The sequence below is a fragment of the Onychostruthus taczanowskii genome, unplaced genomic scaffold (genome assembly GCF_017590055.1).
Source record: "Onychostruthus taczanowskii isolate IOZ18803 unplaced genomic scaffold, ASM1759005v1 scaffold7, whole genome shotgun sequence".
Lineage (NCBI taxonomy): Eukaryota > Metazoa > Chordata > Aves > Passeriformes > Passeridae > Onychostruthus > Onychostruthus taczanowskii.
The window spans coordinates 3051477-3122180 of NW_024504786.1; the positions used below are offsets into that span (position 1 = coordinate 3051477).

The following is a 70704-nucleotide window of genomic DNA, read 5'->3' on the forward strand; positions in this document are numbered from 1 at the left end:
CCAGGTCATTGAGACAGTTTGCGACCAGAAATAAATCCAAGCCGAAAAAATGTCGGCGGACCTGTTTACTTTGCAAACCACAAATGTTTGTATCCTGCAACAAATACCTGGGAAGTGCCTGGACCAGACATTACAAACGTGTTAACTACCCCGAGTTAACCAGTAATCAACTCGGGGAGAAAAACCCGAGCTGGACCTCTCCTCTGAGACTGCTCTTTATAACGGGGCTTTCATTTAGGCCCCGGCCTAGCAGCGTAATTAAACCACGGCACATTCTTGACTTTCAAACAAACTCCTGGGAGCTGGCCAGCCCCGAGCACAGACCTGGATTTCACCAGGCTGGAAACCAGGGTGATGTTCCACGTCTTTCACGAGCTGTTGTTGACGGTGGAAAGGCCTGCCCGCGGTAGAAATTGGGAATTCCACAGCCAGCCCTTCGAGGCTACGCTAATAAACACGTGAAAGGATTTGGGGGAAATAGATGAAAATATGTGAAATACTGGTCTGTTGAAATGCTTTCTTCAACGCCATCAGTTTTGGGGGCAAGGTGTATTATTGAGGCCTGAATTTTTTAATAATTAGTGTGCATCAATAGTAATTTAAACTGCTGATTTTTGATTTTTGCAGTCGTTTGCTCGTTTCTCTGTCAATACCGGGCCATGACCTGCAGAGGTGCTTTGATGGAGCTGGAGTTTGGCATTCCCAAGCGAATGCTGAGGAATGGCAGTAGATGGTGCTGTTATTCTCTTTTTTGAGGACAGGGATGGCAGACAAAACTGTGACTGTACACAAGGTGTTACCAGTCCCCAGCGTCCCCAAATTATAAATCAGCCTCCCTGATTATAAATTATTTAGTCTTTAGAAAATCTTAAATCAAATAGCGTCCTTTATTACAGCTTCTGTGTTTTGATCTTTCAGATGAGATTTTGAGCTCACATTTTCAAGCTGTTTCTTGTGATCGTGTGATTTGAAATTGATTTCCTTTTTTTTTCTTCCTTCATTTTTTTAATAACATGAATTGAAATCCTCCAATCATGTCAAGAGCCAGCAAGATTTAGGGGAACTAAATTAAATTAGGGAGAAACTTCAGGGTTGTGAAACTTGGCAGGAATACAGATGCTGATTTCAAAACAGACTGGACTTTAAGTTGTTGGCAAATTGAATGTTGCTGACCCTGAGTGATTTGTGATGCCAGGAACGGGTCCCTGACCACAGAATGTCCCACTCCTCGGGTCACTGAGGCACGTGCCTGAGGGCTGACCCTCCTGGCCTGCATCAGCCTGGATCCCCAACTTCCTGGACAGCACCAAATGCTGCATCAGGATGACATTTATCAGCTAATTCTTTTTAATGACCTGAAGGTTTATGAGGCTTGATCCTTCCCAGCTGCACTGGGGAGGGCAGAACCGGGCCCCCTTTGGATTTCACTTTTATTTGCCTTTCTCTGCAATGACAGGTCTAACTCCAGCCTTTGTAAAAATTTAACAGGGCAATGTTGACTGTGCAGGTTGGACAACCTGGCGCCGGGGATGGTGTCCAGCGTGGGGACACGGGCAGGGGACACAGCAGGTGTCCTGCCCTCAACCTCCTCCTGCCATGGGTTGGGCAGGGCAGTGCCCCCACTCGCAGCCCCTCTGAGGGTGTTTTCTCCAACAGCAGCAGCTGGTGATGCTAAAAATACCCCTGAACAGGGTAGTGGTGGTTGAGCTTTGGACTTTTCAGAAGTTTACTGGTATTTTGGCCTCGTGACTCCAGTCCAGGCCACCTGATGTGCAGCACGTAACTGTGCTCCGATTTCCCCCTTCGGTGGGGAACAATCTCAGATAACGGATAACAATCAGCTCGCTTTCTTATTTTAGGATTGCTGTAGCCATGGTCATTAGCAGCTCCAAGAAATACAATAGGCAGGGCCTGGTCCTCCCACACTGCATGTCCCCTCTCCCGAAAAGCTGCTGCCAAAATCCTCCCTGTGACAGAAAAGCAAAGTGGGTTCCCAAGGAAGAGCTGGCTGTCGGTCTGAGGGGAAGGGGTGGCATGGCACTGGGCAAAATGAGCACCCCAAAGGGCACACTGCAGGCACCAAACTGCTCTGCAACAGTGCCTGTGTTTGCAGTACATCAGGAAGAGCAGAAGAGTGACAACCTGGAGAAGAGAAGGCTCCAGGGAGACCTTAGAACCCTTTCCAGTACCTAAAGGGGATCCAAGGGAAGTGGAGAGGGACTTTGGACAAGGACATGGAGTGATAGAAGGGGGAATGGCTTTGAAATGACAGAGGGCACGGCTACATTAGGTATGAGGAAGAAATTCTTCCCTGTGAGGGTGGGGAGGCCCTGGCATAGGCTGCCCAGAGAAGCTGTGGCTGCCGCATCCTGGAAATGCTCAAGGCCAGGTTGGACAGGGCTTGGAGCAACCTGGGATGATGAACGGTGTCCCTGTCCAGGGGGAATGAGATGATCTTTACTGTTCCCTCCAACCCAAACCATTCCAGGACTCTGGGACACTCTACACTTGTATAAGTGGAGCAGCCAGGAGCACCAGGGCCACGTCCTGCCCAGCCAAGGAGCAGCCCCAGGAGCATAAGGACAGTGCTGGCCAAGGGCAGTGCTGCTGCCCAGCTGCCTCTGCACCCTAGAGCTAGTGCTGCACTGATGGAACATGTTGTAAGGACACCTTAAAGCTATGCTGGGCCAAGGGGTAAGCAGGAGTATAAGGACAGGCTGCAGGTTCACTCCCTACTCCAACAAATAGTTATTTTACATGAAATAATGTGTGGGATAAACTACTTTCATGAGCCTCACAGCAGAATCTGGAGTCTTCTCCCTTCCCTTCTCTCTCCCCACACCAACCCTGTGCACCTGGTGGCAACACAAGCTCTCATAACCTCTCAAGCAAGAGGTTTGGGCTCCTCTTGCCCCAAACCAGACCTTACTGTGCCACTTGAGCACCCTCTTCTATGGAGAAGAAAGAAAAAAAGGAAATACAAGAACATTTTTACTGTTGTTTTTTTCGTTTGGGATGGTTTTTTTTGGCAGATATCCTTTTACCAGGACCATGTTGACTGGCCATGATGAGTGAGTAAGGTACAAACCTCTCAGTTTTTAAGTTCTTGACATGTAATGAACAGATTTCCACATAGTCCTGTCCCACTGATACAAAGATAAAAAGGGCAGCAACAAGTTCATGCCCCTTCACCCATTCCAGGAATAGCCTTAAAGAGATGATTCTCTTAAAATGACAAGACTGAATGAATAAAACTCAATTCCTCTTTTCAAATTGTTGGGTTATGAAATAAATCTGGCAAAGAACAAGTGGTACAGCAATTTTTGATCTTCCCGGAAATTATATCAGTGTATTCTTTGTTTACCAGAAGTTTGGTGCAGATGGGGTGGGAAAGTGGTGAAAATCAGCCCTTCTTCAAAAATGCAGAGAAAAATTCACTAATAATACTAATTCAGTTAGTTAAAATAATTTATATAAAGCAAAACCTCCGTCCACAGTGAGAATTTCAAGTCTGACTGAAAGGAAAAGCTGAGGTCTTGAAGGATACTGTTGCATGGCGTATTTGATAATTCCATTTATGAATAAACAATTATTACCAATGAATCTCTTGCATATTATTGACAGAGGCACAGAAGCTGCTTTTTGGCACTGCTGACTTACCCATTGTCCAACGTGAACTGGGCAATTGTGGTGGCTACTGCCCCCTTAAGAAATTGTCCAAGATTCAGATTTGTGTGTCCTGGCTTGCATCAATTAACAGCACAATCTTTTTGTTATGAAAATGCAAACATAAGTAGCCTGAGGGGTCTTGTAAATGCAAATACAAAACCATAACTTCAATTTCCCCTGAAAGTACAAGAAAGCCTCTTTTTTATTATTATTTTTTTTATTTGCTGTTACAATGATAAGTCTCAATTTTTGTTTGTTTGGTTTTTTTTCTCCTTGCTTTGAACGCAAAATGGAATTTAACAAGGGAATCAGCAGATTTGGGGATGTGGGGAGCTGGAGTCTGTGGGCTCCTCTAGGCAGGGCCAGGCTCTGAAGGCTGAGGGGAAGGTGGAAGCTTGGCCCCACAGTGGACATGAGCTGAGCTGGGCAGCGTGCCCACAGCTGGGGGAGAATTCCCACGTGAAGATTCTTTCCGCTTGCTCCAGGCATCCAAGGAGCCTAAATTAAGCACCCACACCTCTGCCACGCTCAGGGGAAAGACAGAGAGACCTTGAGATGTGTCCTTCGAAGCCAGCTTGGTCCCCTCGTGGGTGATTGGCACCATTTTGGGCCAAAAGTGATGTTTTTGTATTCAGTGCCATGGGGTGATAATGGGCAAAAGACAAAAGAGTCCACTCAACAGCAAGGTGGGAGGTGGCACCTGATTTCATATCAATGAGGCATCACTGAGGCTTAATGAAAGAATTGGGGGAACGTCCAAGGTCTGTTTTCCCCTTTCTTTTTACACCACACATATAAAAGTAAAATTTGAAAACAGCCGCTTCACTTTCTTCCTCCCTCCCAGGCTGGCCTCAGTATGCCCGTGTATGTGTCTAAACAGATTCCTGGAAAACCTGCCTTGCCCAGGCTTGGGCTGTAGTCTGCAGCTCCAGGAGGAGCAGCAGGGAAGGGTGGCCTTGCTGGGGGCTCTCCCTGCTCGGGAAACACCAGGGATGCAGCAGGATATGTGCCAGCACACAGGTGAGAGGCTGAGGTCAAATGCACGACCCAAAACGAAGAGGAGAAGTGGTTAAACACCAACCCGAGCAGTTCCCTGGGGTAGCAGCTCTCCCCCCACCTTCTGCACCCCTGCTCAGAGCACAGCATTGCCCTCCTGCCAGCTCGGGTTCCTGGGAAACCTTTCCTTCACTTCCTTGATGATTTTTAATTAGACCAAACGAGCGATTAACCAACACAACAATCCCTCACCCAACTCTCTCGTTACGCTCGTTTGATCAAGGTGGTGTTGCTGCTGCGGGAGGGCAAAGCTGCCACGGTTCGGCGGTGGCACCTGGCAGGGTGGCACAGCCAAAATTCTGCCAGGGTCGCCCCGCTGGGGTCTGCCAGGGTCTGTGGGTACCCCACACATCATGTCCCCTCCCCTGCCTCAGCACACGGAACAGAGCTGGAGGGCAGGGAGAAAAAAACATGAGAAAAATGTTTATGAAGTTATTTTTTGTTGTTAGTTTTCTGCCCCTTGCACGGTTCCCAGCTTTCGGGAGTCCTGCAGCCTTGGATCGCCTGGTTGTTTTCCTTTTTTCCTTTCCCCCCTGCACTCCTGTACGAACGAACGCTAGAGGCTCCCTCCTTCTGGTCTGCGAGAGAAAACTTAGCTCCTAACTTTTTTTTTTTTTTTTAAACTTCCCTCAGGAAAAAAATGTGGACTTAATTATCTATGTAAAATGTCAGATGCAGGAAAGGGGCTGTGCTTACTTGGATATCCCATCCGAGGCGAAGTGACTGATTTTTTTTTTTTTTTTTTCCTGAGGGGTGGAAAGCGCCTCGCGAAATAAAAGTGCAGAACCGAGCCGGTGGCTCCCAGAGCGGCCGGGGCGGGCGCGGCGGGAGCCCCCAGCGCAGCGCAGCGCAGCGGAGCCCACCTGCCCCCGGGGCAGCATCGCCCCGCACCTTCTCCCGGACTGAGACCTTCATACACACATAGAAACACACACATATATATATATATATATATATATATATATAAAATATATATATATATACACGCTTTTTATTTTTTTAGTCCTTCCCCCCGGCGTTCCTCCAGGACTTTTCCACCGCCTTTGGGACAACCCGCAAACTTCTCACTCGCTGCCCCTTCGCTGCTTTCCTGGTGATTGGGGTTTTGTTTTTTGTTTTTTTTTTTTTTTTTTTTTTTGGGGTTTTTTTTGTTTTTTTTTTTCTTTTTTTGTTTTTTTTTTTTTTTTTTTTTTTGGGGTTTTTTTTGTTTTTTTTTTTCTTTTTTTGTTTTTTTTTTTTTTTTTTTTTTCGCCCTCCTCTCTCCTTGGGAAGACCCGCCTGCCTCTCTCGCCTCCCGTGCCCCACCGGAGAGGCCGGGAGCGGCTCCGGCGGCGCGGGCAGCACCTCCCCGGCGCACGGCGTGCGAGCCCGGCGGCGGCGCGGCTCGGCTCGGCTCGGCTCGGCTCGGCACGGCTCGTCCCGGGCGCTCGCCCCCGATAATGCAGAGCTACAAGTACGACAAGGCGATCCCGCCGGAGAGCAAGAATGGGGGCAGCCCGGCGCTCAACAACAACCCGGCCAAGAGCAGCAGCAAGAAAGCCCTGCTCATCTGCCTCGACTGCCTCTGCCTCGTCATGGGTGAGCACCGCGGGCTCCGCGCCCCCTCTCCCCGCTCCCGCACCCCCTCCGCTCCCCGGGAAAAACTTTTGGGAAAGTTCGGCGGCGGGCAGGCAGAACTCGGCCGTGCCCCGGCCGCGCCGCTTCCCAAACAAAAGCGGAGCGGGGCCGCCGGGAGAGCCGGGCCGGGCGGCGAGCGGGGAAGCCGGGGAGCGGCCGCGCCGGGCTGGGGAGCGCGGGGGGCGGCCGGGGGTCTCCGCGGGGAGAGCCGGGCACTGCAGCCCCGCACCCCGATGCCCTCATTATGGGTGATTGGCTGCTGTTCGGGCCCCGCGGCCCCGCTGCCGGCCGTGGGGGAGCGGCCCCGGCGGTGCGCAGGGGGCACTGTGGGCTCGGGGATGCGCCCCGGGGCTGCCCCCGGCACGGGCCCCGCTCCCGGCGCTGCCTCGGCGGCACCTCGGCGGCGCCGGGGCCAGCTCCAGGTGGAGGCAGCGCTCTACGCTCAGCCCGGCTCGTGTTTTGGTTAATAATGGAAAACAGCAACTCTTGCCGCTCTGGTTGCCGTGTCGCTCTGCTGGCGGCTTTACCAGCGCTCCTCTCTTTCTCGCATCTCGCTAAACTCATCCCGGAGAGCTCTCGCAGCCCCTGGCAGAGGTTTGGGTTTGCCTGCCTGCTCGGTTTTTGGGAGTTGTGATGGGTTTTGGAGATGCTGTGGCATGGAAGGGAACTGTCAACAGCGAGTCTCAAAAAAACTTTTTGCATTCCAAAACATCAACCCTTCCATTGTGGCTGCGATGCTGAATATTTAATTGACAGACACAGGCAGGGGAAATCAACCGGCTTCCAACAAAGAGATTAATAACACAACAGCACGTGAGTTTAATACTCCAGACACCACAGTCTTTAAAACAATTGTTTCTGCTTAGAGCCCATTTTTTAAAGACTGTCAGTTTGATTTAATTTTTATGCAGTTTATTGATCATCTGGTGTATATTAGGGGGCACTAATACATTAGGAGGGTTTTCTCTTTATATTCCCACAAGAATAGGGGCCAGCACAGAAAGCTTCATCTTCTCAGATCTGGAAAAAATAAAAATACTTGGTATCCCATATATGAAACTAATATAAGTAGGAGCATAACTAGCTGGACTTACCTCACTTATTTAAGCAGAAAGTCGAATTCCTAGTAAAACAGCTCCTAAGAGTCAGAACTTTTAAACTTTTATTTACCCAAGTTTTCTTGACTTGAGGCGTTCCTGGCATGAGTAGGTGCTATTTGAATGGGGAAAGGGTTTTGCTTCCCCTTCTCTGGGCTAAGGGTCCTAAATGGAAAAGCAGTTGGTTGACATGTGTTATTCTACTTGTGCTAGTTTGGATAAACAGGACTTATCAAGCTTCACTGGAAAGTATTGTTAGCAGGGAGTAATGTGATACAGCAAAACTGTGATTGTTGCTTTGTTTCAGGTTGCTACAGGTGGAAATCAGGAAATAAACACCAGAGTTGGGTTGTTTTGGGGTTTTTGTTGGGGTTCTTCGTTGTTGTTTTGTTGTTGAGTTTTTTTTAGGGTGAGGAGCATTGCAAGAGCATGAATGCAGCAGAAAGTTTAGATCTGACTGATCACTGGCAGGTGCTTGCTGTGTTTTTTTAGGGTGAGGACCATTTAAATGCAAGAGCATGAATGCAGCAGAAAGTTTAGATCTGACTGATCACTGGCAGGTGAAGGGCATGGGTGGGACACGGTGAGGGAGATGATTATGGGATGGAGAGCCCATGATGTGTGTTTGGGGATGGATAACTTATGATGTGTGTTTGGGGATGGGCTTTGCAAATACACCCGGACCAGGACCAGGAGTATCGGACCTGTCAGTGGATGACTGGGCATGAGTTGCTGTCAAAGCTGCCCCACTCATGGGAGGCTTGGCTTGCTCTTCCTTCTGCCTTTTGCTAGGGGAGACTATGAGCTTATAGTTTGCAAGTACTTGATTCCCATTTTCTTGTTAAAAAAATCCCCAAAAAAACATTTGTGAAGTTGAAAAAAAGTGCCCTAGCTGAATCCTTCCTGTAAGAGAAAGGTGGACTGGTACATGTTGATGGATATTTACATTTACAGTGGGGAAAAAAAGTCCCATGTGAGATAACAAGGAGCAGAATTGGGTGAAATGAGTTCTTCTGAGGTGGAGGGACCAGCAGAGATCTAATGCTGGTGCATGTGGGCACATGGCCAGTGGCCTCCAGTGCAGTCAGACTGAGTTACGCCTCTTGAGCAGTTGCCCAAAGACATTCAGAGAAGCAGGGAAACAGAAGGCTTTTTCTCATTTGAGGATCACTTTAGGAAATATTAAAAGTGGCCATTTGATTTGCAGAAGCCTGTGACGCTGCACTGGTTCCTGCTGCAGGTAATGCCATAATTCAGCCTTGGATTGGTTTTCTCTGAGGGGAAAATGAAAAGAGGGAACTACGGCTGGAATGTTTTTCAGAAATGACACACTCTGTGTGAGGTTGTAGATGTGTACAAACCCTTTGTTTACACACAAATTTAAACAAATTACCCAGAAGACAATTACCATAAACATCTAAGAAAGTCTGAATTAGTAAAGCTGAACTATCAGGAGCTTCCTTCAGCTTTAATTTGGTGAGAGTAGTTAGAAAGATCCACTTTTGTCTTTCATCCTTAAGCAGTACAATGGTTATCTCGATAGCAAATGCATGAGAGGAAGATTTGTATCTTTTTTTTCTTGGGGAACAGGGTCACGGAGCCAATGGCTGGTGGAGCGGGTTGGATGAAGATCCACTGCACCAAACCTTCCATTTTTCCTGCACTTCCAACTTGAGTTGAGTTGGCAGGGAGCTGGATGTTCCTGAATGACCAGCCCACTCCTCTAATGAGTGCACTTGGCACTCATAAATCCCTGGGCTCTTGCATGAACAAGAGGTTTGATCACCGACACTGTGAACTTCCCAGAAATTCCGTGCCCGTGCTTAACTCCATAAAAAAAGGCAGAAAAGAACTGAGTGTGCATTTATTAAAGCAGGTCATGCAAGGGGGGAAAATAACTTTCTCCATCTGCTTCCTCCTCTTGGGAGGGCTCTGTTTAGAGGAGTGGAAGATGCTTCCTGAAATTGTTAGGGCCACAGGCGAGCTTGGTGGTGTGGAAGAGTCCCCGCTGCCCTGTCCCTGTCTCCTGATCACTGTAAAACATCTGAAAATGCGATGGAGGGGGTCTGAGCAGGTCTGACATTCCTCCTGCTGAGCTGGTTGGTGTCTTTACTTCGTAGAGCAGTGGGGAACTCTCTGAGCAGCAAAACAAGAGGCGTGATGGGTGCACCTCACTCCACCTTCATCTGATCATCCGCCGCCCATCCCTCTGCCAGGAGTTTCCTGCACCTCCTGCCTGGAGCTTGGAGTTGTTATTTGGGGGAGCTGGGGTGAGCCTGGCTGGGGCAGATCTCAGGGGACAACTTTCCCTGGTGCCATGGGGTTTTCTATCCTGCAACAGCCACCAAACCTCCTCCTGATGCAGGAGACATGGCCAGGTGGGGAAAAGCCTCCTGCCCTGACCCTTGAGGAGGAATGTTTCGGAGCATGGCCCCACAGATGTAGCATCTAGGGTTAAATTTACTCCTCTCAGACCTGCTGTTTTCCCTTGGCAGGGACTCCTGGTGTTCAGCAAGATCTGAGCAGCCACCTGTGCTCTGCTGATGGGTGCTAAGTCAAGCGTTTAATCTCGGAAGAGGGGAAGGCTGTGTCAGCAAGGGTGATAGGGCAGATGAGGGTCTTCAGTAGCTTGTATTTGTGCAGCTTGTGCAGGTAAAACAGCTTCCAAAAAGTCCTGCTTGTGCCATAAAATAGAAGGATTTCCTCTGGCATACCTGCTTCTGAGGCTTGTGGAAATTGGCTTTATGGGAGCATATGTTTCAGGCTGGTGGGATGTAAACTGCACATAATTTACTGCCCTTCTTCTTTTCTGCCTCTAATTTAATTTTCTCTCTTCTGTCAATCCCAGTTAATCTGTGCAACACAAGTTTTACTGCCTTGGGAAGGTTTTTTTGAAGCAACAGATGGATAGACCTCTTACAACCTTAATATCTCTTCAGCTTTCTCACAAATTTGGCATCTCCTGTAGCGAGCTTGATGCTAAAATGAACTTTGAAAGTAAATATTTATGTTAGCTGGACCTTGACATGTTTATGTAAGTGGGTATATAATCTTATAATTTGGGCTAACAGTTTAGATTACTCTTGACTTCCCTCTTCTGTGTAGAAAATTGTGTAGTCCTCCAGCTCTCAGAAGCAAAAAGGATTTGAGCTCTGCCAGGGGTCCTGTCGCTTCATCACAAAAATTGGTGCAAACAGGCCTGGGATTGTCATCTAAGTGTAAGGAGTGGGAGGAATTGGAGATGAGGGGTGAGGTTAGAGTTATTTGGATGGTGTAAAGCTGCATGTGATGAGCTAAGCAACTTCACTTTGTTTGGGTTGGGGCTGTTGTTTTTATTTTTAGGACTGCCCCGCTGCGCAGCACACACTTGTCACATGGGTCGCATCTTTCTGTGCACCTGAAGAAGACACTGAGCCAACCATTTCTTGTTTCCAGCAAGGGACAGCAAGACCTGACTGTACCAAACCAGCTGGACAGTCCCAGCCCCTCGGTGATGCCTTCTCCACACTGTGTCTCCTCCGTGTCGGGGAGGACCGAGCCCACACCACACGGGAGAAGCTGTGTGGGTGGAGAGTCGTCATCGTGTTTTGAGCATCCCTAGGTGGGGTTTGGTCGTTAATGTTTATGTATGTCTCCACAACCTGTAGGATCTCCTGGTGGCAGCGAGCTCCTGGCCAGGGATGGCTGCTCTGGAGGTGATCTGGCACAGGCAGGTTGGCAGAAGTGGTACCTTGGCATGAGGTTGTTTTGCAGTTGGACTCTGCCAGAAGTTGGGAGTAAAGGAGCTTTTTTTTTTTGGAAAAGCTTCTTATTGAACCAGCAGTCAGCACCTAAAGTGTGATACCCATCTGTTGTGCCTCCCTTGAAAGACCAAAGGAGCCAAAGATGACTGGAAGTAAAGGCAAGAGAAATATTTTGGAGGTGTCTGAAATCCACTTTTTCTGCATTTGCTTTGTGAAAACAAACAAACAAAAAAAAAAAGACAACCGACCTATCAAAAAGAGATTATTAGTGACAATTATACTTGAGGTGTTAATTGCAGAACAAGGAAATGCTGTACCTATGGCAGACTGAGTCCTCAGGGGTATAAATCTGTTGGCTTTCCTGAGTTGGTGGAACTTGGCCAGCCTGAAGATGTGTCTCCAGGAAAAGCAGAATTATATGCAACTTCTTCATGGCCAGGAGTGCTTTGAATCCTGTGTACCTGCTGCTGAGACAGGCAGGAGATGGGAATCACAATTACAGCAGATGACATTTTTTTAATTGTCTGTTTGTAGTGAGCACAGAAAATAATATAAACATCACTCCCAGATCAAACGGATTATTTTTATACCCTTTAAATCTCAATTTAATATGCATGCCTTTCCTGGGCTGCTTTGGTCTGACTCTGTTTGTCTGGATACAGGCTGGTGGATGCATGTGCTCTGTGTACCACCCAAAAATGGTTTGCATACCACAGCTGGGGAACCTCTGGCAAACCAGGCCCCCTCTTCAGCATCTGAGATAGGCAGGGTGTTTGTGTGGCCCCATCTCTGCCTGAAATCCTTCAAAGAGGGGGAGGCAAAAGCCCAGCTCTGCTCTGGCGGAGCAGGCTCCATCCTCCCCATTCCCTTCATACAATGCTCCCACTTCATCCATAGTAATCCAGAAGGGACCGTTGTGGTCTCCCGGCCTGCCTGTGCCTGGAACAAGGGCCTGCCTGTTGAAGGCAGCGTGGGGAAAGGCAGCAGCCTTCAAACCCTCCTATCCCAGCATTCACACAGCCAGAGCTGGGAACAGCAGCTTCCCTGGCATCCCAAGGGGCTGTGTCCCAGCGGGGGAAGGAAGCAGGGAAACCCCCTCCCAGGATGTGGCTTTCCCCCCTGCCAGCTGGGGTTTTGTATGAATGCTACCATACATATATACGTACATATATTTTTTTTTTAGGGTTTTTTTTTTACATTTTCTTCCTTTTTGTTGTGTCTTAGGGCCTTGTTCGGCTCTTCCGATAGGTCAGGTTTCATATTTCAAACAAACAAAAAGGCTCAGAAATGAGAATGATAAAACCTCAATGAAAGAGGTGAATTAAAGTAATCCAGCGCTTATCCTGTAATTATAAAAGTCTGAAGTCAGTTTTTGAATGCACTTCTGTGCTTCCTCTCTTGCCAGTGTGTCTGGAGGCCCAGCCTGTGGCCAGCCTTCCATCTGCCTTTCCAGATACCTCAGCTGGGTGGGTTTTTTTCCAGATACCAAAAGCTGGGAGAAGGGTGCCCTATGTGTCACATTTCCTCATGGATCAGTGGCTCCTTTTCCCAGAAGGGCATTTGCATCCCTTTCAAAGCCACCCCATCTCCATTTCACTCTCTCCCATGACATCCACCTTGGAGGAGCACTACCTGCTCCACAATTTTAGAGCAGGTGGAAAGTTCCTTCGTGTGGATCAGGTGTCTGTGGCCAGGGATGTGTTGGAGCAGCTGTTGGGAAATTGGAGAATCCCTTCTTGCCTCTTAGCTGCACGCAAGGGCTCAGTTGCATTAGTGGGATCGTGATCAGCAGAAGTTGCTCCTCCAGTTCGACCTGAGGAATCAGAATGCCACGAAACCCAGGGAATTTGAGGCGTCTTCATTTGGATTTTGATGCAAACAGTTTGAAAGCAGGCCTTCAGCATAAGTTTGTTACCAAGAGAATGCATGAATGAGTTTGAAAATCAGCTTTGTCGTGGCAGGTTTGGAAGTACCAGAAATTCCTATGGAACTCCATCCTTTGGAGTCAGTCACGTAAGTGGGCTTGTTTTTCACATGTGCTGGATGTTTTGGAGACAGAGGGTTGAAAACAGACTCTGCATCAAGCCAAGTTACAAGCAGAACATGTAATTTAACTCCAGAGCTTGTGATGCTCTGAAAATGCCTGTGCTCTTTGTGCTGTGTGTTCCTGTTCCAGCCCTGGAACAGGACTGCATCCATGCACGACCTTGTCTTCTCTGAGCACATGGTGCCCTCCTTCAGGGCCAGGCTGGGGCTGCCAGCCAGAGCCCAGATGGAGCTGCAGCTGCTCTGACACTGGTGGTGACACTGACTCAGTGGAGGGTGCTCATAATCCTCTACTGCTTTCCCATAGTTCTGCATCTCTTGCCCAGAAAGATGTGGAAGTGTGTTCGTCACAGCACTGAGGGGCTTGGGAGGTGCCTCCAGGTTTTCTGGTAAAACACACCGCTGGGCATAGCCTGTGATGCTTGGAAAACACAGCAGATTGAGGCTGGAGCAGTTGGCATTGCTGGGTTCACCCACAGCTTGCCCTGAACACCAAAGGTGGCTGTGGGACCGAGCTGTCCCTCACTGCTTCAGGAGCTTGCAGGTGTCAGACTCTTGGCGCCTCATCATCTTTTGTGGCTGCTGGAGCTGAGAACAGTGTGGTTCTTCCTTTCCTGGCTTTAAAGAGAAGAAGTGAAAGTTACTGGTGAGATGTTTTGGGCAGCCATCCCTTCTGAAGGAAATGATACTCCTTCAGAGAGCTTCTGCCTCCCAAAAGTGTCAGTCTGGTGCTGCACAAAAGAAGAAATTAGCTGCTTTCACCTGTAAAATCATAAAAAATTACTGCCATTTTTGACTAGCCAGCGGTGCCCTGTTGCCTGCCCATGCATGCAGGCTCTGCATACAGATATTAATTATATTTCTGTTAATTGAGCATTAATATGAAGCTGAGACCTCATCATATCGTCCAAGTGTCCAGCCACTGAATTTGAAAGCCAATGTGCCAAATGGGGTCTGGGCTTCCTGTCTCTTTGACACTCAGCAGGTTATTTATGACTTTTTTGGGGGGGTGGTGTGATGGGCTTTCCTTTAAGCCTGGAGGGAGCAGCCAGCCCAGCCCTGGTTATCATTCCCAGCCAGCTGACAGCAAGGACTTTGCTCTGGTCTTTGTAGCAGCACAGTGGCCGTGGCAACCCACATCCCAAGCATTTTGAGGGCTTCCAAGGCTTTCCTGCAAGGCCCACCACCCTTTAAAGTGCTAGTTTCCAAAGGGAAAGTCGCAAACAGCGTGATGAAATGCTGATAAGCAGGTCTGGTCAGTAACCACTGGGTGCATTTGTGTTCTGAGTGATGCTCAGGGAGTAATTTTGGATGGCTGGCGAGCTGATGGCAGGCAGCAAAACTCCTTTGAAGTTGATAGCTGTGAATCAGTTTGGTGTTAGCAGGTTTCTGGAGCGGCTCTTTGATCACTGATCAGATGGCCCTTGCTTTTTGGGGAGCTGCTTCTCCCTGAATCCAAGTGCTGGGCCGAGGATCCCTGTGCCAGGCTGTGCTGCCCTTGGTCCTGCCCGGGCACGTCACGGGAGGTTTGTGCCTCTGGGAGTTTCTAATCTGGGGAGACAGGGAGCAGAAGGAGCAGCATCACCTCGGCGCGTGGGCAGGCGCTGGAGCCCGGCGAGGGCACACTTTGAAGGCAGTGTTTCCAGTACAGAGGCACCCAGGTGCCCAGTGGGGCTTTCAGAGCTGCTGAGGCACCTCTGATTCCTTCCTGAACTCCGCGTTGGAGCTGCAAACTTCAGTGCTTCTGCCAGGCCTCCCAAAGCATCTTGAAATCAGATCCTCGACGACTGTGGGGGAGTCTGTGACTGCCAGGGCTTGGGCTGAAGTGTGTCCCTAGGACATGTGTGCACCTGTCCTGGAGCTTCCCATCTGAATTCCTGTGAAAACTTACCCAGGTGCCTCTGTTCTGGTGCTTCCATGCTCTGCAGAAAAGGGAAACAACCTTGGATTCACCCACTGCAGCAGGAGCTGCCTTGTCCTTTCCCAGAATAAGAGCTGGAGTTTTTCAGGTTAAGGATGTGGAGGAAAAGCTGCAATAAGGCATTTGCCTGTTGATAATACATTACAAAAATGGATGATTCTCAAAGGGAAGGCTTGGAGGGGCTTTTATCCTATTCATACTTCCCAGGCTGAGAGAAAGTTCCCTTTGCTGCCTGACCACAAGAGGCTGTGCTTTTCATAGAGGACTCAGGGGCTTTTTTTGCTTTTTTTTCCCCTTCTTATTAACTCATAAAAATTTGCAGCATCAGTTACTATCCCCTCAGATAATCCCATTTTTTCCCCCACATAATTTGGGCCAGATATTTTTTCATCCAGCCCTCCTGGTTTCTTGACCATCCCTGCAGCTTTAGCATGCAGCTGTCATTCTGCTGCAGCTCTCACAAAGCGGCTGAAAACCAAGGTAACAGCAACATTTTGAGTGAAGGGGATGAAATGTGGGATAGGTTCAGCGTATTTCTTTGTCATTGTTGGAGTCCTATTCAGTGTGGAACTGAATAGGAGGCTGATTAGCATGTGGAAGCATTTCTAAAGCATTGGGCTGTGAGGGTTGGGTGGTTTGGTTTTTTTTTTTTTTTGCCTTAAAGGAGAAGTTTTGTGGCATTTCTTTTTCTTACTGTGCTGGTACGAATCTTTGTTAAATGCAGAACCCATGGAAAAGCAGATAGCATTTTGGAGAAAGCCTGTTTTGATAAATCACCATGGGCACAAAGAAGTTTCCCAGTGTGTAAAACTCTCAGAGCCACTGCAGAATCTAGGCATGCAGCATGTTTGAAATTGCCAGACAAGTAGGATAGTGTTTGGGATACACCAGGATTGTGGATATAACAACAGGTACTTTGCTTTTGCTCTTGCTGAAGCTTTCTGCCACAAGTGGGTATTGGGTCTACAGCCTGAAAATCCACCTGCTTAAATCTCAGGGTTTTGCTTTCACAGGGAAAGATGTAACACTGAGGAAAATTACAGCTGCCTGCAAGTGAAAAACATCTTATTCCCCTGTGAAATTGCTTTAAGTCCTTGGCCTGAGGCTGGTTTTGGGGAAGAGAGGTTTTCCCTTTAGTGTCAGGGTGAGGTGTCAGGCTGATACTCTCATTAACACTTCCTTGCTGCAAGATCTGCTGTGTTTTCTCTGAGGGGTGAAATTGCCACCTTGGTTCTGTTTGTGGGTCTCAGCTGGGTCAGTGCTGGAGCAGACATCCTGCCCTGGGATCACCATATATCTGCCTTTTGTGGGAACGCGGGATTTTGGGGCATTTCCAAGTCCCGAGGGACATAGGGGAGACCCCCATTGCCTTCAGGGGCTGTGTGGATGTAGCGGAGTTGTGCCCTGAGCTTGCAGACAGAGTGGGCAGTGCAAGAAAATGCATTTTATTTATTAAAAATACAGTGAGTATTTTTTTTCTGTGCACAGTGGGTGATGGACATGAGGCCTGTCTTGAAGGCCTCAGTGAGTGATGGCCTCGGGCTTGTATGGAAAGCTCACAGCAGTACTTGGAGTCAGACCCTCCTGGTGATGTGTGCATGGTCCAGACCTCATGCCTGCATTTCTCTGATGCCTTGTCTGGTTTGGTTTCCTTTCAGTTACACCAGTCTAAATGGTCAGCTCACTGGTGAGCCTCAGTGTCATGCAATGGAATGGTTTGGGTGGGAAGGGACCTTAAAACTCATCTGGTTCCAACTCCCTGCCATGGGCAGGGACACCTTCCACTACCCCAGGTTGCTTCAAGCCCTGTCCAACCTGGCCTTGAACACTTCCAGGGATGGGGCAGCCACGGCTTCCCTGGGCAACCTGAGCCAAGGCCTCACCACCCTCTGAGTAATGCCAGCTATTGAAGGCTGATTAAAGCTATTGTTTAATTAAGGAGAACTCAGCTCCTCTGTTCACAATCCATGATTAAAGGATCTTTTGAAGTAATTCTGCAACACTTTCTTGCTCCCTGCCTTTCTCTCCCTCATGGTGGAGAAAGTTCCTGGTGCTGAGGGTGCCCGGCTCGGCGGGCTGCGCGCTATTACGGGACCGCAAACCTGCCGGCAGATCTGGCTGCTGCCAAAGGCATCCCAACATGAAAAAGCCCTGCAGAGGGGTGGAAGGGAGTTCAATCTCAGGATACGCTGATTTGGAAAGGGAATCCAAACAAAGAGGCTTTTCAGCAGAGCCTGAGGCTTGGCTTCTCTCAAGGGCAGTTTGGGCTTGGGGAAGCATCCGGGAGGCGGCGAGCGGAGCAGGAGTACATGAGCTGGATGCCGCGTGGTGTAAGGTTTCCCAGCACAGCCTGGTTTTGTGTTACAGGCTGGGGAGCTGGCTCTAAGCTCTCCTCTCCTTTCTTTTTCTTTTCCTTTTTTTTTTTTCACCCCCCTTTCTTTTATTTCTGTTGGAAACAAAGGAGAGGTTTAGGTTTTTTGTTGTTGTTGTTGTTGTTGTTTTTTAATAAAGGTTCCCATCCCCTGCAGGTTTGGCGGTGCCTCTCGCTGTTGATGCTGGAGGGGGACCCTTTGGTGACTGTGACCTGGAGAAACCCTTTTCAGGGTCCCACGCAGGCCTCACAGGGATGTTTTATTTTGCTCAGAAAGCTCAGCCCTCTCAGGGGCTCGCTGAGGGCACTCTGGCAGGAGCTGGCGTTCCTGAGGGGACAGGCACCTCATAAAGAAGTTCTGAATCAGATAAGAAGTGAAATGAGGTGGATGCTGGGGCACCTTCTTTGCAGCAGGAGGGATGCAAAGTGGAGGGGGTGTCTGCCAGGCCCCCTGTTCCCATGGCAGCCCTGTCCCTCACTGTGACACCTCTGGTGCCACCACGTTCCCGTGAGGTGCCAGGAAAGCTGAGCGGGGAGGAGGTGCTACCAACCATCCCAACCAACCAGTTGGGGTTTTTTATAGGCACCAGATGGTTTTAATAGAGGAAAGCTGAACTTCTTATGACCCTTCCCCACAGACGTTGTTTGTTGTTTTGTAATTGTGGCCAGGACAAAACCCTGTTCCAGAACCTGCAGTGAATCGAGAGCTTGGTGCCTTCTTCTCCATCCCACCATAAACCCCCCAGTGTCCCCACGCTCCTCTGCCTGCCCTGACTCCAAATGATCCAGGGGAAGCTGCTGGGCATGGAAAACTTGAGGCTTTCCACTGATCCCTGGCTAAAGAGATTAGCCAGAGAAGAAACTGAAACATCTAAAAGCAAAGCACAAGGAAGCAATAAAATGTCAGGCCATGTTTTCCCTGCTGGTTGATTAAAAATTCTCCTGATAAGCAGGAAAGCTTTCGTGGCTGGACAAGACCTGTATCGTGTCAAATGCAGTGAAAGGTTTATTAGAGAAGGATAAAGCGGTGCGAGCGTTGGGTTGTACTTGCAGCCCTCCTGGAATTGTTATCCCCCAGGGTTGAGGAGCAGTGTTTTTTGGAAAAGAGAAAGTCAAGCAGAAGGAGATGAGGCCGTGCTCCCCATGGGAAAACCATCAGCAGTGGCAAAGCAGCAAGCTTGGAGACCTGTGCCCAGCCAGTGCCAAGATGCTCCACTGGGCCCACAGTTTCCCTCTAGCCTGAGAAATCTTGGGATCAAACACAAGATAGGAATGACAAAACAGGAAAACAAAAGGCTCACTTCCATGCTGTTGTGTTTGACTTCCCAAGGTTTTAATTGCCAAGGGCTGCATGGGGAGCCAGCTGGCTGCAAAGGGATGCAGATCTCCAGTAAGAGAGGCAAAGGGATGCAGATTTCAAGAGAAGAAAGGCTCTTTTTTGTTGTGGGTTTTTTTTTTAATCTTTTGTCAGAGAAACTAACAACTGTTATGTTTTCCTACAGGAGATGCAGTTTTGTGTACATTTCCCATTCAAAAAGTGAATTACCACTTTTAGTTACCTGCTTCCTCAGCTCCCCCAGCTGCTCTTGAAGCTTCTGCTGTTATTATTTTGCTACCTGTAGGAGTAAGAGGGTGCAAGCAGCAGGAAAGCCAAGTATAGAGTGCAAAGGGTGCCTCAATTTTATAATTTTTCTCCTTGGAGCAGTAAACCTCTGCTTGTTACAAAGGGAAAACACTGTAGGTGGTTTAACTTGCAAGCCCTTGTCCCATGCTCCAAGAGATGTGCATTTCCCTGCAGATGTGGTACACAGTGTCAGCAGGATCAGGCCCACCGGTGTGTGGCCCTGGGAACAGGCTGGACAATCCCGATTTTACTGCCAAAACCTTGTTTTTATATGATAACTTGGAAAGAGGGGAAAAAAAGGCCAGCTTAAAGTAATAACAATAATAATATTAATAATAAAAAAGCATGGGCTATTTGGCACGCCGGGTGTATAAATCTCAACGTTAGCTACCTGTGAATCATCCAGCAGCACGTTAATTGGTACCCCTCAGTAGATGAGGATTTGGCACAAGGTCTGCATGTAATTACAAGCCACACACAGAAGGACACAGGCAGCTAATGAACTCCTGCCAAACTCCAGCTCCGCTCCTGCGGCTTTTGAAGCCCGCTGGTCTTTCAGCGTTTTGTATGGTAAGCACTGAAAGGCATCAAATCACTCCTTTGACAGTGTTTAGAAAGGGTTGGTTTGTTGAATAACCCAGTCCCTCCAAAGTCCCAAATCTGAGAACTGGAGCATCTATAGGCTTCTTTCTCAACAGAGCAGTAAATAGGCTGGAAATAGAGGACACCCCTGAGGAGCTCCTGCCTTGCTGACAGGAGCCAGAGGGCTCTGGTTGCCACGATGGGCTGCAAGAAAAGAAACTATTTCCACTTAAAAAATACTTCAAAACAATCCCACCAATGGGATGCTTTTTGTTCCCAAGCCCCGCTGTTTCACACTGAGGCTGTGCACAGCATCTCTCATGGGTTTGCAGTTGCACTGGTGTTCTGAGTGAGGTGGTAAAAAAGGTTTTTGGAGGGTTTCTGCTCTGTTGGGAGGGCAGGTTTTCATGGGGCTGGGTTTGGAAGGACGTGGTGCTTTTTCATGGATGTTTCTTGCTGGGATGGGATTTGAGCCTGAGCCCTTCTCCTCCTCTTTTCATGTCTGAGGTGACAAAGGGAGTAGTTGTTGAGATAAAAACAATTTCCATGAAAACCTGCGATTTTCAGGCAAACATACCAGGCGGGTTTCATGGCAGTACCATGGTGAAGAGGAATAATGCAGCTTGGCACGAAGCCCTTCCAAATAAAAAAAAGGGGGGAGGAGAGGAAACAGAAGAGCCTTTGTCAAAATTAACTGCAATAAAGAAAAAGGGACTCCTATTCCCTTGGGCTTCTTTAACCTTCTTTCCTCAATTTATTCACACGTTCCTTGACAGCAGGGCACAGCATTGTTGCAGGAGGCTGGAAATGGAAATTGGGAGTTGTCCATTTTTGGTTTTAAAAGGCATGGTACATGTTGTGTCCCTCGAGTCAGTGTGAATAGAGCCTTGGCCCTTGCCTGTGCCATTCAGATGTGGCCCAGTTCATCCTGTCCCTTAAAGAAACAGGGTTATGGGATGTCACCTGGCTGCAGAATGCAGCTGTTATGGGCAGGTGCATGGGAAAGGGGCTGGGGTGACAAGGTGGCTGTGCTCGTCCTACCTGGTCTTGTGCTTGCAGAACATGGTGGTGAAGTTTTCAGTGCTACTGTTACACTGGATTTGCAGAATTTTCAATTTCTTAGAGGGGGTAAAAGCGCCCAGAATTCCGAGGTGTTGTGCAGCATGGAACCATGCTGTCCCAAAAAGTTCTGTTTGGCTTTTAGGGGCACAGATAATTCACAGGGTGCCATCCAGGGCCAGATGGGCAGGTTGGTAAGTCCTTGTGTACAGCATGGGTCATCTGTCACTGCAGGTGATGTCTTGCCTCCAAAATACCCCATTCCCAGCTGCTTTCCATCAAAACTTCCATGGGCAGGGTGTCAGCATGGCCAGGGTAGCAGTTGTCATACCTTCTCCTTCCCCTGCAAAGTCTCCTTTCCCTGTAATACAAAGCTGTTTTAATTAGGCGCATGGTTTTTATTTATTTTTTTAACATTACCAGCACAATCTCAGATGTATCATGTATTGCTGTATATTAGGATGCCACTCTGTGCAGTCAAAATACAGAGGAACAAGAAGAATGGTAATATTAAACTTTTTTAACCCACTGATAAATAGGTAAAGCCTTTCAGAGCTCTGCTCTGGAGACCACCAAGATCAACCCCCATCACTTTAAGGGCCTTTGGATCACTTCCACCCACGTCTCTCTGCCTTTCAGCACTCTGGGCCGTGCTTTATGTCCTGGAAACTCTACCAAATCGCGACTACCGAGGGGGAAAAGCTTCATTTCCAGTTAATCAAGGGAGTTGTGTAATACCATTTTCTCCTGGGGAACTTCCAGAAAAAAGAAAGGAGGAGAGGAAGGAGGGGGAGAAAGGGGAGCATTACATAAAGCAAGTATATTAAGAGGAAATAAATTATGAATTAAAAGTGATTAGTGAACTTTTAAGGAAGAGGTCAGAAGTGCTTTTTGGAATACAAACTTTTTAAGCTTCCAGTGCTTGTATTGGGTTACAGAGTTATAACCCGGCCTTATTTGTGCAGGTGGCTGCTGCTTCAAATCCGAAGAAGGATTTTGCATTTACAATAGGTACATTGACAGAACTGGGTCAAAAAGCTACTGGTGGCAGGATCAGGGCTATGGCCAGGGGCTCTGCTGCCTCCTGCACAGGGGCAGTTGCTCCCAAAAACGTGCTTAATTACAGTGGCACTGCCTGGCCATGGTGATCAGGAAGATGTTTTGGAAGTTCAGTGATGAAGTTTGATGAATTTTTGTGTAAGAGACCTAATGTTGACTAGGCTAACTGGCTTTATTTTTGCTTCATATGGTTTGTGTCTTTACTGAGTTAAAAATAATAGAATTTTGTTGGCTGCATTACACTGGCTACAGTTCTATATTTCTACCTGTTCTTGTTATGGTTTGGGGTGTCTGTGCAAAGAGGAGGAGCCAGGGCTTCTCTGTTGGGGTGTTTGGGGGCAAGAAGCTGAGACAAGGAATTGTTGCTTGCTATTTTATGGATTGAAACAGTACCTACATCTCACAAAATTTTCCTTTTAAGAAGAGGGTGATGAATTGGTTGGATGGGGCCCTGAGCCAACCTGATCTAGTGAGTGATATCCCTGTGCATGAGTTGCAACTGGGTGATTTCTAAGGTTCCTTCAAACCCAACCTTTTCTATCATTCTATGATGCTATATGAGCTGAACAGAGTTGTGATTACATGGGGAACTATTAGTGTTCACCCAGCCAGTGGGGTGGTGGGGACAAAGGGGGAAAACTGCTTTGGTTTGGCAGAAATCTCTTAGATTCTCCTTGAAAGAAAGGGGGTGTTTAGTGTTGCTGGGGCTGGGCAGTGGTCTGGGCAGTGGCCTGAGCCCTTCCTCGAAGGCAGAGCCCGGAGGAGTGGTGGTGAGAGGCTCGTTCCAAGCCCTGCTGTCCAGCAGAGCCAGCCCTGCTCACTCCGTTTGTAATTGGAAACATCTTAGTCACCACAGTGTGTTTTTCACACAAGCTGTTTGCCTTCACCATTGCAGAGTTCACAGACACATCTTTATTTTTTTAAATTTTTCCCCTCTCTTCAAGCTGGGTCATCCTAGGTAAGGCTTGTCCTATCTGTGAGACTTCCAAAGCACATGGATGTGCAAAGGTGCCTCAAAAAATGTTGACACTTGGGGGTTTTCATGGGTGTTGCAGTTTATCCCTTGCTGTAGACAATGGGAAATGATGGCTTTGTTTCCATCAAGTTTGGCTGGAGCTGGCTCTGGATTCCTGTTGGTAATGTCTTTTAAATTCACCCTGTCCAAATTTGCTGATTGGCCAGTCTGGTTTAAATCTATTTCAGCCCACAAATGCAGAATTTTTTAAGGACCTACATATTGTGGCTTGGATAAGACCTTTTGTTCTTATTAATGCTTTCTGAGGTATTGAAAATAAATGTGCACTTTAATATAAAGGTTTTTTTAATGCATCAGCTCACGCCACACTCCCATGAAGAACAACTTAACACTCTTTGTAGAATTCCCTTCTCTTTCTTCCTCTGTATGTTGTCCTTATCTTTGAAAATAGGTGACAGCTACTCACTAAAAGCACTTTTTCTCCCAGAAAAAAACAATGGCAGCATTCCTGTTCTTCTGGAGCTCTTGGAGCGTGAGGCTGGCACGTTGTGATCCAGCCACACGAAGAAGTATTTCTACTCTTGGTTTCAAGTCCAGAGGAATTTGCAGTGCAAGAGGATAATTTGGCATTTGGCTTAAAGTATCCGTGACCAAGAACCTTTTTATAATGATATTCTCCCAGGATGGCTGGGTTGATAAATATGCTCCAGGTTGCACAGGGATTAACCACAAAGGATGAGTGTCATGGAATCGTGGAATGATTTGGGTTGGAAGGGATCTTAAAGCTTGTCTTTTTCATGGACAGTGACACTTTGCACTAGACCAGGTTGCTCAGAGTCCCATCCAACCTGTCCTTGAACATTTCCAAGGATGGGTTTGGGCAGCAGGTAGAGATTCCTGTCACTTTTGACACCACGTTTGGTTCCTTTTAAAGGCACTTCTCAAATACCTCTGCAGCCTGGGGTCATCAGTGTTATGGGGTTGTCCATATAGAAAATAAATATTTTTTCTTTTCTTCTTGTTTGCTATTGCACTAATAGGCATGAGAAGGTGTTTTGCCCAGTGTTCCTGATTAACCAGTTCTTACTAAAAACAAAGAAACAAACCCCAAAAAAGTAAGAACCCAGGAAATATCATCTAAGTCAAAATGAACCTTTATCTGCCACTAGGAAGTCTTTTAGAATTTGTATCATCTGGTAGACCTAAAATGGTGATGTTGGCTTTGAAGTTCCTACCATTTAGCTGAAAAATAAAAATACTAAAATGGACAATAAAAATGTCACTCTGTTCATAGGAAGGATGCCAGACAAATTCATCTAGATGAGGCAAACTTCATGGGAGTTACATGAACAAACCTACAGCAAGTAGAAAATTAACTCATTTTTATTTTTTTTTCCCTTATTTTTGGTGGAAACCAACCCACTGTGCCCAAGAGCTTTTCCAAACAGGTCAAATCAGAGAAATGCAATATATTCTGATCCTTGTTTATAGGTTCTTTGGTACTCTAAAGCAGGTACCTGTTTTACCATAAAGTCTAGGGTTTGTTTGTGTGGAGAATTTTCTCTCCCCATGTGTCAGCTGAGAGTAGTGGAACTGTAATCGAGCTGAATGGGAATCTGTTTGGCAAACAAAGATATTAGATGTGTTTCCAAAATACAGGCAGATGCACAGATCAGTCTGCTGGACTGCTGGAATCGAGGTGAAGAACAATTAAGACTGTGCAGGTGGTAAAATAGCAGAGCTGATGGTTAGCCCGGTTGTCTCCTTGTCCTAGTGAATATGTGGTCCTCAAATATCCAGATTCAGTCAAAAAACATAGGGATCTAAGCACATCACTGATGCTTTCAAGACCTTTAAAAATCTGAATTTAATGTCTTCATCCAGTCTGCAGTAGGATCCTTATTTTGGCTGATACTGGGCTGCAGATCTGGTCCCTTGAGATTATTTTTTTAGCTGACCACGCTCCTCCCATTCCTTCAGATACACCCAGTGTTGGTGCAGAGCTGGCTTCTGTTTTGATTGACAGCACATGCCTGATACGGCAGAGATGTGGAAATACTTCAGTTCGTTGGGTTATTAACTTTTATTTATGTATTTATATATATATTTATACATGTACAGTGTAAGTTGGCTCCAGGAGTTGCTCGCTCTTGCAGCAGTTGCCAAGGCTGGCTTTGCAGTGCTGAAGTTCTTCTCTGCAAGTTTTGGGAAGCCAACTTTTAAAGCCCCAATAAAAGCCCACCGTAGGCTAATCTAGTTTATATGCATTTTTAAATATGTACAAATACTGTAAACCAAATAAGGTTTGTATGTACCCAAGATCAGCCACTAAGTACTTCAAATAGAGAGCTTGTCTCTTGTAGGTACCCAAATATTTACAGTGTGACTTGAGTAAGGAATTAGATAGCCCACTCAGCCCTGCCAAATTAATTAATGGTTTATTTCACTTATTTAGGTAGATGTCTGATCTAGTGAAACCCTAAGAACACCCAGGGCCTGGATAGTGGCAGGCAAAAGCATGGAATACTTGTTAGAAATTACCATTGCTTTTTTCAGATAGCCAGCAACAGCCCACTGACCTGCAGGGTTAAAGAAAAAAGGGGGGAAAAAAAAACCAAAACTCCATCAAAACCAGACATTTAAAAAGGAAAAGGTGGTGATGATGCTTAATTTGGTGCAAAGGTGAAGGCTGGGCTGAGAAGATGAGAATGGCCTGGGTGGGTCACTACACAAATGTCTCCTGCCTTCTACTCCTTCCACTTTTTGATGAGTGGCCAATGAAAGCTTATCCCCTTTTTAAATATTTTTTCCCCTATTAAATCTGCACAAGTGTTAACTTTTCAAAGACTCTGAGATTCAAAGTGCTGTACCCAACACAGAGCCCTTTTTTCTCCTGCCTTTGATTTTTATGCACATTTCAAGCTGGTCAGAGTACACGGGGGTTTTGTTTAGGCTTGGTGCTGGGGTTTTAGCTTTCAAGCTGCCAGCTTTCCCAGGATTATTGCCTATTAACTGCCTCTTCATAAAGGTGCTGACCAAAGAAAGGAATATTTTTTCCTTGGTGCTAGACTTCCAAACTCGATTGGCTTTATTAAATGGAAAGACAAATAAATTTAAACCCTGCTCTGAAATACCTTAGCTCAGGACACCAGCAGTTAGAGGTCACCAAGTCACTTGGACTTCCTCCCAACAAAAGCAACATCATTTTTCAATGTCCAGCCCCACAGCATCCCGCAGTGCCTCACACAATTCCTTAGTGTCCACACCTGCTCCGTGCCACTCGGAGCAGGGCTGAGCCTGTTTGGATGGGGCAAGATCAGTCCTCAAGAGAATTCTGTTATGGTTTGGAGCCATGTTTGATCTCTTACAGCAGAGCTGGATAAAAGCTTGTGGTTGGGATTTCCTCATTCTGTTATTAAAGCAAAAAATCCCCTTTGTTCAAGGAAAAGAAACTTTCCTTCACCTTGTGAAGGATGTTACAGGTCAGAAAGTAATTTCAGCACTGTTTACCTTTATTGCATTGGAAGAAGCAAATCCCTTTGTTTTATGCTTTAGTTTCCCATGAGATGGGGGTAGCAGCCCTTCTCTGGTTGCACAGCTCCCTTTGGATGTACCAGTGTTGTGTCCATGCTTTAGGACATGGTCATTTCTCAGCATGGAAATACTGGTACATCTCCTTCTCTGGTTGCACAGTTCCCTTTGGATGTACCAGTGTTGTGTCCATGCTTTAGGACATGGTCATTTCTCAGCATGGAAATACTGGTATTAAGGAGGATGTGAGACCCTTCTGCAGCATTCCTAAAGATTTTGCAGTTGGTCTGCACATGACAGAATGACCAGACAGTACCATCTTTGGAGAAAAACAAACATCCCCAAAATTAGTAAAATGCCTGCCCTGTACATCTGTCATTCACTTCAGTGCAAGTCACTGTTTTCCGAAGTGAACCTCTTGTATCCTCAATAGTTTCGTACTGTGTGTAGGGGTGGGAAGTGGTGGAGGTTGAAGCCTTAGCACATTTATGGGGTTCAGCTGTTGAATCTGTAGATCTGCAGCCAGGGATGCACCCTCTGAATTCCCTGTTAAAATGCTGACTCAGAGAGGCAGACAGGGGCAGGAGAGCTGATGAGGACAGATGTTCCATCCTCACAGTACAGCCCTACTCTGCTTGCCTTCCATTTCCAAGGTGTGTGGGCTGTAAGCCCCACTTCTGGATCCTTTTGCCTCGGGCAGATCTCCTAGTGTGAATAATGTCTCTGTGGTGTTTTGTTTGAGGGATTGCAAAGGCATCTCTCCCTGTGTTTAATTTTCTGTCTTCTTCCAGACTTCCCTCTGTAGTTTTTTTTCTGTAGAGCCCATGCTCTGCCAGCCTTTTGGCACCACTACAGGTTTCTCCATGCTAGAATCCCCCCCTTGGCAAAAAAAATGTGAGTGGTGACCTAGTCCCTCAGACAGCCCATCCTCAAGAAATGTGGATGAAGATGCCATCTTGAGCACAATTTATTATTTGCCTTGGGCTGGGTTCTTCCATTCCTTGGGTGAAAGAGAAGCCTCTCACCCAACCCTCAAAATCGAAGGCATGTTATGTCTTCTGAGTAATATTCACTCAGTTATAGGGAATGTGTTTATGTTTCTCATGTTAAAAAAAAAGGGAGTGGAAGGGGAAAAAAAAAGGGAATCTGAGGTTAGTGTTTTGCTGGAAAAATATCAAGACTTGATTGGCAATATCCCACTAAACCACAAGTTTGTAGGAGAGAAAACAAACCCATTGGATTTTCCAAACTATGCCTATGTGCTTTATGAAAATGTGTCCCATATCGGTCACTTATACTCTTATTATAGCTGTGGCAAGTGTACATATAATTGAAACACGGAAATACTACCCCATGCTGCTCAATGAATGAAGGAGAAACAAATCTTTATTATTCCTGGGTTCACAGAATATATAGGAACGCTATTGTCTCTCTTTTTTTTTTTTAATGTATTATTTTTAATTTTTTTTTTTCTTTTAGGGCCGGTTTTAGCTTTCAGATGTATTTTATTGTCTGTGGGAACATGTGTTTTACAGACCTGTCATGTGAAAGCCATTAGCAAGAGGAACTGGAGGAGTAACAATGAGCCACGTAACCGTGGTGTGTCTACTCCCCGAGTTCAACCCCGTGCCGCCGCTCCGTGCGCGCGCGAAACCGGATCGCGCCCGGCAGCGTTAGCGCTTCTCCCCTGCCCTTCCTCCTCGGGAAACCTAAGGATTTTTTAAGTGGCCCATTAAAATGGGATTGCTGGCATCACAGGCAGGCTTCTGGGGCCAAGCTGGCTGGGCATCAGAACGGTTAAATCGTGGAATGAAGATCAGCTGGATTCACACGAGATGTCCGGTTTTATTTACCAAATCTGAGCTGGGCGGGCAGTTCTGGAACTGCTCCTCGCTGGTTCACACATGTGGTGGAAACTGTCCCGCCTTGCCAAGCAGCTCAGGGCCCAGAACTTGAAATTAACCCATTTCCAGAGTTTTTGAGAGGATCTGAAAGGGGCCCTGAGCAGTAGCCTAGACCACTATTGAGTACCTGAAAATTGTACTTCAGTACGTGTTGTCCCTGCTCACAGGCAATGGAGTTTTTTCTTAAGACTAACAAAACCCTGTAGTAATCCTGGCTTAGGCAAACGCATTAACATATAGGAAAAGCAGCCAAGGTGGATTGCGCAAAGTGAAATCCAGAGAGCGGTTCATGTGGAGAACATGGGGAACATTATTTTGGTGACACTTCTGAGCAGCATGCATGGTACCCTCGCTAATCACATCTAGCAGATGGTGTTCACTACAAATGTGCTGTGGATAACTTTGGGTCAGACCCAACAGTGCTTCATTTTTTATTTATTATTTTCATTCATTTTAGAAGGAAAATCCCTGTGATGTCTTTGACTGCTAGCTGTGTAAACAAACCCACAGATACTTAAGCAAGTTAGTGGTCGACAAGTATTCCCTAATGCCTTCTGTAGGATCTGGGTGTGAGACCTGTTGTCTTGGCCCAAGGACAGCTGGAACCATTGTGCATTTGTTTTTCCCCTTACCTGGGTTTCGCTCTGCAAGTGGGAGGAGGGTTTCCTGTACCCTGTGGCTTGTGATTTACTCTGAACATGGGTTTCAGGGAATTTGGGGCTTGGTTTTGTGGGGATGTAGTGCTCCTCTCAATGATGGGCTTAACAGCAAAGATGGATGAGGAAACTGAGGCAAAGGGAAGGGGGATGCTCTGCCCAAGGTGACACTGTGGCTGGGAAACACCCTTCTAGGTTTGAGGCAGTGCTGTATTTGTCTGAAAAACTTTAAAAAATATGGAAGTGCCACAATTTCCAAGTGTGCCCCCTATACTGTGTGTCCTGACCCATGGCCTTGAGCAGATCTGCACCCTGCCTGGTGCAAAGATCCAGCCAAGCTGTACAGACACAGGAATCCTGCACAGAGGGTTCCCAGGTAGTATTGAAAACCCAGATTTCACGTGGCTTTATTGTGATTGAAGGTGAACAGGCTCAGATGGGAGTTCATCAGCTGTGGTGGATGCTCCGGTCCTTGCATGGATGGGTGTCCCACAGCTGCCCAAAGCACATGGTTGGTGCATTAGTAGGTACAAACAGGAAGCTGTCAATACAAAGAGGAGGGAGCCAAGGAAGGCTTCAAAGGCAGGGAAGTGATGGGGATGCAGAGTAGCTGGCCAGGTGGGAGAGAAGCCCTGCGGATACTCGATCCTGCCGTGTTTGTTTGCACAGCTCTGGGCTGCTCTGCCCGGCGCACTCGGAGGAGCATCGGGCCCTCCCCGGAGAAAAGTGCCAGATTGGTTTTCATGGCCTTTTGCAGAGGGATTGCTCCAGGGGTCTGTTCCTGTAAGTTAATATTTGCAGCGCACAGGGCTTAACTGGAACCAGGCTGAGCAGACATCTGATAACCATAACAGAGGAGATGCTTTTTCCCTGCAAGACCAGCTTGGAAAAACAAATCCCAATGCTATTCCCTTTGGAAAGATAGCGATACAGAAAGAAAAGCACCAGGAATGGTGGTGCATGGTTTGCAAGGGGTTTTCTAGTTGAATCTTTGGGGTTTTTTTTGCCAACTGCTTGTTTTTGCCTGTATTGCTGATGGGTTTGATTGTCTCCCCTTCTTTCTAGCCGGGTTGCCCTTCCTCATCATTGAGACAAGCACAATCCAGCCCTACCAGAGGGGCTTCTACTGCGACGACGACAGCATCAGGTACCCGCAGAAGAACGTGGAAACCATCAACGACGCGGTGCTGTGTGCTGCAGGCATCCTCATCGCCATCCTCGCGGTAAGTCCCACCTCCAAAACCTCCTCTTCTATCCCAGGAGGGGTTTTTTGGCACCTCTTTGTCCTGCTAATGCTGCCACGGTATCTACCCGGTGCACCTCTCTGCGATTGTTTGACTTTTGTAAGCGTGGAGTTGCAAACATTTACAAATGAAAGCTTGTAATGAGAGGAATGAGATTACTCTTGAAGCCTGTAAACAGGCCCAAAGCTGTTTGGGCAAGTCTGTGAGCTTCACAAGAACTTTTTCACCCTCCAGTAGGAGTTCAGAGTAGAGGCAAAAACACTTGAGTGTCAGTAAGGACTTGGCATGGTTTGTTGCTATTCAAATAACTTGTGGTATTTGCCTATTTTATAAGGTTTAAAAAACAAAGAAAGGATACATCTTTTCAGCTAACCAGTGCCTGGAAAATTTAACAGGTTAGTATCAGGTTTTTAAGAGATTGCATATTACAGCCATTTTTAAAAGACAATTAAAACCTTCCATGGGGAGCATATTCCCAGGGTTCTCGCTGTAAAATGCAATGTCCCACCTTCCCAATGCCTCTTCTTTTTCCTTATGCCAGTTTTTCTAGAGCTGTGCTAGGAAATGATTGCATGGCAAGAGCTTTATTTGTCAGCCAAAAAGCAGAACTCAACCCATGAGCTGAGCCTCCTGATGCCCATGTGTGTCTGGTCTGGGTCAGAAGACAAGAGCTGTCTCCAGGATGTTGCTTAAACACTTCCAGCTAAAATGAAATTCCCCTATGAAAAGTACCTACATATTTTTCCTTCTCACCTGCTGCCAGAACAGCTCAGGTGCTTTCCCAGAAGTGCCACCTTCCTCTTGCTCCTTCAGCTGGGAGGGATGTAGATGGAGAGGTCAGAAGCCCTTGTTCTGCCTTTCACCTTTCCTTTCATGGAATGTCATGGGCAATAGATATTTTAGGATGGCACAGTGCCTGCTTTGGTAATACACCATCCTCAGCCTTGAGAGATGTGAATATCTTCATAATTTCCTCATCTCTCCATCATTTCCTCATCTCTCCATCATTTCCTTATCTCTCCATCATTCCCTGACCACATACCACACACTCAGCAAAGCAAGTTCCCAAAATTTCCCTGTCCCTCTGCCCCCTCCTTCCCCAAAACAAGCCCATAGGTTCCAGGCCCCCAATTCTATAAACACAGCAGAATTTCACCCTGCAGGTGAATGACCCCTGAGTGTGGAAAAGCCATAAAAATGAAATGAAAAAGCCTCTCATTTTCGCATTACTGCCGGAGCTATCGGCACGCCAGCTCCATGCAGAGTGTGCTTCTGATCCCTAATGAGGCAGTGGCAAATACAGGAGTTGGAACAGAAACTGGAAACATAATCAGCTGCCTGTGTGATCCATCAACCCTCTACCACGAAATAGCAGGTCAATTAAAAGAGAATGAAAATCCCCAAAGAATTGGATGTTTCTGCCCTGGTTTCACTGTGCCCACAACAAATGTAACTTAATAAGGTAAATTCAAAAGCTCAGTTATTTGCTGTTGAGTGACACAAATAGCTAACGAGGAACTGAAGCAACAGATTTCTTGGCTATGGCAGCCTGCGTGGAAAATTCAAGTCAGCCTGACCTCCTTTTTCAGATGTAACCCAGATACCAGAATTACTGTAGCATAATAGGAATTCCTTCCAAATCCACAGAGCACCGAGCACGCTCCTTTCGCTCCTTTGGAAGGCAGGGCAGTGGTTATGAGCACTTCCAGGGAGCTGGCTTTTGGGATGGAGCAGCCAAAATTTCACACCCTCGCTTCACGTGGCGTCACAGGCAGTCTAGCCTGGGGTAAAAAGGTCCAGGTCATGTTTTAAGTGGCTTGAGGACACCCAGAGAGTTGGTTAAGTAAACGGCAGAGGTGAGACCTTTGCTTCCTTCAGGATGGGAGAGGACATGCATTTGGTTTTAATATCGGTGTATTTACTGACTTCAGGCAAATTTCCATGCAGATGACACTGGAGAGGCTTGTGCCCCTGGGCTGTGCACTCTCACCTCTCTCCTGACTGCTCTTCATGCTAGAACATGGTTGATGTGATGTTGGTGGTCCCTTGGATGGTGGGAAGGGGAAGGTGACACTCCTGAGCTTTGTAGGAGTACCACTGCTGTGGTACCACGTCCCCACGCCTGATAGGTCCTGAAGGGCTATGAAAAATTCCTAATTAAATTAATTTGCCAGGTGATCTAAGTGACACACCTGAATTAGCTGGCTGTTTTGCAGTTGAAAGTGATATGCTGCAATGTGATTAGCACAGAGAATGTTACACCAAAAGCAAGTGGCTAGAAAAGCTCTAAAAGTAATTACAGGCTAATTGAATTGCTGGTAATATCTTATAATAACAATAAAATGGACTTGACAACTGAAAGTCTGCAAAAAGCATTCACAGACAGAAACGTTTGATGTTGGCTTCTCTCTAGTGAGAGAAAAACTCTTTTTAAATATGTGTGCCAGGGAATTGTGCCCATCACCTGGGAATAGCACAAGTCCCATGTGGATGGCTCACCAGGAGTGCAAGGCATGAGAAGAGCTTGATCTCTTTAAAACTTGTTTTCTTTTCAGGACGTCCTTCCAGTCTGTGCACATCTGTGCTGCATTAGTTTTTCACCGTCCTGCTTTATCTGGGACAGCACTGCCAAAAAACCAAGTTTACCCAATTTTTAGCTTCTCATTAAGTTGATCCATGGCTTTCACTAACTGGGGAGGGTTCCTGGGTACCCAGCAGCATTTTAGTGAGGGAGCGAAGGCTCCAATTTACAATCTGCTACATGTGTGCAATTACCCAGACCACCAACGGTGAGAGAAAAATATTAATCCCCAGACTTTTGTTGGTCCCTGTTTAAAATGGTCACATGCCTTTGCTGAGGCCAGGAGCCTCAGGTTTGAGTGGATCTGTTTGTGACTTTGCAGTAATGGCACATCTCCCAGTGTCAGATATCGTCCTTAATTTGTCTGGCCTTCCCCCTGTGAAAGCCACGAGTTTTGAGCCTCAGAGCTCCCCTTCTTGTGAATTTAGGCTTTTGGGAGTGCAGGAGCCTCTGTGTCCATCCAGGACAACCTCCCTCTGCAGGCATCCTGCCAGTAGATTTCCTGTGCTGGAAAGTGGTTCAAAATGGAGATGAACCATGGTCTTTGGAGACTGTGTGAGGATTAAAGTGATGCAGCTCCCTAAACAAGCCTTGGTCACTACCAGATTTCCAAGAGGAAATCTCAGCTGTGACGTGTAACCCCCAAATGGTGGTGCAGCCGCTCAAAGAATTTCTGTGCATGGTAGCAGAGCCTGCTCTAGCTTGGCATTTATTTTCTGTTATTACAGTTGTATCTCTCTTTGATAAAGCCTGCTTAGCTGCAATTTCAGCTGCCTTAGGTCAACCTTTGTTTTTCCAAGCCCGGGTACGAGTGAGTTCAAACAATGATACAGCTTCAACTCTTCTTAGTCTAATTGCCATACTTTTCCAGTTTATTAGTTTCCAAAGGTTGTGCCAAGCTTTTAAAAAAGGTAGGCAGGGGAGCCTCGTCTCCTGCTTATGGCTGGCAGGCTGCCACGCTGGGAGGAATATTGCTGGCTGCTCCAGAAGGGGATTAACATGAAGGCATTTCTCTTGACAGTTAATTTTACATATCACAGTCCCTGTGACTACAGAGAGGCAGGGACAAGGGGGCATCCAAAAAAAAACCAACCCCACAAAACCTCTGCCTCGATTTATAACTCAGGTATAAAAACATTTAGAGTAATGAATGAAATCCTAAAGCTGTAAATCTGGAGCTTAAAATTTAGGTGTGTAGCGTGACAGAGAACAATTTAAATCTTTGGCTCTTTGGGAGAGGTGAGACATTTGGACTTCATTTCACAGCCTGATTTTCATTAACCTGCCTCTTAAGAGTCATGAGTGTGAGAAGTTGGATCCTCTGCTCCCTGACAGTGATTTATGGCAATACTGTCAAACCTCAGCACCCCTGACACAAGAAAAACATAATCTGCTGCCATGTGATGGCAAGACACCTTGAAATGCCCCAAAATAGCTGGACTTTTTGGAGGCCTTGAGAGGTCTGAATTTTGTCTGCTAGCAGCAAGTTTTGGGCCAGAATCTGAAAAATTTGGGGCTTTCTGTTTCTTCCCTTGTTGTGTTAGTGATTTTAAGAGAGGAAGGTAAGCAGGATGTGGGTTTATTTTCCTCCAAAATCAGTTTGATAACAGGGTGGTGGGTCTGGCCTCTCCTTCCCAACACACACTAATTCTTTATCTGGTTTATGTCAATTTTCTTCTCCCACTATGCTGGGGTGTTACTCCACTTCTGTAAAGATATGCCAGTGTGCTAACCCAAAATTTATTCTTTTGTTTTGTTTATTGGATTTTTCCATAAACAACATGCCAAGCACTGGGAGGGATGAGGGGGAGGATGGAGAGACACTGGGCCATGGCTTCTCCTTCCTCGCTCCAGAAGCAGATTCCTGGTTTGAGATCCCAGAGCTGTCTCAGCCCTGCATTCACCCAGCCCTGCTTTTGCCTGTTGGACCCCTGGATGCTGAGGATTTTAAACTTTCTGTGCTGAAAGGCACAGACCCACAAGAGAATACTGTATTTTACCTGAGGCTGTGGAGAAGGCTTCCAAAATTAAATGATAAAACTGGGATTATGGGTGTGTGTTTGAATAGGAGTGTGTAATATCACAGGGTGGAAAACTTAGAGTTTAAGGTTTTAGAATATAGCAATATATATGGAGCAAGATGGAGGTTTTAGGGCGGTGGCTGGTCCTTCTTCTTCACCTTCTTCTTCAAGGGTTTGTAATTGGACAGAAAAGTCCTCATTGCAGGACATGAGGGATTGGTTATTGGGTTAAAAGTGAAAATAATCTAGGTGTCATTTCTTAATTGGATAGTTTAGCCCTAAAAGACCTTGAAGAGGAAGATAGGCATTTTGTAGATTGTTAATAGAATGCTGTAGAACTCACAACTTGTAAGACTGTAATATGGATAAGAAATAATACACATTTGAGCCTGAATACGAAATACCATCTCCAGAGCTTCAATCCCTACCTTGACAGAGACAGAAAAGAAGCTAAAGAATTGACATTTGCCCAACATTTTTCCTGCTCTCTGACCTCTCTGTTGTTCTTTCCTCGCAGATTATAACGGGAGAGCTCTACCGCATCCACTACCTGAAGGAGAAATCCCGCTCCTTCATCCAGAACCCCTACGTGGCAGCTCTCTACAAGCAAGTGGGCTGCTTTGTTTTTGGCTGTGCCATCAGCCAGTCCTTCACAGACATTGCCAAAGTGTCCGTCGGGCGCTTGCGGCCGCATTTCCTGGCGGTTTGTGACTTGGATTTCTCCACCATCAACTGCGCCAAGGGAGTTTACATCCAGAACTACACCTGCAGGGGAAACGACAGCAGGGTGCAGGAAGCCAGGTGAGAGCCCCTGGCACCAGGGCCAAGGGTTGCTGACGCTAAATGTGGCTCGGGTTTCTCTGTCTGCAGTAGAGGATTTGAATCTGAAACTGAGAGTGGGGTTAGTTTGGATGTTGGGATGAAATTCTTCCCTGTGAGGGTGGTGAGGCACTGGATGGATTGCCCAGAGAAGCTGTGGATGGATGCCCCATTCCTAGAAGGCCATCTTAGATGGGGATCTAAACAGCCTGGTCTAGTGGAAGCTGTCCCTACCCATAGCACGGGGGTGGAATGAGGTGGTCTTTGATGTCCCTCACAGTACAAACCATTCTAGGATTCTATGAAGTGCTGTGAAGGCCATAAATCCGTTTTCCAGTGGGCAGTGGTTTCCCTTGGGAAGTATGGCACTCAGCTGAATAGTATTTCTTTTCCTTTCTCTTTGCTCCTACACTATTGTTTCCCTGAGCTGCTGCTCTCTGTGGGAGTTCACCCCCAGAGCTGAGCTCATGGTGAGCAGCCTGAGCTGTCCCGTGTGTCACAGCAGAGCTTTTCCTCAGGGAAGGCTCCACCACACAGGGCTGCCAGTGCCTCCCTTTGGAGCTCTATCACATCCCTCAGATGCCAAATTTTGACTTTGCCAGGGACACATTCCTCATGCTGCAATCAGGCTTCTGGAGAAGTTGCTCTCTTCTCATTTCTTTCGGGTTTCCCGGTTATTTGAGGCGAGATGATGAGTTATTGGGTTATCCTGGAAATAACTGCTGTCCCATGAGTAGGCCAGGAAGGGACAAACAATGCAAGCATCCTGTCCATCCGTTTGCTTTCTGCCTCACCAGCAAGCAGGGCGGATAACAGGGCTTTTATAACCAAAGAATTGGGGGTTGTGAGTCCCTCTGGTCTGGCACCCTCAGATGCCACAGGCAGGTCACCATATTACAGGGAGAATTGTAATATTGAGGATTATGCTGGCTGGTTCTGAGCACCTGCTTTGTTTTGCAGGAAATCCTTCTTCTCCGGGCACGCGTCCTTCTCCCTGTACACCATGCTGTACTTGGTGGTAAGTGACCTCACTGAGCTGATTGATCCCCTGTCCCCCATCCCACATTCCATACCAGTAATGGCAGGATGAGTGTTGGACATGGAAAGTTGGTTGGAAAAGAAGAGTCTGAGCTGTTGGTGGGAGGATCCATCCTCAGCTGCTGTGGTGTTTTTTAGGATAGAGACTACTGGGATGATAGCTGAGCTGTGTGTGCAGCTTTGGGACATGGCCAAGGTGGCTGTTAAATCCAAATCCTGCTAAATTTGTGGACAGCCTGTGTTTGCACGCTGAGGAGAGTTTGGGGAGAGCCAGAATGTTTCATGGATGGAGGGGCAGGATGTGCTGCGTGGCCGTGTCAGGAGGTGATGCCTGGTTCTGAAATGTGCCAGCAGAGCAGGTGGAGCAGCCTCTGCCCGCCTGGTTCCGGAGGGGAGGGCTGGGACTTGTTTTCCTTTGTCAGTGAGAAATGGCTCTGCCCTTCCTGCTCCTGGGCTGGGGCCGGGGTGGCTGCCAAGGTGCTTCCTGCCGGGACTGCGGGAGGCAGCGCTGCCCACGCGGGCTGGACACACACACACACCCCCTTCAGGGGGGGCTCACAGGGATTTGTGCCTGGTTTTCCTTTTTTCTAAGTTATTTATTTCATAAAATATCAAGTTTTGTGTTGCTTTTAAGATTTGTGCTCCTCCTTCGTCCCTGGTAATCTCGGACTTGCAAGCAGAGGAACAGCACTGCGCTGATAAAAACATGAAACAAGAGCTTTTATCTATCAGCAGCGTTCCCCCCATCCCTTACCCTCTGGAAAGATGTGACCACTGCTCCCTCCAGCCTTTTCAGCCTTGGATCCCCTTCCCTGTGAGCAATTCAGTGTAGCTGAATCACTGAGCTTTCCAGGCTGTTGTGGGCGGCGTATTAAATTCTTTCTTTGTTTTCCCTCTTATTTTGTTCTTGGAAAACTTCTGAATTTTTCCAGCAAACGTTTTGGCCGTTTCCTCCCAGCTATTACAATGAAGAGCTGCCTTGGTGATGCTTCACAGGAGGCTCAGCCCATCGTAAAGCTTTCTGAGCTGAGTTTGGAGGCCATCACTCACACAGGCAGTCATGTATTTCTGGGGAGGTCTCTGGGCAGTCAGATAAGTCAGCCCTGAGATATTTTCAAGCCCAGCATCTGGGAACAGCAAGGACTGCCAGTCCCTATTAAGATGGTGATGGCTTCTCTACCAGGGCTTGACCCATTTGCTGCAGGTTGCAGGATGAACTTTCTTTTTTTCATGTGTTCTCTGAAATTCCAGCACTTTTGGAGGAGGTGAGAAAAAAATGGGAATACAGAGCTTGTGGGGCAGAGAGCCCAAAACTGCAATATGCCTTCCAAGTTCCCACAGGATGCATAGAAAACCTGCATGGCTCATTTTCCATTGCTGCTTTGCACCAATGCCTGCTGCCTGATGTTCTTTTTAACTTTGCAACAGGCTTTAGAAGTAGTATTTAGCTCCTGTGTGATGCCTCAGAGCACAGAGATGCCTCTGGTCTCTCTTTGCTGCCCTTCCCTGTCCCCATATGGGAGCACTTGAGCTGTCAGCACTCGCCAGACTTTGCCCCACACCCCCCAGGACAACAGGCTGGTCCACTTACCCCTCTCTATGCAGGGGGCAATCCCTTTTAAATTATTTTATTTTTAATTTTCACCTTTTCCCAAAACTGTGATACGGCTGGCAGCAGACTCTGCCTGACCAGCTGTCCAGTTGCCTTGTGCCTTAAGAAGTCAGGAAAAATTACATCAAGTATTTGGTGATAAATTGAAGGGAGAAAAAGGCAACTTGAGACAAGACAGGTGAGGCAACAATCTTAAGGCTCTCTTCCACCTAAATGATTCAGTGATTCCAGCTTGTCTAGCAGCACCCTGCTCTCCATCACTCCAGCTCGCTGGTCACTGCCAGAGCCTGACAGAGAAATCTCACAGAAAAAGGGAGGCAGAAAATCAGACACATTGGAGAGGCTGATAATATCAAAAAAATAATTACAAGAAAAAAGAGATTATAGCAAGCCAGAGGGATTTTATTTGATGCAAGATAAACCCCACTGTCTTGCCCACCTCAATGAATGAGTTGGGGTTTTGAAAGCTTGCTTAGAAACGTGGCATCCACCACGCCAGTGCCTGCAGGAGGTGTGTTTGATGGGTTTAATCAGGGAACCATCTCAATCAAGACAAAACGGGTGCTGCCCTGTTCCTGGGAAGTGAGGGCTGTGCTGCAGCAGCTGCTGCCTCCACTTTGGATACCAGGAGTGTGCCAGGAGCTTCTGCAGAGCTGGGGTGTCTGTGGGGCTGAGCGTGTCCTGCAGAGGCCTGGCACATCAGCCGTGTCCCGAGCGTGTTCCCGATTGAACAATACTTCATATTTCAAGGATAAGTCACTTCCCGTCTTTCCTGGCGTTCCCTGGCTTCACTCTCGGAGCCCATTCTAAATTAAAATGTTTTCAAGTTTGCTTCACCTGGTGGAGATGGGTGCCAGAAAGTTCCAGTCAGTCTATGAAAAGATCCCTGGATTCCCACGCGTCCCGCAGGGCTTTGCCTGCAGCGTGGGGCTGGATTTGTCCAGATATTTGGTGAGCAGTGGCTGAGTGACCACAGCTTCCCCATTTCCTGGCACAGCAGCAGAGCCCCGTGCTCCTAGTAGGAAAACACTGGTAGATGCCAAGCCCTAGAGGGCTTTGAGGGAAAAGTCCCAGGGAAAGGCACTTGCAACACAGTAAAATCCTCTGGGATTTAGTTCTGAATGCTGACACTTCAGGGCTAAGTTTCTCGCAGCCTTCTTGTCACCAGGAGTACTCAATTAACATCAGGCCTTTGTATAAAAAATTTTAAAGGGGAAATAACTCTTGGGTAATCCTCTTTGTCCTAATTTTCCTTGCTTTGTTACTCCTTGGCTGAGCGAGCTGTAATACATATTTATAGCAGGCTGAGGAAAGAGGAGGTATGGAACAGCTTATTCCATGCAGCCCTCTGGAGCTGACCCACACCTCTTTGTCTTGTTTCTGTGGATGTGGGGGAGTCTTTGCAGGGAGCAATGGATGCTTTCCACTCCCCTGGAGCGTGTGAGACTGTAATTTATTTGCAGCATGAAGTTGCCTGAAATCACATGAAGGGTGGGTGCAGAAAAGCTAAATTTAAATATCAGGAAAATTGAATTAATATCCCTCAGCAATATTGGCTGATTCTGGATAAAATGCAAGCGAACCTTGTGTATTTAATATGTGTCAGTGGGTGAGGCAGAAGACTTCAGAATGGGATGTGGTGAGTTCTACTGGTGTAAATGGAAAATGAGAGATGGTGCTGGCTTTATGTGTTGGGAGAGTGTGAGGCTTCTCCCTGGAGCTCCTTGCTGAAGGGTGGAGAAAGTGCCCTGGTACAGCTGAGCAGTGATGTGCCCTTGTGAAGGAAACTCTGTGGTGGTTGAGAACTTGGAGTTGAGTTTAGTGGTGACCTAAGGAAGAGATAAAATGGAAATACATCAGAGGCCAAGGCTGAGCTGCGAACTGAGCTGCTGGGGATATTTCTGATGGGGTGAGAGGCTGCTGTGCACTCAGCAAAGGCAGGGAAAAGTCAGACAGCACATGCTGAGAGGTCTTTGCCCATCTCCTGTCCTTCCCTTCGGGCCAGCTTGGTGCTAAAAGCCAAATTGTGCATTCCCCAGCCTCCAGCTGGCTTTGTCCAGACAGGGCAGTGCTTTTCACTGGGATGAATTTGGGCTGGAGACGTTTCAGCCCTGCAGCACTTTGGGTACCACTCTGCTTTGCAGATGGGGCTGGAGAAGGAATGGTGAAGGAATGGAGAAGGAGGTCACTTGGGGTCAGACAGCCAGCAACAAGCCCAGCTGTTTCCCAGAAGGAAACTTCAGGTGTGACTAAGGGGTTGATGGAGTCCAGCCCTGCGGCGAGGAGAGTGTGAAGGGATTTCTGGAGAGCAGAAAGCCCCGGGAGGCTGGAGGTGATGCTCTGAGCCTGTGTCCCCTGCCAGCTCCTCCTGGGCTTGCTCAGAGGCTGTGTGTGGCTGTGGGCACTCCCCAGCAGCACTGTGGAAGTCCCCTGGCACAGGAAGAGCAATGTGACATCCCCCAAACCATCTGCTTTGTGGTAACTCAGCCTCTGCCAGGAGACAGCGGATGGGAACTCCAAATAACTCCCACTCTGTGTGATCCCATTTCTCCCAACCTTGCTCCTGTTGGTGCTCCTGGTTTTCGCTGCCCTGTGATGATCTGTGGTGGAAATAACCCTGGTTGTGGTCTTGCTCTTCCACCCCCTCCTGGGAAGGGCTCCATTCCAGCTCCACATTCCCATCCAAATCTGTCAGTCTGTAGCAGGCAGCATTTCAGATTTGCTCCCAAGGAAAAAAAAAACCAAAAACAACAAACCAACCAAACGAAAAAAAACCCACCAAAACAGCAAAAAACACCTTCATAAGCAGATTTTCCGATAAATTTCCAGGAACTTCCCATTTCTTGGTAATAGCACTAATTCCTGCATTAGGGAAATTCTGATCCTTTCAGCCCCTAAATTCTACTTTCACTTTTTGACCTTGTCATATTAACTGGGTTTTTCTTTCATACTGAGGGCAGAGGCAAAGTTTGGAGCACCCCAAGTCTTACCTTGAAAGTATTTAGGGGATCTGGTATTTGAGAGTAGCTTTTATAACACTGCATGTTCATAAAATTCCTGTGGAATATGAGGAGTGCTGTTATGCTCTTTTTTTTGTCCTTATGAATGGGGCATAAAGAGCAATTTTTCCATGGCCTTTATTGTGGCAGTAAAAGGAACTCAGTTGAGTTCTTCACACTGGTGTTGCAGTGTCTGAGGGGCACAGGACTAAACCTGTGGGTTTTAGTTCTCCAAGACAGGCAGGTGTGCTTGTGAGTTGGGTGCTGGGGACTTGGGGGACACCCAGCACACCCCCTCTGGTGCCACACTGCTTTTTGCTCCTTTTCCAGGGATGAGGATTGCACATGAGGGACACAGTTCAGCCCCAGAAGTGCCTACTTAATTGTGTCTTCAAACTTGCTGTTTGCTTTTTATTGCTAATTTTTAACTGATACTTTGCACCCTCACCTCTAGATTACTTTTTTAGTCAGGCTTGTGGGGAGGAAAGATTTGAGAAGATGTCCAGACTGTGCAAAAGTGGCAAATGTCAGATTATACAGCAACAAATTTCCTTCTTAACTGATTTGATGGGACAAAGACAGAAGATTAAAATAAGTCATCAGGTCTCGAATCTTCCTGCTAGAGCTGAGAGTGATGGTTTATAATATATACTTGGAGCTATTTTTGCTCTGCAGCAGCAGCAGCAGCACACTGGAACCTGAGTTTTGCACTGTCACCTGGGCTGAGTTGAGGCTCTTGAACATGAAAACAGAATCATGGAATGGTTTGGGATGGAAGGGACTGTGCCATGGGGTGTGGGATGTGCTCCATGGGGCCGTGGCTCCATTCCCAGCTCGGGCTGGTTTGCAGATATATTCCCCAGAATCAACATGTGCATTAGCCAGCACTGAGCTGTTCTGGTGCTGCTCCCTTCTATGTTAATTGGCTAACAATCTGCATAATTTGGAGCATCTGCTCCATTCAGACAATGTGATGTTTCATTTCTTCTGAAGAGCCCAGTGTGTGTTCTTTCCAAAAAGGGGTAGATGCAGTGTTTATGCAACAGCCAAACATACTGAATTGGCCAAAATTATGCTTCCCCCTTATCAGCTTCCCAGTTAGTTCTGCTTTTATAGGTCATTTTATGCTTTTATGTTGTCATTAAGTTATTTGTAGTTTCAGAGAACCCGGTGAGAGCTTCATTCCCTTTCATATCAAGTGGTGCAAACTGCTCTGGGTGTGTAAAAGGGATCATAAATGGGGAGTAAACCCCTTTGCAGCCCTCTGACGTAGCAGAGCCCTTGAAGGACCCCGTGTCTGACTGCAGTGCTGCATTTAGGAGCAGGCAGAGCGGAGCTGCAGGAGTGGGCTCAGGAGCCGGGCAGCGTTCGCCAGGCGCTTCCACACCCTTTGAGCCTCATGCTCCCCAGGCCTGGAGGCTGCTGCGGCGTCCCTCCCTTCCCACAGCCTTCCTCCCTGCGCTCATCCACGGCAGGAGTTGCTGTTTTCCTGCCCTCTCTTCCCGCCCAGCTTCCCCGTTCCCACAGGAACCGGCCGTGCCCGGCAGCCGGAGCGGAAACGGGCCCGAGATAGTCACGGCAGGGCTACAATGTCTGCTTGACATCACCCCAGCGTCCTCCTCTCGGGCTCTGCTTGTCATTCCCACCCAGGGAGGGAATTCCCAGGCCATGCACTGGGGCAGCTGCTCTCTGTTTCCCTCAAACCCCCGGGCTCCGGCTCGGGAACGTGATGGCAGTGTTGGAGGGTGGCATTGTGCACTTTGTTGGTGGTTGTGGCCATGTCTGGCAGTTCTTGGGATGGCTCTGAAGGTTTAGCATGCTGCATTGTCTCTTGTTTTCCCTCTGAGAGATGGTATGAGTCCTAAATACCCCAGGGGTTTTTTTGTGACCTTGATTTTGTTATGTTTAGTAATGCTGGGGAGGAATTTCTTTACTGGGGTACCGTGCTGTGTGGAGGCTGAAGCAGAGCTGGGGTGCAGGGGGTCCCAATCCCCTGTTTGTGGCTCACTGAGGGAGGGCTGTGCCCATCCACCTCTGTCCTCATCCCCTCCACAGGTTAAAAATCCCTCCAGAGGCCACACAGGTGCAAGGAGCATCTTTCCATTTTGTCAACTCCCCCTCCTTGAGCCACGGGGACGTGGCTGCCCCACAGCCACCCCCACAGAGCAGTCGCTGCTGCATTTTGGGCAAATTAGTGTAAATTAACGCAACCTTTTTTGTTTGTTTGTTTCCCTCTCTTGCCACAGTTCTATCTGCAGGCCAGATTCACGTGGAAGGGAGCCCGCCTGCTGCGTCCCCTGCTCCAGTTCACCCTGATCATGATGGCGTTTTACACCGGGCTGTCCCGCGTCTCCGACCACAAGCACCACCCCACCGACGTGCTGGCAGGCTTTGCACAGGGAGCCCTGGTGGCTTACTGCGTGGTGAGTGGGGAAAGCTGGGCAGCAGCAGTGCTGGGAAGGTCCTGTGGGAATAGCAGGGTCTTTGCAACACACCACTTTGGCTCAGGTATTCCCTGTTACAGCTGGGGGGGGATATGGTGGGAGGCTCCAAAGGCTTGGTCCAGGCAGCTCGGGGCACTGAAAGGTGCTCAGTCAAGGGAGGGTGTTTCCCTCTCCTCCAGAAGCTTTGACTTCTCCAGCTAGGTTCGTTTGCAAGGTTTTCCACCAGGAGCTGAGCAGAGAGTCTGGAGTGCTTGGCATTATGGCTCTTCCACACACAATCCATCCGAAAACTGGTGTCAGCCTGACCAGGGGAGGTGGCTGATGGATTTTCAGGGAGCAAAAAGGCTTGTGAAAAAGAGGCCAGCAAAAGCTGTGCCCACTTCTCTCTGCTGGGCTGGTTCTCATGCCACTTGCTCTCCAAAGGGTGACCTGATTGCACAGCCCTGTAACTCAAAGTGACACATGAAGATGTTTTAAATTGGCAGGATGGGGGGGAACCAGGTCAGGCAGCTGCCTCAGACAGACACAAAGGAGCCGGGGGCTGTGATGGTTTCTGTGTCTGTGTGAGCTCCCCAAAAGCAAGATTCTAACAGCTCACCACACTTTTTGTGGGGTTTTTTGTTGGTTTTTTGGTTTTGTTTTTTTTTTTTTTTTTAGCTGCTCTGAAAGTAAATCAGCCTTGGGAACAAGGAGTTAAGTTCACCAATACTACATTTTGCAGGGAGAGAAAATAGGTTATTTATGTACTTCCCACTGGCTGATAATATTCCAAAGCCAAAACAAAAATGGCATTGTTGGGACATTTTCATGGAGTATTATTAACTCTGTGAGCAGTAGCTGTTGGGTTTTGCCTTTGCCTGGTGCCCATGTCCCATGCAGGGCTGGCAGATCCCGAGGGGGAGGTGGGAGCAGTGTGTGTCTTTGTGGTGGGAAGTGGGATAACAGCCAGAGTGTGGAAGGGGAGTGGGGAGCAGGCAGTCCACCCCTGGGTCCCAGCAGTGGTTGCAGAAGGACAATAGCTCTCCGGATGCTTGGGATGGGTGTCCGGATGCTTCCTGGCTGGGACGAGCAGCAGGCCTGGCTGTCCCCTCCCAGCCCTCCGGCAGCTGGGAGCTGTGCTGGGAAGGGGAGGCTGTGGCAGGGCTGGGATAGTTTTCCTGTGTCATAGGAAGCAGCTGCCTTGAGTTTCCCAGGCAGGCTGGGGTTTGCTGTGAGCCTGGGGCAGCCTGAGCTGCTCTCCCAGCCTGCTGGTGGAAGGAACAGTTGTGTCCAAATGCTTTGCAGGAATGGCTCAGTAACCTGGAACATCTCAGGCTTCGGCTTGGAACTCAGGACAGGGTTTGAGCCCAGCCCTTGTCCCATTCCATCAGCCTGCAGAGAACCAACTGTTCTCCAGAACCTGGCTTTGCTGGTGGGAGTCTTTGCCTAGTAGGGCCTGGCAGACTTTCCTTCATTTTGGGAGGTGGCGGCAAGGACAAGAGGAAGAGTCATCCCAAAACATCCTGAAGTTTGCACTGAAGGAGCAGTTAGCAGCTTTTTGCTGAAATTCTTGGTATGTCCTGGATGTTCTTGCCCAGCTCTCCTGCACGGGCTGCTCTGAAACAGAGGGAGGGACCTGGAGATTCATCACCTCCCACCCTGGGTCCTCCCGGCCACCCCTTCCCCCAGCACAGCCTTCAGGGTCCACCCTGGTGATAGCCAAGGGCTGTAAAAACACCTCAGTTATCAGGCCATAATTTTCAGTAGAAACCAATTGTGGATTTCATCTCCAAAGGCTGCCTGAGCTTAAACCCAGGTCGTGCTGCAGCAGACACGTTTGTCTTCCAGTGCCTGAAATAACAAGCAGAAGACATTAATGTCAAGCACTTCCAGCTGATGAAACATTCAGACTTGGAGCCAGGGTGAAATACAACGAGGATTTCTCAAATAGAAATAGTTTTTATGCGCCTTGCAGGCAGCTTGCTGTGTGTTGTGTGGTTTATGTCTCATCTGAGGGAGAGGGAGAAGGGGAGATGTCAGAAGGACATGCTCCCAGTGTTGCTCTGGTTAGCTCAGAGGAGTTGTTTTAACCTCTCTGTATATGATTAAAAATTGCTTCAGTAGGATGAAAAGTAATAGGAATTGTTAAGTGGGAATGTGAGATACTGGCTTAAAATGCTCTCAGTCTTCTCCCATCAAGTTTTCTTTATGGGTGGAGAGCACCTTCTACAGGAAATGGAGCTAATCCAAGTGAAAAACTTAGCACGTTTATTAGTCCTTTTTTTGTGTTAAACAGTTCAAGCATTAGGAGGATTTAACACACTTTTAACCCTCAAAGATCACGTTTCATGATTCCTATAAATGTTTATATAACCTCCAGCCATGTTAAAGTGAAATACAGTTTAAAGAGAAATGAAACCCCTTAACCAGTCTTTCACTGAAACCTGAAAAGCAGCACAGTAAAAGCAAAAATAGCCAGGATGACACTCCACCATAACTTATTCCTGTCAAAAATAAGGACCAGACTCAAAGCAATCCCCAGATGCTTCTTGCACTCAGCAATCCCCTCCCATAAATTGATTTGTCATGGCTATCTTGGTGCAGAAGCTGAACACCTTTTTGATTGAATCCAGCTCTCAGAGGTAGATGAATGAGTGAGATGGCACCAAAATGCACCAAACCAGACAAATGGGGAGTTTGCAGTTATTAACAGCCCAAAAGAAAACCAGTGCCAGAGCAGTTCAATGTAATTTTACACTGGGATGCTGCAGCAAGGGGCCAGTCTTCAGCCTGTGATCCTCAGGAGCATCAGCTGGATCCTTTATTTACCCAAACATACAAAGGCTGCCACTTGGATGTCCTGTAAACAACTTTATCAGCTCTGTTACACAGCCAAACAGACAGACACCAGCACATACATCAAGAAAAGAGCTGTTTTGTTCATCAGCCCCTTCTCTGCTTTTCCACAAAGCAGCACTAGCTCAGCTTCCTTTACCCTGGTTACAGTTGTAGGAGTAAATTGCTGCGTACAGCAGCTTTGCTGTCTGTCCAGCTTGAGCCTTATCTGCTGTGCTGATAGTGGCCTGCAAAAGTTATTTGCAAGGACAGCTTGACCTGCTGCACAAGGCTCTGGGTGGTTAGAAAATGTGGAGATGCAGGTAGGCCAAACCTTTGCTTTCTCCCTGTGTTACCCAGCCGGGAAGTTGTAATCTAGCATTATTTCTTTAAACACCTTGGAATTATTTTTTCCCCTGATTTATCTGGGTACTTAAATGCATTTGAGTAGTGTGAGGGAAAAAAAGAAATGTACTGCTGATTGCTACAGCCATGTGCTGCTCATCCTGGGATTTCAGCTCAGCAAACCCATGGCTTCAGTTGGGATTATTGGGGTTTAAGGCTTTCTGAGATGAGCTGTCAAATTTGGGCTGGCAGGGACAGTCGGTGGCAGGACGGAAGTTTGGGGCTGTGGCTCCAGGTGACAAAATGATGAATCCTTGCCACTTCTTTCTCCATCCAGAGGATCTGTGCTGTCTGACTCTTTTCCCTTCTGGCATGGGACTGAGGTTTGGCAAGGGTGAAAGTGCCCCAGTCCTGGAGGACTGATAAGCTTCGTGCTGCTGCCAAAGGAGGATGTGGAAGTTTCCTCCCAGCACTTTGTTTCTTATTGTGTTGCTACCTTCCGAAATTGCCAGGCTCTGGCTTTTTCACATCCGGGAGAGGGGTTACGTCACGGGGTATTTAGGAAGAAGGAGTCAGGAATAGATTCTCCTCTCCTTAGCCTTTGGCTTCCACCAGATCCCAGCTCTGTACTGGTGCCTTGGTGGGGCATGAGGAGCGTGGCTCACCATTGACTCACTGCTGATAGCTTTTAACACAGTTTTGACTTGAAAGCTTTTAAGTGCCTACCTGATGTCTGTGTGAATGAATTGTTTCACCAACTCCATCCCTGAAACCACTCAGGATGAGTCAGGCCAGCCCTTTGGAGACCTTTGTTATTTTATTGGAGTGCAGGCCGTGGATCTGTTTCCTGGCTTTTCAACCCGTTCAGCAGAGGTCTTGGTGTTGCACTCAGTGATGACGCAGTGAGAAATCAAGTTGTCCTCTCATGTTTTTACAGTTTTGTGAGGTCTGAGCCTTTTTCTCTGCTGTACAGAAAGGTGGTAGCAGGCGCTTGGGATTTCACAGCTGTTATGGGCAGGAATTCAAAAAGTGCTATTTTTGCTGCTTAAAGATGTGTATATATTCTGTAAACCAACTTTTTGAACAAACCATCACCCACTGTGGCTAAGTTTGCCTTTTCCACTTATTCCTGCAGGTGTTTTACGTCTCAGATCTCTTCAAGCCCAAGACAAAGACTTGCCTGCCTCCACCTCCCATCCGGAAGGAGATCCTTTCACCTGTGGACATCATTGAGAGGAATAATCATCACAACATGGTGTAGAACTTCGAGGAACCAGATGGGTGTTGCATTTTAAACTTTTTTTTTTTTTTTTTTTTTGCAAAAAAAAAAGTGACTGCTGACAGCAACTACCTGCTGCTCTCAAATCTCATCAGACAGTAGAATGTAGGGAGAGACTTTCTTGCCCAACCAGTAAAGTCTTACTCTGTGGTCTTTTCAACTTGCGACATTTGGATGAAAGGGGTGGTGGTGGTCAACTAAGGCAAAGGCAACAATGAGAAAGGAAAAAAAAACAACCCACACTACACAAAAAGCCGAACAAACAAAGAGAGGTGCCGGAGTTCTGGATGTGCAATTGGTTTGAGTGTTCATGTTGTAGTGAACGCCAAATTGTTCCCAGCCCAGTGAACACTAAGGGATTTTTGGAAAGCTGGCCATCCTAGGTTTTTTTCTGACTAAGAAGATTTCCAATGCCTGCGAGAAAAAAAACCAACTCACGACTAAATTGTATAGCACTATGTATGAGCAACAGCACTGAGTCAAGATCTGGGATTGGTTTGTAAGAGTTGCTTTTTTCTCTTCTTCATCCTAGTTTATTTTTGCCTCCTCTCTTCCATACTGTGACTTAATTTAGAAGAAGCTTGCCCAGTCCAAGGTCTCCGAAGGGTCTCTGTTCTCTCTGTTCACACTAGACTCCTTTAACGAGCGGCCCGAGACGCGCGGTGAGGCCGGAGAGCTCCTTCCTCCGCACAGAGAAGCCACATTTCTTCCTCTCCGCTTGCTCCTTGGCGAGGGCTCATCCCACCCGAGCCCCTCTAAATGAAAAGAGCATCCTCCACTTCCCAGCCATCCCCTTTCCCCTGAAGGAAAACCCCAGCAGGTTTCGTGCGCGCCCGCCCGCGGGAGCCGGCGGTTTGCGCCGGGGCAGCGGCGGCTCTGCCGAAGACTCGTTCGCACTACGACCCCGGGGCTGAGTCCCGGGGAAACTTTTATTCTGCAGTTTTGGGACGGGCTGCTGGGCGGCACGTCCCGGCCTGGGTGTCAGTCGGTTTGTGCATCCCCTCCTCTCCTCCTCCTCCTCCTGCTCCCCGGGGCGCCCCGGGGTGCGCCGTGGCTGTGCCAGGTCCTGTGCTCCGCTGGGTCACTCCGGTGGGAAATCAGCTGTGCCTCTCTCGGGTGTGATGATGGCATTTTTTTTTTTTGCCCAGAAGCCACAGGTGCTTGGTTTGCAGCCCTTCCACGAAGCGCATTTGCAAAGGGATCCCGCAGAACACGCAGAACGGCCATTTGCACATCCTTCTCACAGAATCCGTCCTATCATTTCAACTTATAGCAAGCTATGATTTTTTTTATATTATAAATATTATATAAATAATGTATAAAACCTTAAAAATTAACTATGTAAAATATTATTTCTGAAACAATTTTAGATATATCCACTATGACTATAAACTGTGTCCTGACCTGTGTTATTTACATTTTGCTGCTTAAAAAAGCATTGAATTAATTTTTTTATAGTCGACTAAAATATTGTAGTTCTGTGGTAGTAATATTTTAATGAAAATAACTACAATTAGAGACATTTGTATAAAAAACATATTAAATTGTCTGTATTTTTGTAATGTTCCATTTTGTAAAGAGAAGAATATTCAAAGACTTTTGTAGAATACAAAATTGAAGTTTGTATCTGCGAAATTATTGCTGTATAAATGTGCTTTTTAAATAAAAGCTCATAACACAACTAAACATCCTGGTACAAGCTGCATTCTGTCTTTGGGTTGCCCTTTCCTTGCCAGAAAAAGAGACTCCTTGCCCAGTGGGATAGTTGGAAGTGTGATGTGGATGTTGGATGGCATTTGGGGATGTGATGGTACAAGAGGGCAGCTGAATAAAAAGGACAAGGTGCCATTTCTGATGGGAGTGATGAGAAGGTCCCACCAGCTCCTGCCTGGGGGCACTTGTGGGTTTGCATTGATCTTCTCTTTTCTATGTCCAGTCTTAAAGTAAATCCAATTTTACTGAGGGATCCCCTTTAACAATCTTAGGAGCTTTAAAGAAATACTATGGAAGTAAATAAGGTCTGAAGAGCCACAGCCCAGCTTCTGGTTGTCCTGGACAGCCCCTGCCTAGGAGGGCTCCCAGCTATGCTCTGCACAAACACCTTTCCCATGAAAAGCAGGCACTTGGCAGCTGAACCAAAATCTTGCAGGTTGCTGGGTTGCAAATGTAGGTGGGAGGGGAAAGAAGCAAAAAGAAAAAAATCTCACAACAACATGTGCTCAGCACACATAAGTTATGAGGCAGCCTGGATTTTTTTATTATTGTTTTCATTTTTTATTACTGTTTTTATTTTTTTATTATTGTTATTTTCCTCCTCCTACAGAGGCAAATGAACTTGTTGGTGGTGACACACGGTCAGAGCCGCGTTTCGACCACTCCTTGAGTGAACCACATCAGCGAGATAACACGGCACAGAAATAATATGCAAGAATGCATGACAGGAAGCAAATACCACATCAAACTGCAGAGAAAGAGCAGGTGGAAATTAAGCCAGCAGAACTGAGCTAGCATTTGCTATTATTATCCTAATTAGGAGTAAAATTTTATTACGCATGGAAAAACTTTGTAAACCCGCACCTGTCCCAAATGCAAAGGGAGTTCTCCTGGTGCCACGTGTGAGCTGAGCCTGACTGTTTGGAGGTTGAGTGTGTTGCAGAGGTGAGACTTCAGCTTCGGGGCAATGGCTGTGAGGATAGGCTCTTAATTCCCAGTTTATCTCCCAAATGATTGCCTGGCTGTAAGTAACCCCCACGGAGAAGGGAACGCTGTCCCGTCTGCCTGTGGAGCTCTCCGTGTGCAGAGCCAGCCCCAGTGCAGGAAGCACTGGGCTGAGAAAAGAGTTTGCTTGCATCTTAACCCCAGCTACCTGGAAAAAGCCAGGAATACAGATGTCTGGGTGAAAGAGGAGGGCTTGGAGAAGGGTCAGAGGGGAAGGGTCAGAGGGGAAGCAGAACAGGAGGTGATAAGAGCCCAGGCAGGGCAGCGGGGCTGGCGACTCACGGGATCTCACTCAGGATGTGTGGGTCAGCCTGGAAAGAGGGAGAAAAGGCCATGTATAAACGAACAGGGTTGAGCTCTATAATGTGGGGCTGAGCATCAGCAGTGCCAAGTCCTATTTGTGGATGGTTGAGCGATGGTTGTTTCCTCCTCTGCGTCCTGCCCACCTCTCCCGTGCTGTCCCATTCCATCCCATCCTGGGGAGGGTAAGGGCAGCTTTGGTGGGATGGAACTTTGCTGGGGCTCATCCCTGCTCACTGCCTGGGATTAAGAGAAACGATCATTTCTGGCAGCATGGGTGGAAAAAGGCAAGGTCCTAGGAGAGCTCTGGGCTAGCCAAGCACAGAGGAATGATCCAGTGCTACAGGAGGAATAAGGACTGATTTTAAATGAGCATTTCAATGAAACCCCACAGAGAAGTGAAAGCCAAAGGAACAGAGTTGTAGGTACCGCAAACCATGTGTGGTGACAGGATGTATCTACTGCCACAGCTTCCTGAGGGGCAGGAAGGAAGAGAAAATAAATAGGTGAAATGGAAAAAAACCCAAGCCCAAACCCATGTGAGCGCTGGGATCCTGAGGCCACCACTTTCTGTCGTGTCTGCAGGTGCAGTTGGAGCTTGCACCTTGCACTGCCGTGCTGCTTGGTCCTTCCCGCTGGGATGCTGAGCAGCCAGGACACTTCGGGGTTTGCAGGAGGAGGCAGACGGGTGTACAAACCCAGATGCACTCATGCAAACAAGGCGTGTTGCTGGAGCCCGGGGCTGGGTGCTGGTTGTGGCCTTTAGTGCTGCAAACACCGGGCTCTGCTCATGCTGATGCTAATCAGGGGCTGCGGAGCACCCAGCTGTCTGCCTTTGATGCTGGGGCCTGGCTGGCAGAGCCTCTCTGCACAAGGGGACGTTCTGGTCAAACCTGTCTTTTTTTGCACTGGGACTGGTTGAACACGTTTTCAAAGGCAGGGATTCGTGTGTGCACCTGACTGCCATGGGAGCAGGTCTTTTGTTCCAGGGGAAGGGAGGTTTACGCAAGCCCCAGGTCCGGCCGTGTCTGGGTGCACCTAAACAGCTTCACTCAGCAAGAATGCCTTGGCAGCCTGCAGAGGCTGGAGCTGTTGTACTTCTGCTCAATGAGTTTCGGATATGAAGCTCTCAATCAAGGGAGGGGGAGGGAGGAGATTCGCCCCACAAGCAGAGACCTGTTTTTCTCAGGCTCCAAGCCTGCCTTGTTCTGGGTGTCCGAAGGTTTCACCCAGCTCTTCGTAAAGCCGAAACCAACCGTGGAGCCAGAAGATGTGCTGGGCTGAGGTCCTGCTGCACAGGAGGGCTGGTGTCAAGCCCACATCCATGGCTGGGGTGCAGCACAGCTGTCCCTGGAGCCAGCACCCCACTTCAGCTGCATTTTGCCTCCCCATCTTTGCCATGACACACCCTGTGCCTTCATCCACTGTTCTCTCAAAAGGCAAGTGATTCCTCCCTTGTGTTTACCTTTTCCTCTGGACACCAGATCAGAGGTTCAGATTTTTAGGAATGAAGTGAATCACTTGCCTCCTGGCTTCTGTAAACATGGTCCATACACCTGCCCTCAGACAGGAGCTACTGCCCATCTCCTCCAGACATTCCTACCCTTGTTCCTGGGTTCCAGGTGATGCTCTGGGCACAGCCCTGACTGCTTGGATTACCCAGCAAAACTGAACAGAACCTGTCACCCTCACTGGAGGAAGCAGAAGGTAGAAAACAACCTCCTGTTGACTCAGAGGAGGGGGAAAAAGACACACAAACAAACCCCAAAACCCAACAACTTTCAATTATCACCTTTGCACGCCACCCCCACTGGCACCAGCCGGCGCAGGAGTGCCTGCGTTAGCTTGTCTCGAGTTACAATTTCCTCGGGGCACAGACTACACCTATGTGTGTGTTTGGGTAATGATGATCCGACTGGTTGTGATGAGTCCACGCCCCATCCTATCTGTAGCTAGAAGGGAGCGAAGTCACCGGGATCATCTCCCAGTTTCCTTAGAAAGTCTCGTTCTGCGAGTTCCTGCCCTGCCGGAGCCGCCGAGTGCCACCGTGGCGGCACCTCGCAGGCAGCTCTGCTTTTAATATATAGTGCTGTGGCCTGGTGCAGTGTTTAATTCTTGCCTTGAACCCAGAAAATAACCGTCTTGGCTTCTTTATTTTTTTTTTTCCCCCCCAATTTCGCATCAGGTGGCTCTCAGAGCTGTGTTTTGGTGAAGTGCGAGGCTGCCCAGTTATTCAGCACTGAGCACCTCTGGTGTCTGAAGGCATGAGCTCTGCAGGGCTTGATCTGACTTTGTGCAGAGGGTTCACAACCAGCAGGAACAATGGGCTGTTATTTAAAAAAAACACCTTTTAGTGTTTCCACGTGTCAGCAGAAAGTTGAGGAACAAAACCACCAAAACACCAATCTGTGTACACACACATCCACGGATGGGATGAATGGGAATTGTGGTGGATTCATCTCGCTCCTGAAGTCTTTGAAATGATTCAAAATCTACCAAAACTTGAAATAAAATGTGACTTCTCTTTCCCACCTGAAAAATGAATAAATTGAAACAAAGCCATCTGCTCATTTGTACGGGAACTGGTGTGAAAAGCTGGGCTTTGACATCTCCATTTCCAGGTGTGTGGTGTGAGTGCATGTGAGCTGAGGTCAGCCTGAGATATAAATTAAATAAAGGAGCCTTTAATTCTTGCTAGGCTGATCTTTCCCCTGGAGAAACACCATGAATGGAACAGAAAGAATGGTGCTATTTCAATAAGGAACTCAGAAAGAAAATAAAATATGAAAAAGAGAATAAAAATTCTTTTTATCCAAAGAAGAAAGAGAGCCAGATCTCCTGTGAGCACCATCCTTTCAAAGGGATCTGCCTTCTGCACAAGTGTGTAATTTGCTTATTTTCAAAGAAATTTTAGTGATGTTGAAGGCAAATTAATTACACTGCTCCAGCCTCCCAGGGCTTGTCTGAACAAGAAAAGTTGTTAATGTTTAATATGAGGTAAAATTTTAATCCGTTTCATTAAACTGAGTAGATATTCTTAGTCCATTTTTAAGCAGGATTAACCGTGTTTACCTCAAGTCAAGTAAGCACAAGTATAATGTCAACTGATACAAGCCTTGCTTAAATTAAAGGAAGAATACTACCAAGGCTTAGGGGAGGGAAAAGCCTGTTGAAGTTTTTATTTAAAACAAAGAAATGAGGATTTTTTTTTTCTTTACAAGGTATTTCTTTCCATGGGAAAACAATAAAACCCAGAAAAAGTCTATGAAAGTTTTGCTTGTAAATGATGAGACGATTGCAGCTGAAAAAACACTGCTTAATTCAGGAGAGGTAATTCTTTTCAGCATTGAGTGTATCTGGGGGAGTCTGGGCCTGTTGGGCTTAGCAGGTCCAACTCACCCATTTAAGAATCACCAGCATTGTCCACCAACAAATTAATGATGCTCCAGCTCTCTCTCAGGAACCATCCAGCAGCTCTTAGATTTAGCTTTGTAGCCTATGGCCAAGGTACTGCAAGTCCTTAGGAAGAAATCCAGGCTCAATGTGGAGGTGCCAGATTAAAAGGGATTTACCACATCCCTTGGCCAGCTGTCCCACCAGCTCGCTGGCCTCACTGTTAAAAATATGTTAATACTTCCCTTGGTTTTCATTAATAACTGCTTTTGTGTTCCTATGCCCCATATCCCTTTCCTTTTATTTATTAAAAAAAAGGGGTTTTATTATTAAATTGTGTTATTTTCCCACAGCTGAATCCCTTGGTTAACTTTTCAGGGGGTTTCCTCACAAATAATGCTTCTCGCTTTAACACATGCTCAGGCTTTTTGCTTCCCCTACAAGAGCATAAGAAATGCTGCAAGTTAACACAAAGTCAGTGGGGGAGGGACCAGCTGGGGACCAATTTTCCTCTGTACAAGCAATTAGGTAGGAACACCTTCTGCTTGTAGGTCAGATTTAATCTGATGCTCTTCTGGAGGAGAGATTCCTTATTGGGTCTCACCCCCTTCACCTTCCAGGCCCTGGGAGAATAAAGGCTTGAATAAAGAATTCACCTTCCCTCAGTCTTATTCAGTCAGGCCACTTATCTGCCAGACCTGGGGGTACTTCTGAGCTCAGGGTACCCCTGAACAGCAAATAACCCTCCCCATGGGGTTTTCTGCAGCTGCAGAAAAAGCCCTTTTTAAAAGTGATCATTAATGATATCCAATGTGTGAAATGAGTTTCACCGAGCAGTGTTGAGAGTGGGCAGCGTTTCCAAGCTAGTGTGGGGTGGGATAAATCACTTTGTACTTGGCATAAATGAGGTAGGACACTGTTAGGCAAGTAAACTGGGGCACTGTGAGTTAGGGTAGGCTGTATTTAGCAAAAATCTTTGAGGTTTGGAGGCGACTCCTCGGGGTGATGTGAAGCTGCAGGGTTAAGTCATGGCAAGGAGGTTCCGTGTGGATTGACAGGCACCTCAAAACTCACGCAGCACAGCTGTCTCTAACCACCTCATCTTTCCAAAGCAGCTACGAAGGAACTGGAAGTTACCTCTGTGCTAAATTCTTGCACTGCAGCTGATGTTCCAGCAGAGACAAATGCAGATGTGACCTTGCAGTGAGCACAGAGCAGCACCCTGGGCTGAGGGTGAGTAAACTGCACGGGCACCAGTGGCTGTCAGCTGAACAAAAGGCTGCAGGACATTTTCCACCCACCCCGTGCTGCCAGCCTGGAGGGGTGAGGCGAGGGATGCTAAACACAGGGTTACATCTTCGCTTTTATTTATTATGGACAAAACATTCAAATAACTCCGTGCCTGCTCCCTGCCTGAACTGGCATGAAAATAGGGTAAGACAATTGCCTGGCTGAGCTCTTGGGGGAGGATTTGAATAAAGAAGGCAAGTTTACTGCAGGCACTAAGCCATGCATGTCTTATCTTGCTGTGCAGCTCGGGGTTAGGCACCCAGCAGGTGGATTAACTGTTCAGGGGAAAGACATGGAAAGCAGCTTTCTTGCAGGGCAGGTCTCCATCCAAATAAGTCCGAGGCAGCGTGGATTAGTGCTTAAACTAACGAGCGAGCCGGCAGAGCTCACTGGGAGAGGATATTAGCACATAGCGGGACAGCCCTCGACAGGCTGGCACCCGTGGCCAGCCTCCCAAAAACACACTGCGCGCTTTAATGGGAGCCTAACACGAACTCTGCCAGCGCAGGACCTGTAATGAGCTTCCAGTTTGCCTCAGGACGTTTTCTCCCAATTTGGTTGTATTTATGAGCAGCTATATTTTGCTTAAGTGGAGAAAAGGGGGGGAAGAAATGGCACGGGCAGAGCTCTGCTTACCCCTGCACCCACAGTGGTGACCTTTTTGGGTGGTTCACATCCCCTCATCAGCTGTTGTGCTTTATTTTTTTATTTTTTTTTTAGGAGGGGAAATATATACATTTTCATAGATGAAAGCCAGGCAGTCAGAGGGTTTATTGAACAGAAAATGAGCTTAAGAACAAAGAGAGGCAAAATGAAGGTGCCAAGGTGAGCAGGAGTGTGTTGAGGCTGGGGCATGGAGGTGGCTTTGGCTGTAAAGCTGTCGTCCTGCCCCACCCATGGAAACCTTTGGTGGGTGGCTGGCAGAGGTCAGAAGGGAAGTGCATCCCCCAGGGACACCCCCGTGGCATTTCCCCCCATCTGCAACCAGCCAAGGTAACCCTGTGAGGGGGAAGGCAATCTGCTGGTATTTCTACTGACCAAAACTACTGATTGGGGTTTCCTCTCACCATCCCTCACGTTATTAGGAAGGTTTTGAGTTTGGAATTTTTCCACTGAGAAATTCCAATATTTCACTCTGTGCTTTCCTTCTGAAAATCAAAATTGAGTCAGAAAATCAAAATATTAACTTTTTAATTTTTTTTTTTTTAACCCATGGAATGAGAAATTCCAAACAATCCCCATCAGGAAATGTTAAACATTTTTTGTGCAAATATATTTGCCCATCTAGTGCAGCCCCACATAGCTCCAGACACTCAGACACTTATCACAGGAGAAGTGCCCTTGACTCCAACATTACTTACAACCTCAAAGCAGTCAAGGAACACGTTTTTTCTTTCCTTCAGTGCTTCGAGACATGGTAGGAAAATAAGATTAATTATTTTAAAGTGTGGTGAGCTCGTGTTCACCGACAGCAGCTGTGCAAGTGCATTTGCTTGCCACCATCCTGTGAGACATTGCCTGGAGTGTCACTCCTGAGCTCAGGAAAAGCTTGGTCCTCCTGGCATAGCCTCTGGGTGCCTCAGCAGGGATTACCTGTCTCCTTCTCCCCTGGAGCTGTGCTTATCGATGCTCGGGGTTCAGGGGATGCTCAGCAGTGGTGAGGCCATCCCCTGCTGAAGCCTCCGGGGAAGGAGCTTTTGTTGGAACGACCCATTTCCTCTCCCTAGAGCAAGGCAGGGAGGTAAAGTGGGAGCAAGTTTTCCAGCAATAATGAAGTGGTGGGGTTAAAATGACTCCTGCAGTAACACAAGTCGCCCAGCTCTGGTTTCTCGTTTACTTTGCTGCGCAGCATCTGCCAAGCACCTAAAGTTCTCAGGAATCCCGGTGCTGTTTTGTGAGGTTATTCAGGCACTCTGCTCTTTCAGATTTTAACAGGAGCTGGTGCTAACTGGGAAAAAGAGGTCTAAACAACCTTTTCTGTACAGACCCCAAGTCCTGAGCATGAGCCCTACATGCTGCACCCACACTCTGCTGCCATAAACAGCATGAATCACAGGACGCTGCGTCTGCACAGCCCATCATAACCTGATAAAAATCCAGCAAAACATCCTTCACCTCCTCAAACAACTCAGAACTGAGTCAAAATAAGTGCCAGCAGAAAGAGCGTACTCCTGCAGCAACGGGATTTCCAGGAATGCTGCTCTCCTTCCCAAAGCCCGTGTTGTCCGAGGGCTCTGGGTGTTGGGGCTGAGACAAGTGAGACCTCGCTGCCCGGCCCAGCAGCACATGTTTCACATTATGGAGCTGTTTGAGGGGCCTGTGTGGCTTAGTGGATAAATTGTCAGGTTTGTCCCCTTGCAGCTCACGTGTCCGGAATAGCCTTTGGTCCTAAAGGAGGAGAAAACCCTCGACACAAGCTCAGTAGGTTTCCATCACGGAGGTTCTGCTCTGGTGTGAAACAGCCCGTGGGGCAGAGGCCAAGTCTGCAGGGTGGACCCGTGGGAAAGCCCAGTCCCACCTCGTGTGGGACCTTGGGAGAAGTTTGAGGATGTGACAGCGCCAGTCCTGCCACCCACGGCTCCTCTGTGGGTGCCCTCCTCCATCCACAACCTCGGGAGCAGGCGGAAACGTGGGAAAAGCGATGAAAACTCATTGGAACACAAGCTCGAGGATCCAGCACACAAATAGCAAAGGAAGGAGAGATAAATACTAGGATAGTCTTTAAATATCTGCGAAGGAAACCAGCCAGGAGCCAGTTTGGCTGCAGGGGGAAGGCTGGAAGCTAACATGGATAATCCCGATTTTACCCAGTGGCTAAGTGGATTTCTAACTACCGTTTTCACCAAAAAAAAAAAAAAAAAAAAGGAAGCTGAATGATCCGGTTAATTTTCCTGGGTGGGGGAAAGAACTGCTAAAAGCCTTTAATAGCTCCTGTTCAGGCAATCGTGATTATGAGCATCTGGGAGGAAGTCGGGCCTGAAGTATGAGATGCCAGACTTGGAGGTGGTAAACAGGGGCAGGGGAATATTTGTTTTGACAGCACGCTCAGTACACAGGAAACATCGAGCAATGAGAGGGACAACTCTGCACAGGAGTTCCCAGTCCTATATTTAAGAGCAAATCAAACTAAGGGAGGACCCTGCAAATTACAGACATCTACAAATAACCCCAGACCTTTTGTCTCAGCTGTGGGAAGATCCTGAGGACACTGATAAGAGACACTGCATTGCACAACCTTGGGAAAGAGGGGGCCTGGTGGTGTGTCCACTGTGCCCAGGATCTTGGCTCTTGACTCTGGTTACAGGCTGCAGGGGAAGGTGGAGAAAGCCCAGGAGAGGATAATTATGGAACAACCTGTTGATGGAGGAAGTGGCTTCCCAACCTCCCTTTACTTAGGGCCTGAGTTCTGCTCCAAAGCAGGAAGATTTATAGCCCTCCCCATGGCTGTGTTGTGTTCTCCTTCTGGCCAGATTAGTTTAATGAATGAGAGGTAGGGGGGAAAAAAAAAAAAAAAACCTGCTGAAAAGCAAATCCCCTACAGCCATGTTGTGTCACATCATTAAATAAGGACACTTTTTACTTAAGAGGAGTTGTTTGACCCATAATTACAGCTAAACTCCCATTTGGCTTTTGGTCTATGAAGGCTTCTCCTATAATTTTAACTGGATGCAGCCTATGAATCCTCACCCTCCATTTTCCAGGGCAGCAAAAAGTGATTATATAATATTAAACAGCAGCTGTTTTTCAGGCTTGAAGGGGCTCTTCACTGCTGTTATCCACAGCCTCTCTCTGAAACCAAACACTCTCTGTAAATGTCAAATAGCACCGGGCTCTCATTCCTGAGGTCTGCACACAATTCCTTGTGGCAAGACACAGGCTGAAAGCTGACCTGGCTTGTGTGACACAATGAGTATCGACTGGGAATTTCCAAATCCCAGCATCACTGGGGCTCCTGGAGCTCAGAAGATTGTGAAGGTGTCACAGTGTCCCGAAGCATGGGTTAACAGCAGTATTTACTGTCCCCCAAAGACTGGATTGGGCATGGCAAGAATGCAGTGGCATGTTTAGCCTTGTTGCCTCATCACCATTTTGATCTAAACCAATTATGAATCTATAAATCAGCTCTGAGGTCAGCAGGCAGCTTCTTTGGTGATAATAATAATTACATTCCTTGCATTTACACTGTATTTTTCACTTGCAGATCACAGGAGACTTCATCAAAGCAGGCAGCAGTCATTGCTTCCCTTTATTAGCAGCAGGGAAAATGAGGTGCAGGGAAGGTAAACACCACGTTTGTCCCAAACTCGGGGTCAGGTGAGGGGGGTGGCAGCAATTAGGAGCTCTGTGGGACCATATTCAAAGGAGAAGCCATAGCTGCTGACCCACTCTTTCAGGAGGATTAGCATGGTCTGCTCAAAATCTAATGGTGAGAAGACAAATGGGAAGTCCTGGATTAGCTACTTCAGCTTTGTCCTTTATTTGTTCTAGTTTTCTTCCAAAAGAAACATTTCATGACAACCAGCTCTTTCTTACTTCCCTCCCCTGAAGAAAGGTTTCTGGGCACCACAAGTTGCTTTGTAGTTCAAAAATGTGTGTATTTGGCCACAAAGAACTTTGATGGAGATGTGGGAACCCCAAACCTGTGTCAGAATTCGTGGCCAAATCTCCCCATCCTTGAAGAAACTTCTTGTCATGGTCTCACCAGATTGGTGCAGCTGTTCTGGGCTGCTCACAAAATCCTGGCCAAAGCAACTTCATTACCGCTTTAGCTATTGCTAAAAAAAAAAAAAAAAAAAAAAAAAAAAAGGTATTTAAAATTATGTGATCCAGTGTTTGGATTGCGACCAGTTGTGGGACAAGACACGAGCTGTCTTCCTTTCTGGAAGTTTGAAAGGTGTTGGTCTCACATCCACTTCCCGGAGAGCAGGGCTGCGTTCTGATGCCTCAGCAAATTTTTCTGCCTATCCTCATGTGGGAAATTTCCTGTCCATATTAAAGCCTTGCACAGCCTCTTTCTGCTGTCACTCCCTCTAACAATAGAGTTGCAAAAAAGGGAGTAAAACCCAAAAAGACAAGCCTGTTAAAATGTCCCCTGCATTACACCCTTAAGAAAAACATTAATAGTGCATTATCCAATTGAACATTTTCCTTTCACATCACTTTTAATCAGAACTCCAGTCTCATTTCAAATTTGAGGTCTGGGAAAAATAGCAATTTTTTTAAAATAAGAAAATGTTGTGTTCCTGGGGAAAAAAAAAAAAAGTCCACCCAACCACCAAAAAGTTCCTCCTGATTCTTTCTGAGCAATTCTTCAGTATTTGATCTGGAGTGGTTTATAATGCATAAAGGCATTTATATTTTGCATGCAGCCATCTTTGGGCTTTTGCCTATGGTTGAACAAAATTCTGACAAAAATATCCCCAGCAAGAGTTATTTCAGTTTTTGACTCACATTTTGGTGCCAGCAAGGGACTGAGATCTCAAAGATGGAAAGAAGTTAATTTCTCATAATTTTGCAAGACTACGTGTCATTTTTTTGTCTGAATCAACTCTGTGAAAGCTTTATTGCTATGATTGTCTTGGCCTCCTTCACTGGAACAGGGTATTCCTTCAGAAATGAAGAGAAAAAGAGGGAAATTAGGGACAAGAGAAAGCCTTGCATCCCAACTTCTTTTATATATAAAGGTGCAATTTGCAACTTTAATTCTTCCAGGTTGGTTTCTATTCTTTCAGTTTTGCATTTGAGGAGAGGCAGGGAAAAAAAAACCAAAAAAAACCAGATTATCTCCTTAGAGCTCTGTGCTTTGCATTGGTTTGACTTTTCTTTCCCCCACAAAAACCAGCTAACCCACTGCAAAGCAGTTTCAGACTCACAAACTCCAAACAAAAGCGTGACCTGGAGGTGGAACCCCCCGGTGTCCTGCAGAAGCAGCAGAGCGTTTTATGGCGAGACGGAGCAGCGATTTTTGGGGCGCCGGGGCTGCGCCTGCTGGCAGCTCCCAGGACAGATTTGTGTCTCCACCGAGTTCTGCGCAACCCTCGCCAAGTTTCGTGTCCCCAGCAGACCTGGAGTGTGCGTTGTTTTCTGCCTTCCACGGGCAGGGAGAGAAATCCAACCCCATCCTGAGCGGGCTTGCCCCCAGTGGAGGAGGATCTGGCATGGAGGTGCTAATGTGCCGAATAAAACCATCACGGTGCAAAGCCCCTTTGTCGATGAAGCCCATCTAAATACCAGTTCTCCATGGCAGCCCACGGTTAGGCTGTGTAAACGAGCAAAGAGAAGGATCTTTGCATTGATTTTGCTTCCCTAAAGAATATTCCTGGTATTCCATCTCAGCAGCTGCCCGGGGAGCCAGTGCCAGAACTGGAGGACAGCACAGTGTCATGCAAAGCAGCTCCTCCAGGATCTGATACGGAGGCAGAAGAGAGAAGAGGAGCCAGATTTTCTTGGGAGATAGGACTGGCAGGCCCAGGATGGGGGGATGAATCCTCCTGACCTGGCAGGTGATTGCCATCCCCAGAGGAGGCTGCAAAGAGAAGCCCCCGACAGCCAAGCGCCGCCAACCCTCCTCCGCTTCCAAGGAGATAAAACCAGCCTGTGGACAGCGTAAGTTGAAGCTGATATAGACACAGCTGGTGTGCTGGGAGCTGAAGGTAATTTATTTCTCTTGGCTGATGACCCGCTCCCTTCGAGGGCTGCGTTTTCCAAGCACTCTCTGCTTGGCCGCAACGTTTGTACCTCTGGCAGTTATTGTTATTTTAATATTAGGCTAAGAGCTAATGTGTTAGGCTAATATATTAAGCTGGTAAACTCTTTAGCCAGCCTGTCCTGGTGACACATGAAGGAGATTTTATAGATAGGCTCTTCAAACCCAGCTCAGCCCAGGTCTGGCATTCAACTGTGACCTGCAGAATATAATGGCTGAATGCATTTCGCCCATGCCCACAATAACTCTCTTTGAGAAGAACTTCCAATAAATATGTCATTCAAATGCGGATGTATTTTGGTAAAAATTAGTGAAACTGATGCTATGAATAACCTGCAGTGCAGTTTCTGTTGCTCTCCCATCAGCCAGGACAGAGATGATTAACACCAGACCAGCCACGATATTTATATTGCTCGGATCATGGTGTGTCATGAGCAAATGTGAAATTGGGTACTCTATCAGAACAGCAGGGATGGGAAGAGCCACGTAATGAGCTGGTTTTACAGGGAGAAACAAATGGGATTGTAACACAACCCTGGAAACAAGGGAGGGCTTCCAGGAGGGGTGGGGGAGCAGCACAGAGGTGTGTGAGAGCAGCGCTGAGGATGACTTTGGGGTTAAATCAAGTAATTTATACAGACAGAGGTGTTGGGTGGTTTTTTTTCCTTGCCATGACATAGCATGCATTTGAATATATGCTGTGAACAACATATTCCCAGACCTGACCACCTTGGGAGAGCATTTCATTAAGTCAATTATTTCTGTTTATTTCTGCTAAAATAATCCCCTGCCTTTTTTTTTCCCCCTATTGTCCTCTCTCCATCCCTTCTATTCTATCCATAATGGGGTTCCTGTGAATCTGCCCCTGCAAGCAGAGAGTCCCTCCCCCACCTGCGGCCCCTTTCCACCCAGTGCTATTTTGTAAGATCTCTTGTCACCAGGACTCTGCGAAGACTTAGGCATGTAATGGGAAACATGTGTCTTTCCCTGGCTCTTGCAATCTTACCCCGAGGAGCTCCAGCGAGGGCTGAAATGGGAGTGCTCTCTGTGGAGTCAGGGAGCTGACAGGGGGGAAAACGTTTGGAGCCAGAGACTGCAACTTGGGTGTTTTTTGTTGTTTGCTCCCAGAAGTGAAGGATTTCGCACCAAAATGATAGTGGCAAACGGTGGTTTCTGCTCAGGAGGTGGGGGGATTGTTGGGCAACAGCGTTTGTGACAGGCTGCCCAGACAAAAGGGAGCTAGGGAGACATAAATGGCTTTTTGGAAGATGGCAAAAGCAAAATGATGGGAAAATAACCCCCAGACTGGAGCCTCAGCCCGCCACAGTTTTGCACATTTTCCTGAGCAAGAGAAAAACACAGGAAGGAGCTGAAGAAGATACAGTGAGGTTGGGAAATCATTTGGGTTGTAAAATTATGTTTTCGTGAATCATCACCATTAAAAAGTGGTCATCATGATACTGTATGAATGGTATATGACATATATCGTATACATAATATATGGGATAACTGGCCCCATTCCTCATTGTTATTCCTTCTGGGTGACTTAATCTGTACTCTTCTGGACAAAGTTGATCCTGCAGAGAATGTGGTGCGTGCACAAGGATGTCAGGCTCAAAGTAGATGAGGTTTACTCCAGTGATTAAACCTACTCATCACCTCGGCCTCCTCCTTCTATTTTTCTGGGGTGCCAGCCAGAAATACAGCCCAGAGCAATCAGGACCCAGACCCAATTGTCATATCTAAAATCTGAGTGTGCCTTGGCCTCATCTGGGATCAAACACCGGAATAACAAAGCACGCAGGATCTGGCTGGTGTCTGACAGCCAGTGCTTCTGGGTTTCCAACAGCCAAATTCATTCTGAGGAAAAAAAAAATTTAAAAAAAAAAATCAGGCTAAGGCTGAGGCACGTTGTTGTTTCCTTACGAGTTCACTTGCAAAGGTCACTGCTCCTCTCCCCCTCCCCAGTCTCTCTCTCTTTCTCTGCAACTCTTTTGTTTGTGCAAGACTCCAGGAATTAAAACCTCATTTCAAGGGTTATGAGTAGACCACAGCAGCGATACATTGCCCTGATTATCAGCAGCAGGCGAGCTGTTCCGCAGCAGCCCTTTTGCTGTGCAAGTTCTCTGTGGCTTACACTGATTTTTCCTGCCTGTAAATTTTTCTTTAGAGTTAACAGGGACTCCATTGCACGGACTTACCATGATAAATTACATGGGATTATATTGTTACAGGGAATTGCCATCACCTCAGCAGTAATAGAAAGGAAAGGTTAAAAAAAAAAAAAAGATAAGTAGATAAAGAACAGCAAGATGGCTGGGAGTACAGTGAGAAGAGAAATGGCCCTGGTGGGGAAGCTGATAGATGTCTTCCTCAGGTGAAAAGATTCATTTATGGACAGAGCACTCTGGGAAATCTTTGGATGGAAGAGCCAAACTATAAGAAAGTCATTGTCTTTATAAAAAAAAAAAAAAAAAAAAAAAAAAAAAAAAAAAAAGAAAAAAAAAAGTGGAGATTTAAGGGCTCCTAGGGGCTTAAGTTATCTAGATCTGGAGTTCATATTTTGGTGCAATGATGGGAACACCATTTTCAGAAGTAAACAGCAATTTTCAGTGGCCTTACATCTGGGCAGATAGAGGGAGAAACCTTGGAAAATGCTGGATTTCCCAAAAGAAGCTGTTCCCTCCCCTGGGAAATTCAGGCTTCCTGCAGCAGGACCCCTGAAAACTGAGGGAGCCCCAAATCATTCAGTGCTTTTGCAATGGGAAAATCATTGATTAAAGGCCTGGCAGAAATGTTATCTTCCCTGGCCTCTTGCATAAGACAGGCTAGATAATTAAATTGTATAATCTTTGCATCAAGCCTGTAATTCCCTGATTGCATTAGAGTATATCCTGGAGAAAAAGCCCCAGCCTCAATGCCCCCAGAAGCATTTTGCTTCCCTGAGCAGTCTTTACATTAGAAGGGGTCAGACTTTGCCATTTCCACCTCCCATTTTCACTGATTTTACCTGGGCTCAGCTTCCAGCCCTGGCACCATTTCTGATGGCTCAGGGAAAGGCTGATTTGCCACCAGCCGCCCTTTCCCTTCCGTGAGCACCATCCAGATGTGATGGAGATGGAGACACCTCTTGCCCTCCTCGGGGCACTCAGTGGTCTGAAATCCTCACCCCAGCCAGGTTTTCAAACATCTTTTTCCAGGCATGCTTTCCTAAACCCTCAGTAACTCACTGATGTCCTCTCCAAAGCCCAGCTGAGCCAGGCGCGTTCCCAGCAGCTCCAACAGGAGCAGCGACGCTCACACGCTCGTAAGGCCAACCTCTGCCTCATTTTTATTTCTCTATATCATTATGGTGATGTAATAAATATGCAGAGGAGCTCCAGGCACTGGCTGTCTCCTTTTGTTGGAAACGCTGCCCCACGTTCTCCCAACTGGGCATTATCCTCTGATTATACACATGCCAGAGGAATGGCTCCCGATGTCCGTGCAGCTTTTGCACCGTGTCCCTGCCTCCCTGTCCTTCCCTTTGCACTTCCCATCCCACATTCACACGCTCCCATTACATGCCAAGCCTATATTTTACTCCCTCTGTTCTTGCTGAAGCCCTTCTTGGTAAGGGAAATCTTGATTATACGTTTGGCCAAGTGACTTAAATCACAGAAGAAAAAAAAAAAAAAAGAAACACGCAGGAGTGTTGCCTTGAGGTCAGGATTTAACCTCCATCCCAGGAAACTCCAATCCCCCCCCAAGCCAGCCCAGGGTGAACTGGGTGGAGAGCAAAATCTTCCACATGGGCTGCAGACTTGAGGCACTGGGAAGATCCCTGCCTATTTCCAGCAGTGGGAAAATGTATGAGCGGGGAAGTTGTATTTACATAAGTCAAGGAAAACACTGTTTCCTTCTTGGGCAGGAAACAGAAGTTATTCTCAGAGCTTCGGCAAGAGAACGAGAAATTAAATAAAGTGCTGGCAGCCTAAACTTGTTTTATTCCTGTGGTTTTACAATCTCTGAGTAAAAATAAACACATTTTCAATCTCAGGAGAATTATTAGGGTAATAATAGCGGAGGGGGGGGAGTTATTTACAGGCTCTGATGGAATCGCTCAATGAATCATGAGAACTGCGACAGCAGATCCAGGGCAAAAAAAATCACATTTATGCAACTGTCTGGTCTGTGGGTGCTGTGATGCAGCAATACAAGATTGGGCAAACCTTTGGGTGCTCTCAGCAGGAGTTTTACGTGGGAGAAGGGTAATGATGAATACTTCAGCACCCAATTTCTGTCGTTTGGGAGATTTCATGGATTTTAATGGTCTTGTCCCTCCTTAAGCCTGGCATGGACTCCTGTTGGTGGGTACCAGAGCAAAGTTCCTAGATGAGGGCTCCCATCCCAGGCATAATATGGTGCTAGTTTGCATTGCCTTGTGATATTCAAATATTAAGTGCAAATGAGGAATTTGAACACTCACACCTTGTACTTAACATCTCAGCTATTAAAAATAACCCAGTTTGGCACTGTTTATCCTCAGGACAAGAGGCCAATAGTCCACATAGTCCTTCATCTTCTCTTCTGCCTGGAACAGTTGTGTTTGCCCAGGCTATGGCAAGGACATCCCTATGGGCAGCACCTTCCCATCTCCTCCAATCTGTGCTTTTCCTATGAAATTCTATGGTATTGCAAAGACAGCTCTTTTTGGGGTTGAATTTCTGTCTACCACTATTTTCTACATGCCCAAAACACTCACTGTGAATGAATGGAAGAGTTAGATGTTTATCAAATATACATATATGTATATAACATACATAGATGTATTTAAACTGCATGGTTTAAGCATTTAGACATAAATATATTTATCTTAGGTATCATATAATCTGTCTACAGCCAGCAAGAGCTGCAAGTACAAGGACAACCCACAGCAATTACAAAAAATAGCTACAAGAGGTAGTTACAAGGGAAACTACAAGAGGTACAAGTACAAGGGTAAGCACCAGAAGTAGGTTCAAGGCTCTCAGCCCTGGAAGCATGAAGGGCACAGGAAAAGGAGCCTGGTTTTGGATGCTAGGATGGGAATGATGCAATCAGAGAGTCCTGCAGCTCTTTGCAAAGCTCTCACCTTTCTCTGGGATCCCGGGAGATAAAAGCAGATAGCAGCTAAGTGAGAAAATCTTCAATTGCTCACCCCTTTCAAGTGGGGAGGAGCAGCTCACCCTGCACAAAGCAGTGCCTGAGCTTAGGCTGCTCTTCAAAGGGTAGGGGTTAAACTCGGATGCAAGCCTGTAATTTTTATAAATGAGGCTCATGTTTCCCTTCTGGCAAAACATGTATGGAAACCCACGTAGGCATGGAGCCCAAGAGATGCACGGGAGGACCATTGAAGCCTCGTTATCTTTGCTTTTGTTCCACTTTCCTGGTGCTTTTTTAATCCCTGCACCAGCACTGCCTTGGGATCGACTCCCTTTTCCAGGACGAGCTTTTCCAGGGCTGAAGGGCTCTTTGTTCTCCTTGACCGCCCCTCGGAGCTGTTTGTTGTGCAGTCCCTGGGGTGTGCTTTGCTCTTCCAGAGGGCCAGGAGTGAGAGGAAGAGGCAGAGGATGTGAACTCCCATGTTGGAACACAAAGAGAGAGAAAGGACCTGTTTATTCTTCTGCTAAGTGCTCCCTGAGCAGACAGAGAGATTTCCTCATGTTCACAGAATTCACAGAATTCACAGGATCACTGGGTTGGAAGAGACCTTCAAGATCATCGAGTCCACCCGAGCCCCAACACCCCAACTAAACCCTGGCACCCAGTGCCACATCCAGGCTTTGTTAAACACACCAGGGATGGAGACTGCACCACCTCCCCGGGCAGCAATTCCAGAACTTTATCACCCTTTCTGGAAAAAACTTTTTCCTAATATCCAACCTAAATTTCCCTTGACGCAGCTTGAGACTGTGTCCTCTGGTTCTGTCAGTTTCTGTTCAAGAGTAAAACACTAAAAAAAGGGGGCAAGGGAAGAGAGGGATGTGAGTTGTTGGGGTGCCGTGGTGCTGGATTCCTCCCCATGGGTTGGTTTGCAGCCCTTGCTGGCTCTGTCATCATCTCAGTGCTTGGGTGAACCCTTCAGACACGGTGTGGGACTCGCCTGTGGGACTTCCAGGTACAAAACCTGCTGGTTCCAGCAGAGCTGCTCCACACACCACGGCAGGGAAGGTGAATACATCCGTGCTGATGGCTTGGGAGGGAGCCATGGCCATTCCCAGGCACGCAGGGCTGGAAGGGACCACCTACGTCACGGGGCTCAGTCACCAGTCCCTCACAAACACCTTCCTCAAGCTGGTCAAGCCCCGGCTCCTCGGTGATTTCCTGGTTAGTCCTGCAGCTGCTCCCCCTCGCTTATTAAAAGCTTGGCATAAAAATTGGAGTTCTTCTGTTTGCCTCAATGTTTTTTTTAACTGAAGTCCACAGAGCCTGTTTTGGTTTTATTTGTTTTTTTGTTTTTTTGTTTTTTTGAGGAGCACCCTGAGTCCACCATCCGTGTGCCATCACCTTTTGTTTTTTAATTCAAGAAAACTAGAAAAATACAGCGAGGATGCATGCTCGCTGTTTTACTGGTTGGTTGGGGTTTTTTCCCCTGCGCTCCTGAGAACTAATACCTGGCGAGGATTTTGTGTTTGGTTGTCCACCATAGGGAGGAAAGTCGTCAATCATTTCACAGCCCTCCTCTCCAGTCTGACGGCCCTGGTGGTCCACAGCTGAAGCCTGAGGACTGTGGGGTTGGTGGTTAGACCCAGCCAAGTGCTCTTGTGCTCCCCCCAGCAGGTTGTCGTGACTGATTGAATCATTAAAGTGAGTAATTTGTTGTAACACAAGAGCAGCTGAAACACCTTCTGCATCTTCACAATGGTGTTGCTCCACCATCCCCCTTGCCCAAACTGCACAGCCAAGGTGTGACTCAGATCTTGGAGGTGATCTGGGCTATAAACAATATTTTAGAGGGAGAAAGAATTAATTTCAGTGGGGGCAATTTCTCCACAGCCCAACATGCAGTTGGGAGAACTGGCAAGCCCTCAGGCCCAGGAAAGGGCAGGAAAGAGTTTCTTACTTTGGCTCTCTTTGCAGGCAGGCCCACCATGAAACCATCACAAAAATGGGTATTTCAGGGGAAATGGACACATATCTTTGCAGGATTGAGCTGTGCAGTGTGGCAGCCCTGTACAAATGTCATCCTGGGGTAACAGTGATGGGACTTGGGGGTTCTCACGACTCAGTGAAACTGGAGCTCCCTTGCATTTATTGTGGATGAAGGTGAGGACATGGAAGTTAGTCCATTACAAATTGGTGCTGTCCCTGCCTGCTGGGAAGCTGCTGGAGAGGCCATACCCATGGAAGGAGTGGACAGTGGTTATCTCAAGGTCAGGCGTGCAGGAAACAACCAGAACCATGGGAACACTGTGTAGGTGGGAGCTGCTGGTGGGGCTATCAGAGCTTCCCAGGTCAGGCAGGACACACAGGGAGCCACCCTGTCCCAGAACAAAGCAGGAAGGAGTGAAGATGGAGCCAGAAAGCCTGGAGAGGAGGTTCAGAGTCTGGTCAGAGGAACCAGCTCTTGACAAGTGAGCAATACCCAAATGGAGCTCACCCTCACAGGGTGCCCCTGTCTTGCAGAACCTGCCCTGCTGAGGCTGGAATTACAGAATCTTTCCAGATTCTGTAATCTGAACACCTTCTGGCACATCAGAAGGTGTCTCCTTGCTTGTTATTTATTTATTCCTTCATCTGAGAGTATCGTGGTCCAAGGAGGAGCTCACAAGCAAATAGCAACAGGAGTGGTAATAAATCCACCAGCAGCATCTGGATCTCCTCGAGGGTGGAAACAAACCATGATGTGGCTGCACAGCCATAAAATCAACAGCAGCTCCCAAAAAAAGCCTGAGGAGAAGGACTTTGCTGGAGCACCAGACATCGGAGATGTCTTTAAGGGTTAAGGTAGAAAGCTGACAAAACCCTTAATGTTTTTACAGCACACAGACATGTAACATACAATACAGGACAATTCGTTCTATTGATGTCTAAAAATTCTTAATGGAGAAACAGGCTGTTAAAATACGGGATACTTTATAGGTTAGCTCTTCTCCATACTTCATCCTCAGGTATTTGCCAAGTTAGCAGAGGATCAGGCTTCAAGTCACATTTAGGCTCCTCTAGAGC

At 47.3% G+C, this 70704-nt stretch overlaps 1 protein-coding gene across 1 annotated transcript; it reads left to right on the plus strand.

The window, feature by feature from the left end:
* Positions 1 to 5918: 5918 nt before the first annotated feature.
* On the plus strand, positions 5919 to 49793 carry PLPP3 (phospholipid phosphatase 3). Its single transcript, XM_041421513.1, has 6 exons — positions 5919 to 6303; positions 29977 to 30134; positions 35275 to 35558; positions 36537 to 36594; positions 43472 to 43648; positions 47964 to 49793. The coding sequence occupies exons 1-6, from the start codon at positions 6165 to 6167 to the stop codon at positions 48087 to 48089; spliced, it is 942 nt and encodes a 313-aa protein (XP_041277447.1). The 5' UTR covers positions 5919 to 6164; the 3' UTR covers positions 48090 to 49793.
* The last annotated feature ends 20911 nt before the right edge of the window (positions 49794 to 70704 follow it).

What these genes read in the sequence shown, in the direction of transcription:
- PLPP3 (XM_041421513.1), top strand. Translation starts at nt 6,165, where the DNA reads ATGCAGAGCTACAAGTACGACAAGGCGATCCCGCCGGAGAGCAAGAAT. An exon ending in CTGCCTCTGCCTCGTCATGG is followed by an intron (nt 6,304 to 29,976) that starts GTGAGCACCGCG and finishes CCTTCTTTCTAG; the next exon opens with CCGGGTTGCCCTTCCTCATC. An exon ending in ACACCATGCTGTACTTGGTG is followed by an intron (nt 36,595 to 43,471) that starts GTAAGTGACCTC and finishes CTCTTGCCACAG; the next exon opens with TTCTATCTGCAGGCCAGATT.